Source organism: Primulina huaijiensis, chromosome 18, assembly GCF_012295235.1.
Source record: "Primulina huaijiensis isolate GDHJ02 chromosome 18, ASM1229523v2, whole genome shotgun sequence".
NCBI classification, from domain to species: Eukaryota; Viridiplantae; Streptophyta; class Magnoliopsida; order Lamiales; family Gesneriaceae; genus Primulina; species Primulina huaijiensis.
The window spans coordinates 3,425,070-3,493,808 of NC_133323.1; the positions used below are offsets into that span (position 1 = coordinate 3,425,070).

The window sequence follows — 68,739 nt, forward strand, 5'->3', positions numbered from 1 at the left end:
TATCGAGAATTGCAGATATATGACGTTCAAGTAGTTGCCTTTCTGCTGTAGCTACCAATGGCTTCCTGGTACTTGCATCTACATAAAGTAAGCATCTTTCATGTTCTTCTTGCAACCTCATCTGGGGGAACACATGGAAAAATTGAAAATATCTCCAATTTACGATAGAAAATATTAATAAGAACTAAGGGGAAACATTGCGCTAAAAATTGCTTGGAAGATAAAATGTCCCGTAAGTATATGGAGAAAACACACCATCATCCATACCTCAACATGCTTTAAATAATCCGGAACATCTGACTGCTGCATGTATTTGACTCCTTCAGCAGCATAAAACTCAGACGTACATTCAAGAAATGGCTTCTCAAAACTTTCTGGGTAAATCCCCAGTGCAGTCAACATCTTCAACAGATGATTAAGGAGAGTTCTTTCAATTGCTTCACCTAATCTATAAGAAACACCAAAACAAAACTGATATCGGAAAAACATACATCTTGTTGGCCAACCAATCAAGTTCAAGTCGTTTTATATAATTACTGCATGGTCCTGATTGGTCTCAGTGGGCTAACAGTAGTAACACACATTTATGCAAAATATTTTCTTACAAAGTTTGCAGCATAAAGCAAATCGAGGTCTACATATATCCCATAAAGATGGTAAAATAAGTAGTCAACGTAATCCATAAAAGTTAACTAAAATCAATGCCAAGTCACAAGAACTTACATGCCCAGACACAAATCATTCTTACTTCATGAATCAAGCTGGTATGATTCTGCATCTAAATCAAGCATCATAAACAAATATATGAAATTACCTTTCACTCTCAATCATTTTTAACAGACCAAATACAGTTTTGTGCTCGACCTCTGAAGATAGATTAAGATGTTTACGGAAAAGCTGCAAACCCATGTCCCACAACGAACACACGTTCGGTGTTTGCTTCACATATGTTCTATCGAGATATAGAGCTATGCCACGAATCATCAGCATTTGATCACAAAAATCCTGCCAGCATTTCTCAACTAGAGATAGAAAAACAACCAGATCTTCACTTTGACCAACCAAAGATTGTAGAGCAGCATTAATGAAAGCTTCACACTCCTTTTCAATTCGCTGATAAAGACTCCCCCCCATCTTGAGCAGGCAAAGGTCATTGACAGCCTAAAAATTACGACGCTGGCTTGTCAGCATGGAATACATGATGTTATCATAATAGAATGCAAATTAAACTGACCTGATATAGCTTCTCTAAGTCACAAGGATCTGGCCGTTTAAAAAATATGGCACTGATAGCTGACTTGAGCGTGGCCCATGTATTTTCTTCGAAATTAATCGGCAGTGTCGGTTTAGCTTTAAAGACATAAATCAAGGAATTTAGCGATGAAGATTGTTAACACACATCAATAATATATCAGCATACCTTGAAAATATAACTTTTTCCAGATTGCCACGCTTAAATGATGTGCATTCAACAAATGTTTCAATTAATAACGAACCATCACAACGGTGTTTTTCTTATGGAACCAAGCAAACAAGTAAATTCTACAGTATAAGGAGAAGACTTTCTCATTTCTGCGTCAAAGCCTCAGTATTTCATTTGTTTAATTTATTTCAGGATAAAAAAAGAACTTCTAATTCACAGGAAGTAAACAATGACAATATCAGAATTTTTTTCCGAGTTGAAGAAATCACATGATGATCACTTTCCTTGTATTTTCTAGAAAATGAGTTAATAATATTCAGGAATGTGGAAAAATAAAATTGTAGTTTCTTCTTAAATTTTGTCCTCGATTTTTCATCGTGGAAGGATTTTAAATCACTCAAAACCCGGCATTTGGCAGGTATATCACCTCAACTGCCTAATATGATCGATCATTTTCAGACCTCATATGTGCAAAAAATTGAGTCAGTATGGTGCCAGTCTTTTCTATTTCACTTGCCCACACATCATGGAATCCCTGAAACACACATTCATGAGGAACACATACGTAACATAACTTAAGTCATTTCAGAGGTCTATTCAGTATTTTTTTTTATAAAGCACTCCAACAAGAATTCTCGCTGGAACAAATGGATAAGTTGTTACTAATGGAAAGGTAAGACCTTCACGAACTGTAGAAAAAGCATCAGTCTGGTTCCATGCACGAGGATAGCATGGCACCAAAATAAAAGCTCTTATCCTACACGTCCCTCGTTAGCCTGAAAATAATGGAACAACCAAGAACTCGTCCAGAAGAGAGTATCCGCGTTCGAGGCAGACCAAATTTAATGATATGCCTTAAGACATATGGCTGAGGGAGAGAGAGGCGAGTAGTTGAGTACAGAGACATATGTATATTTTTTCTGTACTTACATAAAACATGAAGGGTAAAAAAAAACTCCACAATCGTTTACGAAGCATATTTAATTCAACACATCTTGATCACCTAGATCTCGACGTCAATATCAGAAATCCATCTAACAATCTATACATCAGCAAAACTCACAGCGTAGCTAAGCACTGAGATTTAACTAAAATAAGTCCAATTAATCGCAACAGTTGATTTTCACAGGGGACACTCAACACACGTGGTTGGGAGCAACAAGCGCAATTTTTAAAAACAGGGAGAACCCCAGATCTCTGCATACCAAAAAACAAAACAAACATAAAATGTAAACTTTTTCCAGATTACCCTTCTCAAATTAAGAAATCTCATACTCAAACCCTAACATTTTCACCTCGATCACAACAAGGGCAACCCCGAATTCTGAGTAAACATCGAATTCAATCCACACCCATCAACAAGAGATAGAAAAAAAAAAAAGAACCTTTAACGAGCTTAATCACAAGCTTTTTCGTAGGCTGCGGAGGCGTGGCCTTTTTCCTAGCAAGATTAGCGGTACTTCCTCCCCCGCCAGCGCCAACGCGGCCGCCGAAAGCTCCGGACGCCGCCGTTGCCTCCAATACAACGTCGTTGGGATCATTTTCGATCATTGTGGATTCAGAGAAGTGTACGTGAGGAGTAATCTGCTGCTGTCCGTTCTTGTTACCTTCAATTGAGGACGCAACAGCCTGTGACTTGGCCTTCTTCATAGCTGGGAAAATTGAAGCTGCGCCGCCGCCTAAAGCGGTGGCGGTCGGAGAGGAAGAATAAGGATGTGAGCGTTTACAGACTTTAGCAGAGGCGGAGGTGGAGGTGGAGGTGGAGGCGGTGGGCTGAGACATAGAAGAATCACACAGAAATCTCAATGAGAGAGCTCCTCATAGCACAAGAAGCAATGAAGAAAGGAAGCAACGATTGAAGATCAGGAAGCCAAATTATTTTTGAATTAAAATAAAATATAACTCTTTTTTGGGTTCTTCCGTTTGGGCTAAAACCTTGAAATTGGGCTTCATTTAAACATAACTAAGCCCAGTTTGTACGAGCCTTATTTAGATAACAATTACTGATATCCATCAACAAATGTAGCCCAACTTATTCATTACAAAAAAGTAGCCCAACTTATACCATGATAGTGGGTCAATATGATATGAAAAAATATTTGAACTGCTTAGTCATGTTAACGATGAATTTTAAATAAATGTTTAATTTTATATTTTTAATTTTTTTTGTTTACGAGATAATAAAACATATATAACACGTGGATAATAAACTTAGAAAAAAATATAATCGCCAATAGAACGATACATGAGTCAACATCGAACAAAATAAAGACACGGAAGCAATTAGCGTATTATCCATCACACCAAACGATATATATATCAAACGAATTTTTTTTAGAAACATATATAAAACATTCATCACTTTCCGATTCAATTCCTCAACACACTTTTATAAAATTATCTAATTAATAACATAACGAAACATATTTAGAATTTAGAATAGAATATAGGGACGATGACATCTTTCACTTTTGTTATAACCTATTAAAGCATCCCTCGTATTCCCAACTTGCTTATCTTATCACACGATACAGTAATTTCTTTATGGAACGATAAAGCAAATATGTAGATTCATCAACGGATCATCGCTCCTTTTTTGACTCTCTCACCTATTTATTACAATAATCTCAATATANGGATTACGCTTTGCCATCCACAAGCTTTCGAGAAAAGAGTGCCATCGATTCCATGTAAAGAGTAATCACATACCTATAGGTTGATATAGCCATGTGCATATATAAAATATACACACATTCATACTTGTATATTTTGTACTAATCATAGAAATATCGGTTACCATTTGGAGCAACTATCGAAATGTATCATTTTTTATTTTATTTTATTTTATTGTAGAACTCGAGTAAAATGATAGATGAGACAAGAACGAGGATTGTTACCATTCGCATCAAACGAATAATTTATATCACATCATCGTTTCTTTAAATACGATAAAAAAGCTCTCTTGTGATCAAAATTGTTGCACCCTACGTGTGTGTGTGTGTATATAAAATTTACTTTTACTTTTTTTAAAAAAAAAAAAAATTTGTGTCAAAAGTAAGGGAGCATAAAGAAAGTGGAAAATGTTTGGTAAATGGATAAGGAATGTAATATATATTACGTGGGAATGATGCGACTCTAGCTAGCAGTTGTTATCTTTGAATTGATTTTTTTTCTTTGCTTGCTGATGGAATATGATGCCTTAAACTAGTTATTTTCAAGGACCCAAAGATCTTGCTTAACTTTTTAGTAGTGTTGCATTATGATATTAGGAAAGAGTCGGAAAAATAATATTAAGGGGGGAGTAAAAAAATATATTAAAAATTTTAAGGGGGCAAGTTGAAAGTGTAAGGGGAGGAAAGTGAAGTAAAATAATTACTTCTAGCACCCTACTCTATAAAAATAAAAAAATCGAGAGGGAAACCTAAAAATAGTATTAATTTTTTATATAGGGTTTTTTGCGATTTTTTGCATTTTTCGAAGATGTAAAGTACTATATTTTGCCCAAAAGAGATCAAGTTCATAAAAAAATATGAAATTTCAAATTTGATTTATTTGACTTTTTTCGACAATAATTAAGTTGGATTAATCGATTATATTTGAAGTACGATGGGGAAGAATCTTTTGCTTAACTCCTAAGAACCGGTTGCGATACACCATGATATATAATTGTAATTATGCATATACTTTACATAAAGGCTGCTTAATTATAGCTAATTAGTCGGTTTATTATTCTTATTATAAACTTGTTTTGTCTCCGTTACAAGATCCAAACAAAAATATGTTTTTTTTTTCCGATCACAAATATAATGCACACACTTGCATATGACGAGGATATATGAAAGCGATCGAGATAAGAAGAAGAAGGAATTCGAGCGTCATATATCAATCATCATAAAAATTAAAGAAACTTTGATGAGTAGGTATCCTGTGAGACGGTCTCACGAATCTTTATCTGTGAGACGGGTCAACCTTACTGATATTCACAATAAAAAGTAATACTCTTAGCATAAAAAATGATATTTTTTCATGGATAACCAAATAAGATATATGTCTCACAAAATACGATCCATGAGACCGTCTCACACAAGTTTTTGTTAACTTTGATAAAAGTCTATCCATCGAGCAGCGTTATGTTAATCTCTAACAATTACCAAAAACAAACCTTTTAATTATTATAAGTCTCTCGTGAAACAAGTCAACTCTATCCATATTTAAAATAACAAGTAATATTTTTAGCAAAAAAATAATACATTTTCATGGATGACCCAAATATAAGATCTATCTCACAAAATTGACCCATGATATCATCTCACAAATATTTTTATGTTTCCTTTTAAGTTTACTATTTATTCATCCAGACTAACAAAGAACTTGACTACGGATTAGTTAACGGAGAATTACAATATCTTCTAGTATGTTTTATATATCTATTTGCAATCATATTGAGTCTTAGTCATGTATATACATTTCATTTTATTTGCAATTTCAATTTTTTCCATTAGAAGTATTGATGTGACATTGCATACAACTAGTATCTTATCAGTATCTGGTCATTATCACATCAACTTCATGTCAGAAAAATGGCCTAAATCATAGAAAAAAAAGATTATAAACTAAGACTAAAATTATAGTCTTTACAATTCTAAAAAAATATATTATGTAACTTGCACTAAAACGAACCGGGTGAGTGTGTCTTCCTACAATTAAAGATGGTCAATGCAATAACAAAATTTTGAAATTTGGTGTGAATCAAATAAAGGGAATGGGAAAAGGGATAGGATGTGTATTAGATAGAATTCCTAAAAGAATAGTATAAAAAGATTGAGCTTTAGTAAAGCTATTTGGTGTAAAGGTAAAACAAAGCGTCACACAATACAATAGGTAGAGATGATTTAATGGTTTTGTAGTGTATCATGTATGCATGAATTTATACATATTTGAGATCGAGCATGGTTTAAACCTTCTACTTTCATTTCATATTTATCTAAATCCATATATTTTGATAAAGATTCATATTTCAGAGTATTTCACGTGGTTCAAATACCGTATTATCATTATTCCAACCATATTGTTATACATTTTCAATCAAATAAAAACAAATATAATTCTTCATATATATAAATTTTACCATATACAAAGTAAATTTTTACTTTTGACATAAAAAGTAATGATTTTTCATGAACTAGGTCGAGTTAATAATCTATCTTACAAAATTGACTCATAAAACAGTCTCATAACATAAAAGAGTAGGCCTCATGTATCCGTGAGACGGATTGACAGAAGAAAATAATTCAAAGTTGGCTAGTTTATAAACAAGGCCGATCCTAGCAATTTTTGGGCCCAAGTCTAACTTTTTTAAAAAATTCTCTCATCGTGTGTTCATATTTTTTAGTTTCATAACAACTTTTTCGAATTAAATCAATATATTAAAATTAATATAAAAAATAAACGAATAAAAAGATCAAACATGTCCAAAATGATAACTAAAAAAAATCACCTTATAGAGCAGATTTATACATTTCGCCGAACAGATTGTAGACAACAGATGAAATTGTCAGATACTATAGCAATACTACTGGTCTAGTGCTATGATACAAAATTTTAGTGCTCGATGAAGCAAAACAATCTTGTACGAGAAAACAAAAAAGGAAAACCAACTGCAAAAAATAGTCAGATACGGTAAAGAATATAGCGGAAGATTCGTGAATATCTAAAAAGATCGAGAAACTTCATGGTTTAGATTTTCTAGGGAATTCACTATTAATCGAATAACACCAAATGAATCTCGATTCTAGGCGCGGCTGTGCCGCTTGCTGACGACAAGAAGCGGTAGAGAACGTTTTTTTCAATAAGTTCTCTGTAGTCAAATATTTCATACGAACTAGTAGTGTTTGGGCATGAGGATTGCGCGAGTTAAAAAATAGAGTCAAAAATATTTTGTCCACTAATTAAACATTGAGTAGGCAGAGCAATTTTTTTCTTTTATGCGGGTTAACAAAAAGAATGATTGTTATTTTTGTAATAAAAATATAGAGATACAAACCTACCAAAGGTAGTTATTATAATATTCATATTTTTAATAATATAATTGTAAGAAATATTGAATATTGGAATGCGTGGAATAAATCTGAAGAAGACAATGACTTTGTTATGAAAAAACCCAAAATAATATATTTATGTTGAATAAACATATGCTAATATATAATAAAATTTTCAAAAAATTATAAGTCCCATAAAATAAATGGGTTTGAGTCAATGGACTCTCATGCCTCTACATAGGCACGGCCCTGTTTATAAAAACCAAATATTGAAAACTTAGTAGACTTAAAATTATTTTCCCTATTTTTTATATTTTTAATTGCCTCTAATCTCAAAGTTCATTAGTTTTTGTTTTGTATTAATATTGCTTTTATTATTATTATTATTATTATTATTATAAAATGCACTTGAGTCCGCCATGGACAATTGAGTCCAAAGGTTTTATTACTGAACGGCCAAAATATATCATATATGTATAGTCCATTAATGTTATCTTTATTACCCTTTATATCCCGCTAAGCCTGCCTTTCTAATCGATAGGACGAGTAATGATGGCTTATAATATTGTTTGAGTGAATAGTCAAATAAAGATCAGGATTATCATAAGGAATTATTATAACTTTTGGCATAATCAACACAAACTTATTAGGCATAATATTATTATAATATTTATAAAAGTCATACTATTTAATTATCAGACTTAGTACAAACTTAATGAATCTATTATTATATATTTTCTCTCATACATATACATATATTCTTTGTGAAATTAATGAGTATATGTTAAAAGATTGAGACTTGGATTTAACTCAACTCCAAAAGTTAACTAAATGGAGAAGATTGTCAAAGTCCATACATGCAACTCTCATATATTTTATTCAATCGATGTCGGATAACTAACAAACCCTATTTACACCAATGAATGAACTTTTGGAGCGTAAAATTTACAAATGACCAAACTATAGGCAGAATGAGTGACCCAACTATGGGCAGTACCCAACACATAAAGGTAGAACATGATCTCTGATATCAGGTTAAAATTGAGACTTGAAACTAACTCAACCCAAAAACTAGTTTAATTGGGGGGAAGATTGTCCAAATTCATATATGTAACTATGAGAGATTTTATCCAGCCGATGAACAATGTATATATTCAATTTTAATATAACTTATAGTTTTGTATATATTTATGTGGACCTCACGGTGAATTGAAAATATTGATAATAAATATGAACAAACAGATTTTAAAGGTATCGTCTTATTAACCGATAGTCAAATAACGTGTGATGTTGCATGGACACAGACAGTGACAAAAGGAGGTTTGGCTTCCTTGAAAAGATACTATGATAGAGCTGAGTGCCGAAGCTGGCAATCGGGTATATATCCCTCTTTCAGTATCCATTTTATTTATCCCCCCTCACTCGATAATTAATTAATTAATTAACAGTAGAAAGATACTTATTCAAGAAATTGGTTTCTATTTGATCTCCTTCTTCCCCTTTTTCCCTCTGATCCACAAAAAAAAAAAAAAAACAGAGAGAACAATTTTCTTTTCCTTCTGATCTTTCTCTAATGGAAAAGCTTCTTGGTAGGAATGTCATGTTACATATTCTTCTTGGATTATGCTTGCTTACTTTATCAGGTATATATGGTCATAATATACCCAGATTCTTAGCATCCATGCTGGATTTATTGGCCACTAATCGCGATCCATCGTGCGTGAAGTGTAAATTTAGTTCCTTGATCTTTTTTTTATATATATGTGTGTGTGTGATACATTAAGGTGTTAATTAACTATGTCTCGATTTGGTATGGACAGAAGTAGAATCTCTGGGAATTAACTATGGTCAAGTGGGCAACAATTTACCACCTCCGGAGAAAGTACTCGAGTTACTTCGGTCGCTTAGGGTAATGAAGGCAAGAATCTATGACACAAACCCGCTGATTCTGACATCATTTGCCAACTCCAACGTAGAATTGATTGTGACAGTGGAAAACGACATGCTTGCCTCGTTGATGGACCAAAACTACGCCTTTCAGTGGGTGTACACCAACATTAGGCCGTATTTCCCGGCAACGAGAATCACCGGAATCGCCGTCGGCAACGAGCTTTTCACCGGCGGAGACACCACTCTCTTGTCGTACCTCGTACCAGCAATGATGAGCATTCACGCGGCTCTAGTTCGACTCGGGCTCGATCAGTTCATCACAATCTCGACGCCCAATTCCTTGGCAGTTCTCCAGGAATCATTCCCGCCGTCAGCTGGGTGTTTCCGGGCCGAGCTCAACGGTATATTGCCGCAATTCTTACAGTTCTTGGCAGCAACAAAAGCCCCGTTTTGGATCAACGCATACCCGTATTTCGCATATAAAGACGACCCAAGTAACGTCTCCTTAGACTACGTGCTTTTCAACCCGAACTTGGGCATGACCGACCCGAACACGAAGCTCCGTTACGACAACATGTTGTACGCCCAGGTGGATGCAGCAATATTTGCACTGTCCCGTATGGGGTACGGCGAAATAGAAGTGGCAGTTGCGGAAACAGGCTGGCCTTCGAGAGGGGACTCGAGCGAAATCGGAGCAACGCTCGAAAATGCGGCGATATACAACCGAAATTTGTTTCAGCGGCAATCGGAAAATGAAGGGACTCCATTGCGGCCAAAGATAAAATTAGAGATTTATGTGTTTGCTTTGTTTAACGAGGATCTGAAACCGGGCCTAACTTCGGAGAGGAATTATGGCTTATTTCAGCCCGATGGAACAATGGCGTACAGCGTCGGGCTTCCTTCATTGTCTGAGAGTACTTCTGCAACTATTTCCTTAACCTCAGATTCCAATTACCAGGTAAAAAACATATGATCCTTTTTCCCTCCATTTTTAATACTAAAATTTATTTTATTCTTATATTGTTAAGTTTTTCTCATTAAATTACACAAAAAAAAAACGTCATGTTTTTCTTTATTCTTTTTTCCTTTCACAATCACTTAACCACACTTGCTGGCATATATACAAAAGCTTGCCAATCAAAGTTCGAGTTTAAAATTATAGCTTAAGTAGAGTAATATTCTTAACCCCGTCATTGCGTACAATATGGAACGTTCCCATCCCACTTGCTGCACGTATATATTAAATTAGAAACGTATATATTAAATCGAGTTTCTAATATCCGTCTTTCATTCTTTCTCTCTGATTATTAAACAGGTGAAACAAAGGCGATACGAAAGCTTATTGTATGTTACATTCCTACATTTGCTGGTCTTTCAAGTTCTTACGAGAAGACAGAGCTAGCAAAATGGAGTACTATATATATACAGCACATGTAAATTAAATATTTCTTTTAAATTAAGGTCCCTATATATCTTGCATTTGTTGGATATTTATTATGTATATATTATAATATGATATATAATAAACATCCAAATATACTGCTGCAGAGATAATTACTTGTAACGTGTAATATTTAAAGTTTCAAGGCACATGCATGCATGTAATTTATTAATCTTCTACCATGATATTGTACATACGATTTTAATAAATTATGCATGCGTGCTGCTTTCCATCTTAGTTTTTTTATTTTCCAAAATTAGACACAAATAAAAAAAATTAATTAATGGATCATAAAGATGCCAACTTTGAAACGTGGATTCCATTGTTGTGAATGTAGATAACTTCAAGTTTAGCCAGTAGCTAGTACTAGACGTCACATGCTTCAGACTAAACTTTCTCATAAAATAATTTTGGGAAAATAACTTCTTTTTCTGTTAAGTGCATCGACTTTTTCTATTTTGGATTCTAATCAACTAAAAAATCTTCAAAATTTGGTTTAATTTGATGCAATAAATTTGATCTTTTTTTTTTTGTTTTTAATCTTATTTTATTCAAGTGTTAACAATGTTCTAGACATTGCTGACTACAAAATAGTCACGTTAACAATTATATCATAATATCCGAATATTATAATTAGTACACAAGATAAAATTTCGACTGAGTTAGAGAGCTAAAATTCCAATAATTTATATATTGTTAAAAAGCCGAAGAAGTTTTCTTTTTTGGAATTTCCATCGTGTGCTATACGTAGTTTGCATGTGCGCATTCACAATGTATCTGTGCATAAAGATTCGGATAACTTTAATCAAAATGCAAAATTCTTCAATTTCGTAAAAAAAGGGCAAAACTATATATATTTATTTTGATCTTTTTGACTTATATAGATGTTTATTTTTCAGGCTTAAATGCCCAAATTTCTTCTTCAGGGACTTCTGAGCTAAGAAATCCACTAGTAACTTTAAAAATATTTATAATTCATTGTAATATGTAACTAAAAAAATATTAAATACGACTAGTAAAAATAACAATTAATTAAAATTTATATGGAAAATTTTCCCATGCATTTCCGACGGAGTTAATTAGCACCCCATTGGCAATCGAAGAAAAATAAATAAAAAATAAATAAAAGTTAATGTACCTAAAATGAAATTTTGAAAACTTAATCGATCAAAGACAAGTAAAACAATCATTTTCAAAAAGGGAAAAGTTATATACACTAGAGCTAATTCCACGATGACTATAATCAATAGATTACAAGATATGTTATGCATAGGACGAGTAAGGTGATGTTTGCCGACAAGAACTGGTACAGAATATTTAGCATGAACTTGTATTTATACAATACTAAAAGAAAAGTTAGGTACAGCATGATGAAGAAAATAAAAGGGGCAACCGGCAACCTATTTTTTTCCACCTGTGGCAAATCCATCGAGTCAAATCTTCAGACATTAACATGTTTTTGGAGCATTCTATAGTCTATCGAATTCATAAACAAGAATACCATAATATCCTTCAGTACACGAAGCATTTATGTATGTGATTCAAATCTAGCAACTTCGAGAGAACACTAAATTGATCATTTGATGTAACAGTACTGTTTGGCAGCCTATTTCTCGAAAGGCTTGAGCCTATTGTCGCCCAGTCTTGTCTTGTAAGCTGAATTCTTGTACTCGGACCACGTGAATTCTCTGTACAAACTTTCTTCCCCTTCTTCCATTAATGAAGATAAAGGTTTGATCTTTTCATTCAAATTTGGCCCCCCGAAGTATATCATTGACACTCTCGATTTCAAGTCATCCTCGGCCAGAATTACTCTGTGCTTCACACTCCTAAACCTGCCATTACTCATCACCTGTCAAGCAAAACACGATTAATGTGGAGTAAATTCGAAGTTTGGGACATTTTCAAATCAAGTTTTGTACATATATATATATATACCTGTAAGGAATCGCCAACATTGAAGAAGAATGAGGTGTTATCTGATGGAACAGGAGCCCAAGTACCATCTGTGAGACAGATTTGCAGGCCTGACGTGTTGTTAGATCTTACAACGGATATGATTTGTGGGTCTGTGTGTTCTCCGAATCCAATCACATTCCGACCACTCAATGCTTGATTAAGCAGTACTTCAGGACATGGCGGATAGTGATTTAGCCTGAAGCAAGAATCACTTCTCTCGTCTCTGATGTGCTTACTCAAAAAGTCCCGTGGCTGAATCTGTAATTCATCGGCTATCATTTCAAGAACTTCACAGGCCATGTTTCTCACTTTTGAGACATACAAGTTCACCAGGCTCCTGTGCGTTTTTGAAATCAGATGTTTGTGAAATAAAACTCAATTTGACAAGGACAATTAGATTAAGATTATGATCAATATTTGACTATCATATATAATTGTGGAAAATTTTTCCCTGCCAAATCTATCTTGATAATGACTGAGATTGTATTCACAATTAGGGGAAATAATCATAAAAGTCTGAGCTGCATAGCTGATAGCCTGAAATATAGAACCAAATAATTGCTTTCACTGGATTAGAAAAAGAAAACAGACTATTTTTTTTTTATCGGGTCAAAAAATTTCGCCCACACCAAGTGATGGAAAGAATCCACTCTATCTTCGACAAAATTTGACATTTCTTTAGCATGCAAAAACCATAGTATTAAGAGCAAAGAAAACTAAAGAAAAATACAACATTTTTTTTACCAGAGAGTTTCTGAAATCCCTGGATATAAGGCGTTTGAGTCCTGCGAAATGAGGTCAGGATTGGTGCAAAAGAGAAGATATTCAACCCAGCCCACGTCACCATTGCACCCAATCTTCTTGTTACCGTAGCAAAAAGGGTTAGCAGAGCCAGACTTTTCCTTCTCAAACTGGGATAACTTGAAAAACTGAACCGCTTCGTCTTCTAATTTGGCCAAAAACTCCATGGAAATCCCATGGTTGATGACTTTAAAGAACCCGAACTCTTTACAAGCCTCGACCATCAGGGTTTTCGCATCAGGTTTCAACAAGTCCACAACTGGAATCCCTGTGGAAATGTTCGCTGTGGTTTTGCATGTTTTATCAAGAATTAGCGGCGATAAAGCTGCTACCATGACTGCAAATTTCGAGGGTTTAATTTACAGGGAGAAAATAAGGGGGCGCCGTATCCGTAATTGCTAATGCATGGAAGAAAGATGAGAGCTCAAAAGGCGATGGAAACTATGGAGAGACATCTGGCTTTGTGCGTAAGCTTGCCAATTTATAGTATCGAGGGGGAGAATTCCATTTCTATTATTTAATTTAACAAAATAAATATACTAATTATTAAATATAAATAAATAAATAATTAAACATTTGTTTATCTGATCAAGTTCCATAGCTTCGCCAATAATGAAAATTACTTATCGTAAATTTGTGACATTAATTCGAACTAGTTGATCGGTCGAAGTTATAACAAGAAGATGACGTTTGTATAGTAGCTTGTGGGATAATAGTCAAAGAGTGGGTCTCGTATGAGACCGTCTCACGGATCTTAATATGTGAGACAGGTCAATCATACTCATATTCACAATAAAAAATAATATTCTTAGTATAAAAAGTAATACTTTTTCATGAATGACCCAAATAAGAGATCCGTCTAACAAATACGACCGTGAGACCGTCTCACACGAGTTTTTGCCATAGTCAAAATACTCATTTAAATTTGATTATTTTTGGATGTCTACATTGTATTTTGGTTTTTTGATTTTTTTTTTTCCGTGGCCGAACACGTTAGTGAGGTTTCGTTTGTATTCCAATAAATAATAATAAAAAACTAAGATATAACAATATATATATATACATATATATATACATATACATATATATATATAGTCATTCTATAATATTTTGTGAATTCGTAGAGTTTATTTTTTACCCCTAATTCACAAAATATTATAGAAAAACTATAATATGTTCCATTATTGCATGCAATGATGATATTCATGCAACACAAATTAAGTAGTTTCCAATTCACATGTACAATTATTCAATTTGTGCCCGAATAAGGTGAGGCTACCACTTAGATTAATAATGATATATATTACGATTAAATAAGGATAGATTAATAGTCAAATATTTATCGTTAAAATTTTAAGATGTTTTAATAATCATTTTGATCCGGTTTAAGATCCAATACTATTGATCAAATAGTTATCCATAAAATTGGATCTTAAATCGGGTCAAAATAATTATTAAAATATCTTACTTAACAGAGTACTGGGATTGAATTTGAACTTGGGCTATTATTGATTAATAACTGATAAATTTGGAAAACATAAAAGTCAATGCTAGCTATCTTTAAAACTACATATATGTCAGATAGGGGGGCCCGATTTAATTTGGTAATGGTCCTTAATCGTGTGCCAATGTCGCAAACGAGTGGATAGGGTTCCTATGATTATAAATGTCAAAATCGACCTAAACTCATCCAATTATATAATGCACAAAGTCGATGTCACGGCGCGAGAAATCATATTTCTTAGTAGTGATGGGAATACAAAGATTAATACTAAGCGACTTTTAGACATAAAAAGTTGTATCTACTTGGTGTCCAATTGGTCAGGATGTTAAGCTCGTGAATCTGGAGATCAAGAGCATGTTTTGATGATGATTGTCTCATATCAAATTAGAGATAAATAGTCTTATATTTCTTATTGTTCGTGTTTTTTCCACTAGAGATAAATTATTCACTATCATTCATTAAAATATATATAACATCCCTATTTTAAAGTTCACACAACCAACCAGATCATATTTTGTCAACAGTTTGACGACCTACTATGAGATCTTCCGAAGAGATCACGAATCTTGCTTTTTTATTCTCACTCTAAACATTGCTTACGCGATGTGATATTATCTAGAAATTGTCACAACACTTTTTATTAAATAGTATATTTTATATGAGACTAATTGATCTGATCCATACTATAATGAAAAATAATACTTTTGACATAAAAGAGTAACATTTTTCATGGACCGATCGAGTTGAAGATCTATTCTACAAAATTGTCTGTGAGACGGTTTTCATTAAGTTTTTTTTCTTTTTTTGAAATTCCAAATCTGTGGAGGTGAGGAGGCTCGAACGTGAGATTTCCAAGTTGAAACCAGTGGAGCTAAGCTCCGGTTATTAACGTGAGATTTCCAAGTTGCAAGAAATAGAATAGTAAAATTTTAAAGAGAGAGCAAACATGTAAACCAGATTCAATGTCCCTCATACAAAATATATAATTATTTCTTTACTATCTTGGGGCATACATATATCGACATCAAATTTCCTATAAATCATAAATACATACAAATTAATAAATATGCGTTGAGCCAACAAAATTAAAATCTTGGAAATTTGATAATAAATTGCTAATTATCCTTGGTGGTGCGTACATAATTGGTTCACTCTTATTCTCAATTATTTGAGATGGGCTTGAAATGGAATGATTTAATGACATTGGGACCCGTCAATTATTGGACCAAAGATGTCAATTTATACTATTATATTATATTAATCGAGAGAGAATTAGCAATCAATTATTAACCATGTTCGATTATATTTATTCTATAATTCATATATCATATTATATATTTTTTTACCCCAAATTATAATTATCTTGGTCTCTTATAAATATATCCATTTTTCAAATGAAAACACTACCATTATCTGTCCAAATAAATTACTTTTTTTTAATAATCATAGTTCCCTTATTATAAAAAAAATAAAAATAAATTATAGATATATGTAATATAATGGTAAAGTTATTCATGCAAAAAATTNACCATGATTAATTTAATTATAATAAAACATTCTCTCGGCAATACGTTTTGTCTCCAATCCCATCTCCCAACCAAAATATCTACTTTGTTGATTTATAGTGGTTATATTGCAAAGAGTTATTACGATTATTTTATACAACTAATAGTATTTATACTGAGATATATAATTAAAACAAATCTATAGTTTTTTTTTAAAAAAAAAAAAATTATGCTTGAAAATCGAAAGAATCGATAATGAACAGATTTGATGACTCCATCGATATCATGATATATATCCAAAAGCAACACTTTTCCAACTAATTGGAAAACAAAAAACAAAAAACAAATCAAACATACGACCATCAACATGCCACGGGAAAACATTGGATAATTACATGATTTTCGTTGCTCCTTAAATTTTTTTTATGACGTAAAAAACTATAATCATTATATTTCGATATGTAACCATCATATTAACATAATAGGTTGTAAACAACATTAGTCCGATATGTCCTACTGAACAAATCATGTACGATAAACTCGTTTGAGAAAATTTGGATAAGAGACTCGCTAAACAAGCTCCAATGAAAAGCGATCTCCGGCCCAGAAGTGGACAGTCATTTGATTTTCCCAAAACCCTAAACCCGTTATGGTCTGACACCGATGTCCCCGTCATTTGATATTCCCACGCATCTTTATCAATAGAATGTAAAACTAACGACGTCAGTCTGTGAAGTGAACATTTAGCCAAACGAATCAATCAACTGATGGATTGTTGTGGCCATATGTCTCAAAATTGATGCAAAAAGTAAAATACAGATGTACATAAGCAAAGAAGGTAGACAGTAGTCATGCTGCAACCAGATTCATGAAATCTTTACGTGCGGCCATGTAAATATATGAGCACACTGTTGTCTATAAAAATACATAAAGATGATCACGTATTTCTCGTGGGTTACCTCGTGTGTGTGTCCCACTCCCCCATGAGGATGTATATGTACATATATATCTCCGTCTCCATATGATTTCGAGACCCATTTTCAAGGTTTTTTTCCAACAAAAACTCTCGTAACATCTTCTCGTAGGTAAATTTTGTGTCATATCCGTCCGACCCGACTCGTGAAATTTATATAAAAAAATATTACTTTTCGCTCTAAGCATGGATGAGATCGACTAGTCTCTCTATTTTTTCTTACATTCAAAACTCCAAAATTATACATTTTTTGTATATAATTTTTTTTGACCTGTTTGGTCAGATAAATGTCTGTAAAAGGATATTAGATGGATAAAGATACAATGCAATTGTTAATCGAAATGAATAATATTACTACATAGGATTACAGAAGTGGGCTAAAAGGCATAACCCCCATTCCAAAAGAAGCAGCACAGGTGGATTTTAACAATCTAATCCAAAAAGATAAAGAATATTGGACCTGCCAACTTAAAGATTTTTCCCAGAGTAATATCTCTGGCTCAAGTGAAATACAAGCCCTGTGGCCTTGGGTCTTCCACCAAAGATAGTGCAACGATTGTGTAAAGCCATTTGTTTTAAGAATTGATATGCGTTTGGATAACTACTTTATATAAATTTTTTTAAAATTTAAAATGTATTTGGACAAATCTTTTCTTAAAATTATTTATAGTTTAAAATAATTAAGAAGCTGATTGGACAACTATTCAATAAAAACTTTTTAATTCTCGTTTCACCCATGTTTTTTATTTTAAAATATAAAAAGCATCTCTAAATTATTTTTAAAAAAATCAAATAGATTTTCAGTTTTTTCCAATTATAAACTATAAAAACATTTTTAAAGTGCTTGTCCAACAGAACCTTGGTAACTTAAAGAATCTTGGTAACTTAAATAATCCTATTGACAACTGTAGTCATTTTCGTGGACACAAGCATATGCATCTATACCAAACACAATTCAATAATTTAACTTTATTATTTGGGCGTAATGTGGCGTTTTATTTATAAAATAAATATAAAATATAAATTCGTATACATACTTTAATTTTTTTGAAGGAAATTAGAAATATATAAAATAAATTTACGTATAATGTAGAATTTGAAATAATTTCAGAAAAAATTATTAATCTTTATTTTTTTAAATAGTTTATCGCCTTAATAAATTGATTAAAGAAATGGGTTTACAGAATAAAAATTCCGGCAGTTATACGAGGAAGAAGCGTGCCGGGCAACAAATATCCGGACAGTTCCTTAATTCCTTTTCATGATTAAAATGACCATCAATGCTTCATTTATACACCACAATAATTCCATCTTCTTTTTTTGCCTTTTGGAAGCATTTATGATTTTTTTGGCAGCTATTTGTAAATTATATTTCATGTCAATTATCTCAGCATTATTATTAGGAGACGTTAGTGAGAGTTGTATTTATGAACTTAGACAATCTTCTTCTCTTGAGCTAGTTTTTGGGTTGAGTTAGGTCCAAGTTCTAATCTTAACAAGAGAAAATATAATTTTTTTATTCTTTTTTTCGAAGTTCGCATCAATTTTAGACTTTTATTTTGTTTTTTTTTAATATTGATAATTTTTTATATGATGTTGACATGGGACCGATGAGATTGATGTTGGCCATTGTTGTGTGTAAAAAGAAAAGGAATGAAATTGTAAGAAATTAGGGAAAAAAAATATATGACTAGAAATAAGTTCTGACAACATATACGATAAAAATTGTAAATACATAAATATATAATACTAAAATTGAAAACTTCCCTTCTTTGGATCAATGGTTTATTAATGATTAGATTTAAAAATATAACACATAAAACATCATTGTTTTGAGCTTATTTTGCTTAGCTTGTACAATAACATCGAGTGAGAGATATACACTTGATGGGTATACGACCAATTATTTGTTGGGTTAATAAAATCAATTGTCCAAAATATTGATTATGCTTGCAGAAGCTAAAGTCAATTAGACGCTCTTAAACATCTATAAAAGTTCTTTAGTTCTATGAGTTTTCTTTGAACTGCTTACTGACTTGAACGTCGGGATTCTCTGCGCCCACTTAACGAACGTTCGTGACACAGGTGACGTCCCGCAAATTAACTCTATATTGTCTACGTGGATCTGTTTACCACTTAGGTGAGCTCATTTACTGGTCAAGTGGATCAGTTTACCAACCAGTCGGATCTCGCGTCCGTAATCTACGCGACTCATTAATTTTAGTTGCATCAACACTAATTATTTATAGAGTATGTCTATGGTAAGATGAGTCAATAAAAATAAATTTTATTATTAACATTTTATTAAAATTAATATTTTTTCTTGAGGGATGAAAAAAAACATTTTCACAAGACACTGACATATAAATTAAATAGCCGAAGGGGTTGGTTGGTTATAAAAAGTATTGGAATCACGAAAAAGAAGACATAATATGTATGATGAAAGTGATGAGTTTCTGGATAAAATTGTTGTCATGGAGCAGTAGATGGGGAAACCAATGTTCTCTAAGCCGCCACTCTTCCAATCCAAGCTCTTCTGTTTCTCTTTCATCTACCTCTTCTCCGCCGTTTTCTTGGCCGGCTACTCCGCCTTCTCTGCCACCAAATGCATTTTCCGCTCATCTCCTTTCGACCCAATCCAGGCTCCTCTCTTCTCCTATCCTTCATCCTATGGTGAACACAAGTACGCCATTTCCACCACGCGTTCCTCCTGCGATTTCCCGGTCTACTTTTCCGGTAACAAAACAATGATTATGTACTCTTGTAGACAGAATGTTGATTTGAAATTCTGTGTTTTTTGTTGATGGGCTTTCGTTTTTGTTAGATTATTGGGTGGCTTTGAAGGAAATTCAAGAATTATGTGCGAATTCGTCAGGTTTGTTGGGTACGCATGGTCTGAAATACACGCAGGGGAATGCAGAAACTTTTGGTGGGAATTTGAGCATTGACAAGAGATTATCTTATTTTGATAATAATCATGACGAGGGATTTGAAATCCCGTGTGGATTCTTTACACGATTTCCAATTACCAGTTCTGGTCAGTTCCATGCATTGGGATTGTCGAGACCCTTCTTTGTTTCTTCTTCTGTTTTTTACACAAAGAACAAATTTTTATGTATTTGATAAAATAAAATGACATGAGTTTCATGACCTGTAACACTTACGACCCCCCACAGCCGAATTATTCGTTGGCTTATTATCAACAAGCCAGTAATTCTGAGTGATTGTTCTTTTACTCAACTGTATTGGCTGCCTTTCATTTATGGTAAGGTCCTGTTCATTCAATGCATGTGAAATTGTAATCTGTGCTCCATCAAGGGAATTATTCCAACCAGTATGTAAATTGTTGGGTTGTTTGATGTCTGCTAATTTTATATGAATCATATAGTGGACGTGGACACGCGGTACCGAGTTTGTATGACACTATGGAGTTATACTCGGGTCCTCATTGTTTTTGGTTGGATTTTGATCAGATCGAATTTCCATGGAAAAGTGCGACGGAGTAGTAGTAGTCTCTGCGATATTCAATGACCACGACAAAATCCGGCAGCCGAAGGGCTTGGGATCCAAAACATTGGACGACGTTTGCTTTTTCATGTTCGTAGATGACACCACAGTCAAAAGACTAGACTTCCACAACTTGATTTCGAGAAAATCAAAGGAACACAAAATTGGTGCATGGAGAATCGTCAAGGTCTCGAATGAGGACTTGTATCAAAATGCAGCCATGAATGGAATGATACCGAAATATCTGATCCATCGCCTCTTCCCAAACACCAAATATAGCGTTTGGGTGGACGCGAAGCTGCAGCTGGTGGTCGATCCTCTACTTCTGATCCACTCACTCGTTGTGAAGGAGAAAATGGATATGGCGATATCGAAGCACCCCTATTTTTTGCATACGATGGAAGAAGCCATGGCAACCGCCAGATGGAGGAAATGGTGGGATGTGAATGGATTAAAGATCCAAATGGAGACATATTGCGAAAACGGCTTACAACCATGGTCCTCAAAGAAGCCTTATCCCACAGGTATGGTGTGGGATCGTTCTTCTACATGTGCACCCCGTGGGAAGTCAACTGTCATATTAATTCTTACATTATTCAATATATAAACTTGCAGATGTGCCAGATAGCGCTCTGATCTTGAGGAAACACAGCTCGGCGACCAATCTTTTCTCGTGCCTCTTGTTCAATGAATTGGAAGCATTCAACCCAAGAGATCAGCTCCCCTTCGCATATGTACGGGACCGAATGAAACCAAAGCTAAAGCTGAACATGTTCGAAGTAGAAGTATTCGAACAGATTACAGTGGAATACAGACACAATCTTAAGCAAGGTGGGGCCACTGCTGGAGGGCCCAAAGTAAACTCGGCGAGCTCGGATTTGTCAGTATCTTTTAACGGGAGCTGCAGCAAGTGCGAGGGGTATCTTTTAAAGATGTGGGTTGAAACTTGAAACCCATGATTGATTTCTTTTCTTTTTTTAACAAAAAATTTAAAGGGCCTGCACAGAATTGGAGATACATGAGCAAGTTGATTGGATTCATGGGACAGTGGAAAGCAGACAAAAGCTGACAGGTTGGCAGCTGTGGTTAGGTTTATTGCCAGTTGCATATTAGCAAGCTGTACTTGGCATTGTTTCGAAGATTGGAGATTCGAATCTTTCCCATTGCAATAAATGCAAACACTTGGAAAGAGCCATATTTTACTTTTTGGTGATAAAATATAACAATTTGGTCAAAAATAAGAGGGAAAAAATGTGTGGTTGACCTAATTTATTTATAAATAAAATATTGAAACTCTTTTAGTTTATTTTCAGATGATCTTTAATTTAGATTCTTTCCGTGAAAAATTTTGACCCCATTTATTTTCCTTGATATAAAATATATTAATCTAATCTTAAATATTTAGATTTTATTTTAACTATTATTTTGTTCCAGATAATTTAAATAATATGGGCACTTTTTTTACTTTTAGGTTTCGATGAAGCACATTTAAACTTGTAAAGATTAATTCTTAACCTCGATATTTTGGTATGCTTTTTGAGTTTTAGAATTAGTTCATTTGATGGAGCATCTACAAAATTATTATATATTACATTTCAATTTAAATGGAATTTTTTGTTTTTTTTCCAAGTAGAAATATATAAATCAAGGAAAAAGTTTGGTCTTGGTAAAAAAAAGTGACAACTCTTTTTCAAAATTAATAAAAATATTTTTAAAAAATAAAGATTGGTTTCATTGGAAAATTTTGGAAAATAACTATCATTAAATAAATTTGAGTAAATTATGAAAAAAAAGTTTAATAAATATTATTTCGCTAACTATCACGTGATATTTGGTTCGGATTCATTTGGGTTTGGGTTTGGTTCGATTTTTAGGTGCCAAAGCCAAAGCAAAAGCAAAGTAAGTTTGTGTTTAAGAAAGATTTCGATTATAATTTTATTGTTTACAATGAAATAATATATCGAATCTTAAATCAACAGAATATTTATTTACATATTAGTATGACATAGTATATAAAATTTCAAATGACATTATTATTGGTGAACTTGAAATCCATTCTAATTAGTGATGAGTGAATATTAAATATATAACTTTATTTTTCTAAACAACAAAAATACATTTGAAATTGATCGATCCAAACACAATTTATATTTTGATTAATTTGATAATTTAAATGTATCAGCCCAAATATCAGAGGTGACATTGTGAGTGTTGAACCCAAATTGTTACTATTAAACCCAAAAGTAAAGTCAAAGCCCAAGTATTTAATATAGATCAATATTTGATCAGCTTTCCCGGCTAAGCCACAACCTCACCTCTTCGATGCGGGGTTCACGCCCTCGATAAGCCGTTTCTCCGGCTTTAGAATATGAGAAAATAGATCCACATCGATTGCGGCTCGTATCCTCCGTCTAATTAACCTTTTGTTCAATATGCTGGAAAAAAAATACGAACAAAAAATATTTGAATGTATGGATGGCCAAGATAGTTGAAGAATCATAGGAAGTGAAACCACAACAATTTCCGTATGAACTATGCGGTTTACTGGAGATAACAGTTCTTTTATTATACTTTATCAACATAATATCAACGTAAAAAAATACTGACATGACATTCAAAATTGATTCTGATATCACGTCATCAATATGACCAAGATAGTGAACTAAATTAGTCTAAAAATTTAACGAACAAAAAATCAAAATTGAACAAGTTAATGAACAAAAATTCATTTTCTCATAAATGAATACATGTTACTACTGCTTTAAATTCCCTAGGTTAAAAATAAACAAAACATGGTGTAAAATATATAGTAGTTGCTCGAGATCAATAATTAAAAAAATTGATGAGGTTGTAAATAATTTTACGCATATTTTCACATCTAGGATTTAGATATACAACATATATTATTCTCATAGGAGAACTTATCATTAGTTAAATTAAGCATCTCGGTTAAAATTTTAACAAATTAGAGGTAAAATAAATATTCATATAGTGACAAAGTAATCCTAAATTCGATGGTTAAAAGTCTTTTGAAAAATAATCAAATTATCATCTTTCCTCAAATTTATTTTCATTTTGATTCTCCAATAAAAAAAAATTGATTTACTTGACATTGTGAATGATATGTTGAGATTGCATTGCATTCATTACAAAATGCATACTTATAGTCAAAAAAATTTTCCAAAAAAAAAAAAAAATTTCACAAGAATAAAAAGATGTAGAAACTATTGCTGCCCAAAAACGTAACGTAAAATCATTGAGATTGAATATGATGAAAAATATATTTTGTTAGAGATCAATAATTGTATTTTTTTAGGAGAGTAATTGAAACGTTGCGTTTGTACTGTTATATAGTATAAAAGATTCGAGTTGCACAATTATCATCAGCTATAATTTTTAGCAAAACGATAAACGTTTCGTTCTACGATTGCTATCAGAGCTAAGGTCACGAGTTCGCTTCTTATTGATTGCAAGAAGTGCAATTATTGAGAGAAGATCGTCGTGGTGCAACAATTATCCCTGTTGGGAGAGCGATCGAACTATGTCGTTTGTTCTGTTATATAATATAAAATATTTAAATTGCATAATTAACACAAACTATAACTTTTGATAAATCGACAAGCACTTGATCCTAAGTATTTGTATTCATTCAATGAAAAAGGAAAATAAAAAAAAAACCATTACGTTTTTAAAAGTTAGTGATTTTTAAATGATTGATATGAATTATAAAAATATGCAATTGTTATTTTCACACTAGATTAATTAATTTGTTTCGTTGGAATTGTCACGTGCAAATTTCTACTTACATTAAATGCACTTGCATCTTATTAATAACCTTATCTCTTATATGAGACGATATCATTGATTTTTATACGTGAGATCGGTTGATTTGATCCATATTCAGAGTGAAAAATAATGATTTTAGTATAAAAATAATATTTTTCATTAATTGATCGGACAAGAGATCGATCTCATAAATTAACCAGTGATACAATCTCGTATGAGTTTTGTGTATTTATAATTGACTTTTACAATTTTCATATGAATGGAGAAAACAAATTGAACAAGAAGGGGGAAAACATGAATGGAAAAAGTAATAATAAAAATATTACTTTTTTTTTTTTATGACGTGAGACTTGCAACTATTATCATTCGGCGTACATTATGTAAATTCATGTGCTAATGTAATAGCCTACAAATAATACTAATCAGATAATCCATATCAAAAAGTCTTGTACGACATACTCGTCTGAGAAAATATTTATAAAAAAATCGAATTTTTAATAGTTGATGGATGTTCACATACTCTATTATGCTTCAAAATGATATTTTAGATAATTGAAAAATTGAATAAACGTGTCATTGGGATTGTCGATATATGGTTCTGGTTGTGGCCAACATCAGCCCCCATATTTTCTCTAGCATGCCTGAAAAACTAACATTAGTTATAGCTAGCTTCGCTAGCATGGTTAAGACTTCGTGGTTCGAATTCGATTACGACATCACGTATTTATATTATTAATTAATTAAAGTAAAATTTGTTAAATAAATACTGCTGTAATTCCAAAATATATTTTAACCACCCAACTTTATATTCCAAAGTTTTATTTCCATTCTATCTTTTCATCTATCATTTTAATGTTAAAAATATGAAACCCAAGATCGGGTGCTCTTCACGATAACAAAGACATTCCTTGAATACTAAATATTATAATACACAAAAACTCATATGAAATCTTATGAAGTTTCAAATTTATGTGACGGATCTTCGATCCGAATAATGAAAAATATTATTTTTATATTAAAAATATTTTCATATTAGTATGAATTTGATCAACACATCTAACTGATATAGATCCGCAAGAGAGTCTCCCTTCCATCTCTATCCCTTTTCTATTTCTTGAAGGAGAATCATAACTGAACTAAAATTCTCTATTAATTAATGGATACATGTAATTTAACAACATATTATTTATTTATTTTTTGGCTAAATAATAAAGCATTAGATTTAACACGAAATTGCCATAAAAGTTTATGAATAAAGCTAAAGGTAAAACCAAAATATCGTACAACGATATTTACAACCATTAAATTGTGAGATTTTGTTATTATATCGTGATATTTTGCATTGAATTTATCATGAGATGTTGATAAATGAAATTTTGTATTGAATTTTTTGTGTTGTAAGAATTGTTGTACAAATTTGGTTTTACATGTAATATTACTCAAAGTTTATACATACCGTAAGGACGTGACATACAAAATGTGCGTGATCCATAAAAAAAATGGTAAAAACTTGTGTGAGACGGTCTCACGGGTCGTATTTGTGAGACGGATCTCTTATTTGGGTCATACATGAAAAATATTACTTCTTATGCTAATAATATTACTTTTTATTGTGAATATGGGTAGGGTTGACCCGTCTCACAGATTAAGATTAATGAGACGGTCTCACATGAGACCCACTCAAAAAAAAATAGATGAAAATAAGAAGAAATATATTTGATTAAACGGTTAAAATAATTTTAAGATCATAATTTTTTTTTATACATACGAGAAATTAGTTATGGCTGCGTATACATTAATTTATCGGTGTACATGAATCCATCCTCTCACGGCCCCTCGGAGGATATTTTCGTAATTACGGAGCCGTCTCTCCGTCTATAAATCCTAACCCCGACCCCTCCACGATCACTGCACGAAATTTAACAAAAAACATTAATCGTAGCAGGTGAATCGTCGAAATGTCGTCCCAGGTAACCTCGTCTCACCGGGAGAATGCGGAGGTGTACACCGGTGAGGCGATCTGCAAGCAGAAATCCAAGGAGCTGCTCGAGAAAATCCACCTCCCCAGAGGCCTGCTCCCCCTGGATGAGATCGTCGAAATCGGCTACAACGAGTCCTCCGGGTTCTTATGGTTGAAGCAGAAGAAGAGCAAGACACACTACTTCAAAGGTATCAGTCGCAGTGTGTGGTACGACACCGAGGTCACGGCGTTCGTGGAAGACCGTCGGATGAAGAGGCTGATAGGTGTCCAGAGCAAGGAGCTCATGATCTGGGTCACTATCTGTGATATTTCGATCCAGGACCCCAATTCCGGGAAAATCACTTTCGGCACCCCTGCGGGGCTCTCCAGAGCGTTTCCGGTCTCGGCGTTCGAAGAGGAAGAGGAGAAGCAGAGTACTTAGGACGGTACATCGGGAAATCCCGCGTATGTTCGTATGCTCCAGCCTCCAGTGAATAAATCCGGGATTATCTGTGCGTAATATTCAAGCTGATGCCCCATTAATTATATTATATTTATCTAAGTTCGGAAATTATATTACACACACATATCTTATAAATAAATTGGCACAGCGTTAACGGATTCTTTGTTGTTCACTCAAGCAACAACCAGGGCTGTAGCTCTTTACATTTTTCAAAAAATAATCATGTTAAAAACTATAAAAATCAGAAATTAAAATTTTAATTTAGCCTCGTATCCTCACAATTCTTATATAATTCGTAAAATTAAACTAAAAAAAGGAAAAATATAATACAGACAAATCCTAACAAGGACAATATGTGTGTAACGTCACGATCGAGATGGAGCCAATCTAAAAATTTATGAATTCTCTGTTTCTTTATGGAATCGTCCGCTCCAAAATCCAAGAATCTTGTAGTCCCAAACAATCTTAGATACATCATCTTGAGGCAAACATAAACCTTGCCTTTTCACTGCTTTATTCAGCCCACAAAAGAATTTGGGGTCTTGTAAACAGATATACTCCCGCAACAACTCCTCGTGTCTAGGAACCCAATTCCTAGGAAAAGGAGTATAATCGCACGATGGAATCAAAGACATATGAGAAAACTGAACCCCCTCAATGGCGTCCACTAGTCCCATTCTCAAAAGATCAGAATACTCAGGTGCTCTGTTGTTGCTACTTTCCCTCAGTGGATGGCTAAGATTGCGTGAAGCAATCTTGTACACCTTTGCGCGAGATTTCAACCTGTATCTTGCGGCATATAGTTTAGCCAGGGAGCTGCGAATTACGTAGGCGCAAAATCCAACTATTTTCTTCCGGTTATCTGCATATCTGTACCAATCTGCCATGGTTTCCAGCAACTTGTTCATCTGGGAATTTGTATGAGCTTGACCCGAATAGAGCATAGGCGTGCAAGGCAGTGGCTCCGGGTCTCTATCGCCTTTTAGGAATGCCATCTGCCTGAACTGGCGGATACAGTTCTGCACGCTGGCTGTAACTGAAAGCAAAGTTCCCACACCTTTCTCACTCACAATCTTGCCACCACTGGAAGTGTAACGAAGAGTTGGATGTATAACTCTGCGACATATGATATGATCCAAGAACTGAATCCCTCTTGAGATATGCTCAATCTCGACTTTTGAATTGTCTAGCCTGATACCAAATTTTTTCTCACAAAACTCGATTATTTCCCTCCTAATTCCCACTGCTTCCTCTCTTGGCCCCCTGATACCAATTATAAAATGACCTGCAAACCGAATATAATCCATTTTTCGAGTCTTCTCCTTGCCACTTGAGGGCACAAACTCTGGCCAAGAAGGGTTGTGGCAGCCATCATCGATCTTATACTTCCATATTGAATCAGACTCACATGGCCTGAAGAACTCCACTATCTTGTTCTCCATAAGATGATCAAGTTCATTAAGGCAAACGTTCATCAGCAAAGGGCTTAGAATTCCACAGTATCCATAACTAGGCACCTTCGAAGCTTCTTCCGGAGCGAACCCAAAGAATGTTCTTAGCCAATACGGGTCGGGCTTTGGTTCATTATCACGCAAAATTCTCTTCTTCGTCTGCCCCTTTTTTCGTTTCCTTGCACTCAATTTCTCGCCTTTGTCTGTCACGCTCATACGATATTCTCCTGGTCCTTTCAACCCTGATTGGATCAAGTCCAGAACTTTCTTATCTTTTATAGCTTTTTCAACACAACCCAGCACCACTTTTTCATCTGCATTTTCAAAAATCTCACTTATATCACCTCTGATAAACCACAAATACCCAGCAAAATTACTCCTGATGGTTCTAATAACAGTGTGAGGATTTCTACCCGGCCTAAAAGCATGGGACTTTGGAGAAAATCGCGGCTCAAAAACAGGTTCAATAATCATCAACAACACTTCTTGAACAACCAGGTCTTGAAACGGAGGAATATCAGACTTCAATATAGAATAAACTTTGCTTTTGGAGAGTAATTTAGGGATGGGTTTATCATTCGGGCTGCGTACGTATTGCTGCAACTGGGAGTTCCACCTAAACTGGTTGTGAACGACGGCGTCTTTAAGTGAAAGGAGGTTGGAGAGTGTGTGAGAAGGCAGAGCGTTTTTGGAAGGGAAAGATCCAGTGGCATGAGCGCATGCTCGCTGGTAAGCAAGCACCCAAAGATCGAGTTTGGAGAGGAAGCCGGTGAGTTTGAGGAAGGGTTTCTGTGGTTGGGAGAATGCTTTCACCCAGAGGTTTGAGAGGACTTGAACTGGGTCTTCTTTGAGCTGAGAATATGGGTCTTGTTGCAGGACTGCCACCGATGAAGAGCGGTGGTTTAAGTGATGGCAGAATCGGCGTACGGCCGCGCCGGGGAAGGAAGCGCACGTTAGGTGTTTGACTTGTGTTCTCAGTGACATGTTTTCAATCACCGAGACTCGAACCTCCTGCGCCGCCACCTAAGCCATCACCAACTAAAAAGGTTGTGAAATCAGTGGCAACAGATTTCAAGTTGGTTGTTTCTAAGCTCGGAAACAAAATTGTTTGACAAGTACATTGTGACATCGAGATATATAATAATTACTGCAACAAAATTTTATTACAAAGCCTCGTGAATCTACTACAATCACATATTATATATTATGTTATATAACAAAGTGTTGTCTCTTAACCAACGTATAACTAGTAAAAGATGCACACGCGTTGCATGTGTTATTATTATTCTTAATTTGATCAAATAATACTAAATAATTAACACAAATTGTTTTCAATTTAGAAGAGTTGATCGATTCAAAAGGGAAGTTTTTTTTAGATTTTTTCTATATAAAATATGGGATGATTTGAGGAAATTTTTAATGGGGTAAGAAGTATAATTATGAAGTTAAATATTTTGGTCCTCTAATTTTGTTACTCGAAAAGTCTCGCACTTAATAATATAGTAGGTGTGATTAGATCATCATGTTAACAAGAGATCGATGGTTAATATATTTATTAAATCAAAGAAAAGGTTCATCCCAAGGCTAAAATTTATTTTATTTTTAAAAATTAATATATTAAATTCAAATTTCGGGGAAAAGAGGTGTATTTGTAGTTCGCCACTAGGCTAGAGCGGAAGAGAGAAATGGGTAATTTCCCTCCGTCAAATGTATAAATACTAAAAATTCAACTCGTTGAACTAACGGCGTTGCAGTGCTGACCTTCACCCCCAAGGAGCGTACTTCTGGGTTCTTACCAAGAATCTGATCAGATATCAAGAATTCGCGGATCTCTGGATTATCGGAATCCAGAACTAGAATTTCTCTCGTCGAAATTCTAATCCTCTCCATTTATTCATCTCAGTAACCTGAGAATCGTCTCCAACCATGTCGAAATCGTTGCCTTATTCAATGAAAGATGTACAGTACGACAACGCCAAGTTTCGCCGCCGATCTCTTCTCAAGGTTCGTGTTTTCATTTTCCAACTCCCACGGATCAGTATTTTTTTTCGAGAAAATTGATTTATTTATTTTTATCTTTTGGGGTTTTATTTGTTTTGTCAAGATCTCAATGAGTTCGGATTGGTGATTATGAAATTTACTGTGATGACGTTTGACGCTGATTTTTGATTCTTTTTGTGTAATGGGTTGAAGATGTATTGATTAAACCGATACTCGTTTGGTAGAATGGATATCCAACTGTCGTGTAAAATGTGAAAATGAATTTACTGCTCCAGTTGTTCGTGTTCTGATGTAAATTTTCTTTCAAAAACCTTTCTTTACTTTCTTTGCCAATTTATGACATTGTTTTTAGTATTTGTATGTAACAGAGGTGAAACAGTCTTTCTTGTTTATGATAGGCGAATGATACCATGATGTTCTGACTTCTGAGAAGTGTCCTTAAGTATGGTAATGTTTGGTTTGTGGTTTTTCTATTTCTGATTTTTTCGTAGTGGCGCGGTTCTTACTTTATTATGAAGCTTTCAGTTATCATCCAGCATGCTTACCAAGAATGGATGAAAGTAATGGGGGAAAGGCTTGTTAAATAAGAGAAATTTAGATAATGAAATAATGGTTAACTAACCTGTGCCTTTTCTGGTATGCCAATCGCCACATGCATGTACTGTTGATCATTTCATTTAATGGATTGATGCTATTTCTATTCCAATACATGGTTTTTTTTAAACAATTATTCACTCATTATTATATGTTTAATGAGCACTGTTTACTCTGCCCAGTGTTATTCTTCTAGAAGTTATAACACTTCTTGCCAGTATAAGCTGACTTAACTTTATCTTGTTGTTTTCTTCCACAGGGGATCACTCAAAACCTTTTAACCAGTAATGTGAAAAACGAATGTACAAAATGCAGTACAGGAAGGTTTCTTGTGCTATTAATGATGGGTGGTTTAGCATACGTTATTCTGACACATACTAGCACCACCACTTCTTCGTTGCATGGTATAGCTAAGAATATTGGAACAGAGGAAGGAAATAATTTCTTCACTGATAGAAATGGTAAATTTCGAAAATTTTGGAGGAAACCACCAAGGCTTCCTCCTCGATTATCTCCTGATGAAATCATTGCTAGGAATAACTCTATTCATAACTCTCATAAGATAGAATCTGGCCATGATTGGAAGGCTTGCCAACAAAAGGTCAAGGCGGCATTTATTCATGCATGGTCTGGGTATCGGACTTATGCGATGGGTTATGATGAACTTATGCCAGAGAGCCGTAGAGGCGTTGATGGATTGGGGGGTTTAGGAGCCACAATTGTGGATGCCCTCGACACTGCGATGATAATGGGAATTGATGAAGTTGTGTACGAAGCTGGCTCTTGGATTGAAAAGCATCTTCCAGAGAGGATTAATGGAAGAGGCCAAGTAAATCTATTTGAAACTACTATACGTGTTCTAGGTGGTCTTTTGAGTGCTTACCATTTAAGTGCGGGCGAACATGGTGCTAATGCTTCAACAAAAGGACCTGAGCCAAGGGTCTATCTTGAAAATGCTAGGAACTTGGCTGATCATCTGCTTGTTGCTTTTACGTTAAGCCCCTCGGCTATCCCCTTCAGCGACGTCGTTCTACATGATCGCTCATCACATCCTGCTCCTGATGGCTTAAGTAGCACTGCTGAAGTTTCTACTTTACAGCTTGAGTTCAATTATCTCAGTTCTTTGACTGGTAATCCAAACTACACCTTGGAGTCTATGAAGGTTTTGGAACACATGAAGACTCTACCAAAGTTCAAGGGACTTGTTCCTATTTACATAGAGTGAGGACAGATTGTTTTTTGCTTCTTTAATTGTATTCATGGATTTGGAATTGTATCATGGAGTTCCTGTTCTTTTAAAAAAAATTATAATCTTTAATCTGTTTTAAATTATGTGCTAGCTTGCCCTCAGAGAGCTGTATAATTTCTTCTTCTCCCAACTGTTACTTTTAATGAGAGTTCATCTTTGCATTTGCAACACGCATCGCATGATTGACAAAATAAATTTTAAAAACTAAATGCTGAGGTAAAGTGCAGATTTATTGTAGCCCAGTACAACATGGGCATGGTTTTTTAACTATCTACTCCAACTAATAAAGAATTGTACTATCAGTGCACTATCTGAAGCTGTCGAGGTTAAACCTGTGATTGCTGAATGTATTTCTTCAACATCTATCTTTTGTTTAATTTGAGTAGAACTAGAAGGAAAACGTAGAGAGACCACAAGTTGCATGGTATTAGGATTTCAGAAAGTCAAATCTCTCTTTCTATTACCCTTCTATCATTCACTGGAAATCTATGCATTCAATGCCGAGCATCCAACAGTTGTAAATAGGACTTACTAAAAGTCATATCTTTTTAATGTCTATTCATTTTTTTGTTACCTATCATTGCAGCCCTCATTCTGGTGAGTTTAATGGGGAGAACATTAGAATCGGATCTCGTGGGGACAGCTACTATGAGTACCTCATCAAAGTCTGGCTTCAGAATCAAGGAAGTAATTTGACTTATTTGCATGATATGTATAAAGAATCAGTGAAAGGCATCAAGGAACTTTTAGTTAGGAAATCTACTCCCAATGGGTTGGTTTTTGTTGGAGAACTGCCTTATGGGCTGCACGGCGCGTTCAGTCCAAAAATGGATCATCTGGTATGTTGCCGCAGTATTTTGATATAGTTTACATAATTAACAAAATTGAGTGTGAATAAATTGTTTTACAAGACAGCCATTATATGTCTTTTACATGTTGGGACGTGTCCGTGAAACATGTATGCTTCTTTGTGAACAATGTCTTTCTCCATTTCCTCAATTATCAATGCGAAGCTGTGGTCTAAGCAATTTTCGTCAAAGTAACTTGATCGTGTGTTCCACTTGTGTTTATCTAACAACATAGCACGCATATTTTGAGCTCAATACTTTCTTGCTACCTCTTCTATGCAATTTTATGTGTAGGTATGTTTTCTTCCTGGTACTCTTGCTCTTGGTGCCACAAAAGGCATTGTGAAAGAAAAAGCTATGAGAGAAAGCTTGCTCAGCTTTGAGGATCTTGAAAATTTGAAGCTTGCTGAAGATTTGGCTAAGACTTGTGTTGAGATGTATTCAGCAACTTCTACCGGACTGGCTCCAGAAATCGCATACTTCAATATGGAGGTCGGCTTGCTTAATAGTGATTTGTTTGTCTATTTTCTTTTTATCTTTTACGTGTCTGATAGCGGATTGGAGTAGTTGTTGCATTATGGATATATGGGTTACCAAATCTCTCTCTTCCTGCAATCATACTGTTACAGACTTTAATATTGATAAAGGGCCTGCAATATTGGGCCTAAACCAAAACTGTAACTCATAAGCCCTTGGAAGAATCTAGATGTGAGGAAGGGGGCATTAAGAACGGTTCTGCATTCAGTCATTTTTCATCTTGTTTTGTGAAGAATACTAGCCGTGGCTAGGGGAGCAGTTTTATTGCTTATACAGTGTATATCTCTGGGAAAACTCCTACAATATTGGTTTATTTTTGCTTTAAACAGGGAAAAGGAGAAGGTGGTTCTGGTGGTGGAAACAGAAATTCAAAATATGTGGATGACATAATTATAAAACCTGCCGATCGTCACAATCTTCTGCGTCCTGAAACTGTTGAATCACTGTTCGTCTTGTTTCGCATCACAGAAGATCCAAAGTATGCCCAATTATGTTGTTAAAGATAAAAATTAAAGCGTCTTCTTTTTTTCCCTCAAAAATTTTATGGTGTAACATGAATGTGTTTTTCTTCTTTATAGGTTTCTTAGTTCCTTGCCGAACTTTTTCAAATGAAGAAACCATGCCTTGTTACCAGCTTTGTTTTAAGGAGCTACTTTTTCCTTTGAATAAAGAAACATATGGTGCAGAGAACTTTTCAAAACTATTTATTTCTTTCTTGAGCTCAAAATTTCATTGTGATTTTTAAAATTGGTTTTGTTTTTCCATGCTCATAAGATAGCATCTTGTAGAATTTCTCCGTTTCTTCATTTAGAGATCAGTTCGGAAGTGGATTTCAAAGCTATTTTACTGCATGGGTTCTTTGCCTTTTTCACAGACTAGTCTAACTCTTGCCAATGCCTATTCAGATATCGCGAATGGGGCTGGAAAATCTTTCAAGCATTTGAGAAGTATACGAAAGTTGATTCCGGTGGTTACAGCTCGCTAGATGATGTTACCGTGCTTCCTCCACGCAAAAGAGACAAGATGGAGACATTTTTCCTGGGCGAAACTCTAAAATATTTATATTTACTGTTTGGAGACGGTAATGCTATTCCTTTGGATGAGTATGTATTTAACACAGAAGCTCATCCTATTCCTATTCAACGCATTGCAAGCACGAAGTGATCTGATTCTTCTGCTAAGTTTACAATTTTAAGCTATGTGACAATATCAGGCGGCAATTCCCTATTGTTTTAGATACAGCACCTGAAAGACTATGAAGAATGGGTTGAGAAGTGCAAAGGTGGATGAAGTTTTGCTCTCTTCCACCCTACTTCATTGGATTTTTGTATTTATTTGTACTAAAAATCACTGAGAAGATTTTACATATCGATGCCACAGATGATTGATTGACTTGCGAATATCTACCATTTTGTAGCTATGGTTATTGCTGAGCGACATGATTAGATTGAGCTTAGGCAACCATGTAATGAAGTAACCTTTTATCATGATTTCCTTTACAGAATACAATTATCGATTCAAACTATGTTTTGGTGTGACTATAGATTTGTTTTGTAATTTCTGGTTTCCCACGTGTTATATAATTGTTAGTTCAAGTTATTGCACATCATTCTTTGCCTGCATCTTGGCTTGGCAGAAAAAATAAATGATCACCATCTTGTATTACTCTTAGGTCATCAATTTCTGCATTATCTGCATTTACTACCATTGTGAGCTTGTCATCCCCAAATTTTTTGCCTACAATTGCGCAAGAAAGGGATGATCAGATATATCAGGTACAGTTCTAGGTACTGTAAGTCTTAAACAACAAAATACCTGCTATTATGAACAGTTCTCTGAGCGAATCGGGTAGAATGATTAGCTTTGCAGGCTTGTTCTGTGGACGTTTCTTCTTTCCAAACTTCAGATGTATGGTGACTCTTTTCCTGGCTGAATTTATATCATCTACTGAAGTAGGATAAATTGAATTGGTTGAGCTGACATATGTGTTACTATCGGCATAATTGGTGGCCCTGTTTGATTTCTTTTCATTTTCATGAAAGGGCAGTGAGTGCACACCGATTTCACTTCTGTTGATGAATCTTGAATTGGAAATTTCTACTCTTGATTCAAACTTCGTCGTGTCTCCAAAGGGTGCGTGCTGGTATCTGGCTTGAGCATTGAGTTCTCCCGTTTCTCTGTTGGGCCAATTATCGAGGATCAAACTTGCCTCGTGATGGTCCTCAATATCGAAACTTCTCCATGCTTTGAGCTTGAAGAACCAGAAAGTAGTTTTGCGGATCAAGTGTCGATTCAAGAAGAGATATATAATCAATATAAAGTGCCGATGGTTAATAAGTACCCGAAAAAGATTGTTCATGACAATGCTTTCATCTACCGGATTTGCTCGAAGAATGTTGATAAATGTGGTTCTGTTCAGCCTCAGTATTTGCGAAACTTCAGTTGTTCGAACGCCAAAAGACCGAGGCATATTACATAACACTCCTATTTCTCCAAACATTTCCCCCGTGGATGCCTTTCCCAGAATCTGTGTGTACATGAAAGTATTGGCTGTCATTTATATATGTAGTCAAACATATATATGGCAAATGAATTGGTTAGTGATTCTTACTTGATCTTGTCCATTGATCTTTGCAATCAAATCCTGCCCACCACCTCCATCAGAACATAAACATAAAGCAACAATTTTTGGTAATTTATATGAGATTTGGTAGCTTACCACTGATCCCGAGACCATTATATATGCATCAGTTGGACATTCATTTTGCAGAATAACATCTTCTTCAGGAAGGAAATACTCAGCTTCCATTTCCGGGACCTTTCAAGAAAATCCTGGATCAATATTTTTCCTTCGCTTCTTTATAAAGAAAACTGGACGATAATTTTACTGGAGAAGAAATGGTACCAATTGAAAAAGGAAGTCCTGTGAAACTCCATGAAAAATATAGACGTTTTGAACCACGGGATAAAACAAATAACGTGAGACGCTTGCCCGAATAGCATTTGGCACCCCATTTAAGGTCTCTTGCCGTTTCAATCCTTCTGTTTTAAATTTGAGACATATATGTGACAAAATTTGTGATCTTGAACTTGCGAAGGCAGTTGGTTTCGCTTCGTGAATTCTGAAGCATCTCTAACGGTATCTCTCTGCAGAATAGAAACAAATCTATCAAAATTCGCTCCAAAAACACCCTAATACAGCACATATACAGATTAGGGGAACAGATCATACAAAGTTTCTGGTGCGGCTGGTCCAGGGAACTACAAGATTTGTCATGTTTCCGATGAGATAAGCTGTCAATCCTAGGTTGAACAGCATGAAGAAGATGGAGAACAGCATCTCTTCCGTGTTCTCAGCGTGTAAGTCTCCATAACCTGTTGTAGTTAGTGTTACTATAGACCAATACAATGAGATGACATATCTGTCCCAATGGCTCATTTGTTTGAAATTTGGATATACTGCTCCAATCCAAGTTTTGCTAGGATCATGATATCTATGAGCTATCGAGTAGTTGAAGCATCCTGCACAATGTAACGCGAACAATGTCACCTGAATACGATCAAGAACAGTGACGTTGTGTCAATATGGGATATTTATGCTCAAGTGTGAGGATTCACTACAGAGAAGTAACAGTCCCTTACAGATAAGAGTTTAATGCAGCGAGTCCAGAAATAGTTGAACCGGATGTCTTTTTCAAGCCTGAATCAAGGAGAAATAGATATAACTTTTAACCTTCTATGCTGTATCGACAATCCTAAAATTTTCAAGAAAATCGAAGAGGCTAAACGAGAGTGGCGACCAAACCTTGCAAACAGGGAGCTGACTCGTCTGAGACGCCAAAGTCGCAACATGCTCAACAGTTTATAGCCCAGTCCACCATTTTGATCTGTGAATAGAACACTGAGAGATTGAAATGGTATGGTTGAGCAGACATCAAAAACGAACCAGGTCGACAGATACCTGTTGGTCATAGAAAACGTGTAAACAATTAAAGTTCAAGATTTATAGTCTCCATATTCATGATTTTGCGTAATGGATGCATGCTTAGCTACCTTGCTCCTATTTTACCACGATCATCAACGAGGAGATACGACTGGCTATCCAGGTATGCCACGAAGAAGGTGAGTACAATATCAACAGCAAAGAAACCATTGACAATGATGTCAAATACGAGATAGGCATCTCTTTTATAAGATACAAATGCAAAGTCAAATGGAGAAATCCAGGCCGAATAAATGACCAAAAGAATCAGAAACATTTCCCAGGCCCTGGAAAATAAGCAACAAATGGTATAGGAAATGAGTGTTAATGATTCAAGCTTATTATATTTATATAAAACTCTCTTTTTCGAGGATTGAGAAATGAAGCAAGATATTCACCGATAACATGGATCGAATGGGGACACGATGTATCTTCGAAGTATGGTAGCTCTGTTGCTTCTAGCTCCAAGGGATGGAAGGAGATCGCAAGAGAAGAAACCACTTTGGGTTCCTGTGCTGGATTGATAGTCCTCTACATAGAACCGTTTTATGAAGTTTTTCAAGTACGAAAACGACATTGTATGTGTAAGCTTACAGAAGTCGAAGACGATCTCTAAAAGCTTTCACACATGGCAAGAATTCTGGTGAGATGTTTATATATAGCAAAAACAGTAGAAGGATGATTCCCACGAAGGCTCCTTTTCTCCCACTTTCCATTTAAAGGAAGTAGTCTTTTCCAAGATGCCTAGAGCTCACTTGGAATGATGCTGCTGCAATGATTACAAGAGAGATTAATAAAAAGGCGCAAAAGGTGTAAAACAAACATGAGATCGATGTCGAAATGGCGGACAACATGTATTCTTGGCTAAGGTTTAGAGCTGCAGCCTCCGTAGACGTACGTATAAATAGCAGTAGGGGTACATGGATGATGGAATCACGTAATCAAATGCTATATTCTCTATCATATTGGTTAGATATCTGATCTCAAATTTTACACATTTATTGGACATTAAACTCACAATTTCATTATAAAGTTATGTACATTAGATGGAAATGGTGAAATTCAATGCTCTCCTGCAGCATCAACGACCACAACTGATTCGAGCCCGTAAGGTCTATACATTATCAAATGACTTGAGGCCGTTGGATCCGGAGTCAGTCCTAAGGCCAACATCAAATTTCTCCTAGGAAATGTTGCAATAGAGTTCAGGGGATGATCTTTGTTGATTGATGGCGGTGGCAAATGCAACTGGTGGGAGCTCCATAACATGTACTAACTCACACATGTGGATGAGTAGGTTTTGGGGGGGAAATCTTGAATTGGACTAACCACCATGGTTGAGGATTGATGATCAGATGCTCCATTTAATCTAACGGACGATCAATTTCCTTTTTGTATAGTGACAGACCAAGGGAGATACAAATGTATTCCTTTTTTCTAATAATAATTCATTATTACATTATTGTTAATATTAATTAAGTGAGATTAGTTAATTTAAGGTTATAAAAATTGGAGGGGTCAACTCAGACGATCCCAAATACCTTGGGAAAGTCAAGAGAAAAATTGTTGGTTTATTACATTCCAACACATGTTATGACTTCTTTGAAATGTCGACTTCATACAATCTAGGCTTTCGCCAAATTAGAATAGATAATTGACTCGGTACTCTCAAATCATTGTGGATTATTTACGATTGTAAGACTTAATTTTTTGTCGTTTTACACAAAAAAAAAAATTTTGTGATAAGTAAACGTTTCGATCGCTCTCTGAGTGTGGAAAACTATTGTACCTGAATACATACATTTTAAGCTAAGAATAATCTATAAAATTGATACTAACGTAAAGAATAAATGTAAAAAAAAAATCTTTGGAGTCCATTTTACTCGCTAAGTTATTTTGGCTGATGGTTTTATAAGAGTGCTTCCTTTTCATTTCAAGATGAAAATTCGTAAGATAATCATATTTCGTCGCCTTATCAAATTTACCATATCTCATGATTTAAAACCCAAATTACAGCGATACAGTAACGTTTCAATAGGTTTTTAACAATGTATGTATAGGAGTAGACTCATTTTACTCGAAGAACATAAGGTAAAAAGAAGGTCACGAAATCATAGATATGCATAATTAATGATGTACGACATGTTTACCAATTTGGACATAGATTCTACATGCACAAAGGGTTTCAAACTTTTTTTAAAAAAAATTAAAAATTGATGCAAAAAGGGCATGTTTTAAATGTGCACATAAGGAATTGATCAGTGTTTTAATTAGTGGATGTGGTGGATTTCGTTAGTGCACAATTAATTATACTCTTGGTGGGGGGACTCCCTTGGCCAGTTGTCCTTATATTTATCCTATTTTAGTACCCATTTTAATCAAACTATCCAATTACATTCAAAACTATTGCAAAGTTTAATTAGATTCTTGCATGCTTCAACTGTACAAGATAGACATAAATTTGGAAGTTAATTTTTACTGTTGAGATTTGTCCAAATCTCAATCTTTACCTAATCTAGGTTTTGGTGGAGTATAATTAAAACCAATACGTCACTATACTTAATTTACCCATTTTAAAAAATAACAAAAGATTTCTTTTGTAAACATAAATTCCTAGAAAAAAAACATGAAAAGAACGAGCTTGTACCTATTAAATATTTAAATCTATATATGCAAAGATATCACATCTTACCCCAGTCAAGTGACAAGTGATATTCCCATCCAAATACTTCACAAAAAAGCTGTCGAGACAAGACATTTATAATATCCATGAATTGATCCCATTAATCCATTATTCTTATCCGAAGTTAAATCATAAACAGACAAAATTTAGACTAATGATACAATCCAATGCTTGTAGGATTGATTATGAGAATATTGTCCAAAAGAAGGCATTCGAATTACTTTTATAAAAAAAAAATTTGAAAAAAAAAATTAATTAATGTCACATATTAAATTCACCGCATATAAATATTTACACAGCACGATTTATTGTTTTATTTCATGGGCTCGTACAGTAATTGGGGTCGTGACAGTATTTATTTACTAATGGTTGCGTGCCTTAGATTTCTTGATTATATAATAAGAGCAAATATTTGCTTGGGATAAAAAAGGAATTCATAAAACATGGAAATTGTTTTCATCGAAAGAGATTTTGGGAATAATTTCAGTTGGCAATAAAATTTATTCCTTGTTAGATAAATAATAATTGATACTAGGTAGAGTCCAATGTGGGAGTGGAGAATTTCAAAGAAAAAAAGATAATTCTCATCAATATTTTGAATTGATGAAGAAATTGCAGACTCAAACACTTAATGCATGCAGATCTAATTAATATTATACATATCCCACATGAATCACCAACGGAAATTATCATCTTTTGTTAGATGGACTCAAGGACCTATTTCTGTAAGATGAATCGACCCGATTTACATCTGTCATAAAAAATAATATTTTTTCATAAATCGAACCATTTAACAAAATTACTTCGTAAAACGATATTAAAAGAGTTTTTTATTTTTTTGAATTATCATTCTTCAACCTATATAATATTTACATGATAAAGCCACTACCGATCCCAACTAAAATCCTAGTCAATCGCCATATGATTCAAAGGTTACTGGTAGATGGACAGTACTGTTGACCACGACCAACCACCAAGAAATGAAATAAAGACAGATATAGCACGTTGCATAGGCGTTTCTGACCAACTTGTCTCATAGATGTTACATAATTAAAGGAGTATTTAGCCTTTAATGGTACAAATCAAAACTATGCCTAATTAATGAGTCAATGTTAAATCTACTTCTTATTTTTGTTTTATATAAGATAATCTACCGATTATCTCACTTGAAAACAGAAAACGTGAAATTCATCGATATTTTTTATTTAATATTAAGATGATCGACCGATTATCTTATACAAACATATATGCTACATAAAGGAAGAGAAATATACGGCACATGAGCAATAGAAAAAAAAAGGATTATATCATTGATTTGTAAAACAAGAAAAGTAAGGAGCAACAAAAGATACAGTTAATTTTATTCTACATGTTCCATGAGGATAATATGATGTTCTCACCAGAAGGAAAGATGTCCAAAATAATAAACTTCGGTATCCTATTTTCTTTATTGGCTGTCGTAGTGTTTAAGTCGAACATTATTTTGTACCTTCTAATTGAAAGAGCTAACAATATGGAGATCATCATCTGATATATTATTCCTTCTTATAATCAACCCAGCTTCATCTTAAAGCTTCCTTGATATTTTACATCATCACTAATCTAAATCTGTTTAAACATCGAACCAGTATACTTTGGAATCTAAGATAAGAACCTTGTGATGTTTAACGATACTCTGTTAAAACAAACAGAAAATTTTTATAAACATGCTAATATATATGTTTTACCAAGACAAAACTAAATGCAACTGCTAACCTTTTGTTTCTATCAATGCATCACCAAATCGTGAGAACACCCTCAATCACTCATTCTCATTAAGGACAAAATATTCATTTCTTGTATAATTTTATGTTCCTCCTCCCTAGAATCACGAAGTCACAACTCAATCAAAATTTCCTGTCTGAAGCAAATCAGACCCTAAAAATTTTGGCAGAGGCATCTAGTTACTTCAATAGAATCAACACACAACAAATGACAAATATTACAAAAATTTCAGCAAGAATCGCTCATTGAGTAACAACCTATTCCTGAATTTTCAAATCGATATTTATTCTGGTTATTTTTTTCAACCGGCATTCGGCTTATAAAGACACTTTTGGAACTGAAAACCCCAAAACCCCCTCGGAAAAAACTGATAAGGATTCAAAAGAACAATCGTCTACAGTGAATAACATTCCAATGATATTAAGAGAGCGCCATCAAGAATGACCATAAAAAGCATCAAAACCATTCACAAAAAAATTATCAAGTACTACTCGCCACTTGATCATTTCATAGATGTAGATTGAAGCTCAATTATCATTTGTCACCTACAAAATGATAGTTCATTGCAAGGACTGTTATTCTAAACAAAACATCAAGTAAAATTTCACATCTAAACCCATCAATGTGACAGCCACCATATCATGCTTGCTGATTCAGGCAAATTATACCTTGCCTTTTCCAGCTTGTAGAGATTGAAGTTTTTGTTGTACTTTAAATATCTGCAGATTGAAGAGATGTAGAAGGCATTAATGCCATCTAGTTCACAAGGGGAAAAACGAAACAAACTGAACAAAATATGAGATGAATTAAAAAATTGGATTACATGAGCTCTGTCGTAATAAACTAGGTTTATTCAGCCACAGTTCAAAACAACATCAATGCAAATAATATAGAAGTAAAATTACATTGGGCTTACGAGGATACATATATGCATGCCACGTAAACTACAGGTGATTTTGAATCGATAGATTCAAAACGATGTTAGATTTATGTGTTTACGGGTCACAGCAAATTTTTGCGGGTAATTTGGGATGAAAAATTATGATTTTAAATTAATTTCAATTTTTTGAATATATTTAATCTAGTCGAATTTTATATTCACTCTTTACTAAACTACTTATTTTTTAAGCAGTTTGGATAATCTTCGAATGCATCAGATGACTGCACCAGTATTTTGTTACAAGCCCCAACAATAATGAAGCACTAATGTTCAATCAAACTCGAGATTAGAAAGAAACCAAATCACATGTGACAAAAGGAAAATGATGTAAAACCACTCCTATAAAACTCAAATTAATTGGAAAAGGTATAAGGGTTACGAACGGCATCTTTCTTGCTGTTTTGCTTTTCTTCTAAATCTTGGAGAGTAGAATCGAAGCGCTTCCTGCTCCAAGAACAGAAATTTAAAACCAAAAGTAGACAAAACAACAGCAACAAACAATAGAGAAGAAATCACCCAGCGAGAAATCTCTTGTGGCTCCAAGTTTATTCGGTGCAAATGCTCAAGTAACAATTGACTTGTACATCATGTGATTACTTCACAAGGACAAAAACAAATACGCAATTGATAGCCATGAATGACACTCACAGTCAACGCATCTCTGGTCAAGCATACCTTATAAACATAAAAGGAAATTATCCTCCATAAGGGAAACTACAAAAGTAAACATTTACTAATAGCAAGAAAGTAATACCCTTCAACGGTAACACCTCAATAGTGCACAAATAAGTTATCCTCCATAAGGCAAACAGAAACTACAAAAAATAAACATTTTCTCATCGCAAACAAGTAATACCCTTCAACGGTAACACTTCAACAGTGAACAAAGAAAAGTCAATTTCCCCAGCACTTAAACCTCTACCACTCTGAAAAATCCAAAATTATGAGCAAACGTGACAGCTTCCCTTCATCTTTAGTTTGTATCAGTATTATGACGAGATGTCCCCCTAATAAATTGACCAATAATAAGCTTTATCCGAGCTGACTAAGGGCTTTTTATCCTCACATTATTTCACAACTCATATTTTGTTATTCATTGGCCTCCTTCAAAATTGAGTTATATGTCACCCAAATTTTGGTCCAAGATAATGACCCAAATTTGGGAGAAATAAAAACTGAATTTTCAAAAGAACACTCTTTGAACTCATAGAAAGAGAAAAAATAATAATATCTGCCATATATGTGCATGTTCATCCCTAAATTTAAGCAAAAATTCAAGACACGGAAAGATTTTACACTTAGCCAGAGTTCTCCATTATCTATCACATGAAAATAGCGAGTAGGATAACATATAGCACCTATAAAGTGATGCTCATAAGCTTATTAAGCAAAATAAAACAATCTCGAAGAAAAAAGTATAGCAAAGCATTTCAAACCAGTATAATTTTCCAAATGCCAAACAAGCGTCAATAACTGAAATCAAGCATACAGCTCAGCAGAGATGTATTCAATCCGCTTGCGAACATTAGCATTTGCCTCGGCCAAATCCTGCTTCACTAGCACCGGACCAATCAATTTGTACACATTGCCTTCGGCAGTCAATAGATCCAGTTCCTTTGCAAAGTGAGCAACAAATCAACAAAAGAACATTTTTGGGAAACAAAATTCAAACGCGTGGAATCCATTAATTCCCAACACAGTGAGACTATAAAAAGTGGACCTACCTTGAGGACTAGCTCGTTTTCGCCTAGCTGGATAGTGTATTTCTTTCTAATTTGGTGATTCTTTGCAATGTCTGGACAATTGAACAAAGTTAGTTGAAGCAAACAACCTCAATACGAATTGAACATTCGTACAAACGATAAACAAGATATGAAACACAAAAGAGCATAAACAAAAAATTGAAAAAATAAAAAAGAATACCTTTCTGAAATTTGTTCAGATCGTTGGCCTTGTTCTCGAGGTCTCTCTGCAACTCTTTCGCAGCGGCCGGAGATCCCATCGGCCCAAATTCTAAAAATAATTCAAAATTTTAAAAAAAAATTGAAAATCAATGACATGTAATTAATAGTGTTGGGCTCTAATAATTATTTGAAGTTCAGCCCAAGAGAAAAATGAAACCCAATGTCTGAGGATGAAAATCTCGGCCAACCTGATTTTACGAGTGGAGAAGAATTGATAGCTATCTGCAATATTCATCAAATTTCAACAACTTTGTCATTTTCAATTTCATTTGTTTCATCTGCAGCAGCTTTTACTGTGAAGTCCCAGTTTTTAGAACAATTCTTCACTTTGTTTGCTTAATTCAGTCTGTAATTATTTTTATTAATTTTTTATGTTGTCTGCAAATCGATCATTAGTTGTTTCTTTTGCTATATACTCATTTCTTTAGTATCTAAACGGTATCACGAATTTTTATATGTGAGACGGATCAACTCTACCGATATTCACAATAAAAAGTAATACTTTTAGCATAAAAAGTAATATTTTTTCATAGATGATCCAAATAAGAGATCTGTCACACAAAATACGACCCGTGAGACCATCTCTAAATTTGGTGAGGTTAGAACTAACTGTCAATCCAATTGTTCACGTTGTTTAGATAGAAGTCAGATTGTCGTTTTTTGTTGTTTTCGAATTGGTGTCAATTCGACACTCACATTCTACAAAAATATATGTCAAATAGGTAGCAATTTAAAATCGATTAAAGATATATTTTAAAAATAAATTCGAAAAGAATATAGATTTTGAAATACCCATCTAGATTTTTTTGCCAAAAAATACATAATGGTATTGAATATATTTTTTTTTAAATCAATCAATTTCAAACCAAATTCATCCAAACTCGTCTCACCCCTAATATCCTTTCCTTCGAATTTCATCATGTTTTGGTCCCCCGACAATCTGATATTGACCTATTTGAAATTTCAAATGAGGATATCACTTGGACAGATGAGTATTTTATTGAAAAAATTAAAAGAAAAAGATCTTTCTAAGCCTGAACTTTTGTTACCTAATATATTGAAAAAATTAAAAGAAAAAGATATAGTCGTCTCTTGTGTATTTTAATAATATATTAGACCGAGCGTTTACGATTTTATAAAAAATTATAGTTTGCGTTAATAACGCAACTCAGATATTTTAGCTTCGATTCACTACAAGAAAATAGACCTATAGTGACGGGAAATATCATCATTAAATATTCAAAACCCGTACTTAAATACTTTTAATCACGGGACATTTCCCGTCATGGCTCGTCGTTATTGCCCTCCTAGGTAAAGGTAATTAATGATGGGAATGGCGTCCCGTCATTATTGTTTTAGCATATTTAGTGACGGGATTTACTGTCATTAAAACTAATTTAAATGAAGAAAAATTTCGTCATTATAATACCATTTGCCTCTCATTAAATAATTTTTTAATACAATATATCTCTTCATTATATCATCATTTACCCCTCACTAAAATTCGATTTAACAATAAAATTATCCCTCATTAAATTATTAATTATCCTCATTAAAAAATATTTTTAATTATGAAGAAATTTATAAAAAAAATTATATTAATTTTTCATTATATTAAAAGATGGCATTACTAATAAAATATGAATACTAGAACAAATAATTTTGTTGAACAAAATATTTTATAAAAACAACTGCATCAGCATCTATTCATATATTCAAAATATACAAACTATCAAGTAATAATTTTCTAATCTATCAATGCTTGAATTCTTCTTTGAAGCAGCATCCGATTAAGGCAACCTATTAAGTCCCGTCAGTGTGACATATGAAAAATATAAATAGGAAAAGTCAATTAAAATAAAAATGTACTCAAATGATCAAATATCCAAATCCACTTCATGCAACAGTTTATATCAAAATATCTTGAAAATAAAGTTAAATATTTTAAAGAAACAATACGAAATATTCCTTCCTGGACTATCCTATGCTTCCAACAATTTCAACTTCATCAGACTCAAATAGCTACTTAACATCAGCATCATGGTCTTGACAACAGAAATTGAATGGATATAAAACATTGAAACAATTTACTTGCCAAGCAAAGATGGGCCAAAACTAACTGCCATAAAAACAAGCTTAACCCACTTATTCATTGCTCAACAGCACTGAATGAATATATTTTTGTGAGTCACAAGTTAATTACCTACGACAATTAATCTAAAAGATGCATAATATAACAAAGGTTTGTACTTTGTTCATTACCTACGACAATGTTTCTTTTGTTTCTAATTTCGGTTACTAATTCATGTCGATTTTACCTGCCCCAATCACCTAATACAGGTCCTCACCAGCAGCACGAGCTTCTCTTCCATCCTTAGTGTGCGGTTCAGGTCGCAAAATCACCAACGATTCAAGCTACCTTTGATCATAAAAAATCTCACAAAGACAAGAGGTCGCAAAATCACCAACGATACAGGGAAAACTTAAGGCTTCAAATCCTTACTCAATACACTCCAAAAAACCAAGAAAAACGAAGCCCAAAAGCTCACCTAAAATGAAGAAGAAGTAGCGCGTAGGGTCGCAAATTGCACAATAAATACAACAATTATCTATTTCACAAACTAAACTCAATATTCGACTATAACATTCAAAAATATCCAACAAGTCATTTAAAGTTCCAACTTTTCTAATCAACCAATTTATCGGCTAATCCCGCTCCAAATAAATTCCAACAGCTTTAATAAACAACATATTATCATAATTCCCCAATACGCATAATAGTTCCAATAATTATTGATTACACAATTTAAATCCCAACTTCGATTAAAATATCGAATTAATCAATAATTTCAATTTAAATTTCCAACTTTTCAACAATACGATTTTATTTACTAAATATTTCCCAAATCAAATCCGAAAATTCCAAACATCAACTAAATAATCACAATTCTCAAAATAATCGCACAATTAATTCGATACTGATTTATAAACTCGTCAAATTATACCTCAACGCTTTCCAACAATCGAACCTACAATATAAACCCAATATATACGTCAATATAACGCATTACAATCGACGAACACGAATTAAATCGAAGCGGGTAAAAATCCAAAATTTAGCAGCCTACTAAACCGAACAAAAGCTGGAATTTTGGACCCGGAAATCGCAAGATCAAAGCTTACTCTAGTCACTAGCCGTCTTGAGGCGGTAACCCACCGGGAACACGTCGGAATTACTGTTCACGAGCTGAAAAATGGGCTGGAAAAGTCTGGAATTGCTGGAAAAGGCTGGAATTACAGGGGAAAAGCCAACCGACATACTAAGCTTCAAATCCTTACCAAAAGACAACAAAGAAATCGAACCAAAAGTTCACCAAAAATTGAAGGAAGAACACGCACCGAGAAGCTCGCTACATGACTCGTTGTAGCTCAACTTTCCCTCGATTCAAGCCCTAATCGAGTTCCTGGGGTCAAGGCTTACCTGCTGCGGTGGCCGGAGCTCTGGTTTAGGCGACGCGGTGATGGTTGGATGAGGAGGAAGGTGGCCAACGGGATGCAGGGGAAAGGGTTTGGGTTTTTTTTTTGGTCTTTTCTTCTTTTCTTCTTTTCCTACACAAAAATATATACCCAACTATATTATGAGAGGAATTATTAATTTTAATTCAAATAATGACAGAATTAGTTATCTATCGTTACGAAATTAAGAATTCGTCACTAATAATTCAACTATTTAACCATTTTTTTTTACCCTCATAAAAACATCAAAAACATACTCTTTTAATGACCACTTTTGTATACCCTCATTAAGTTTTTGTCATTATTGATCAAATTTCTTGTAGTGATTGTCTATCAAACATGTATAATTATTTCATCCTTACAATTTTCTCCCATGATAATGGTATTTCTTGCAATCACTCGAGACTGAACTCATTATGTTGGCTCTTATATCAATTTTAGGACCGAACACGTATGCCGTTATACTAAAAGTTGTAGCTGATGATAATGATACAACTCAAATATTTTAAATCATATGGAAGCTCAAGCGTTGCATTTCTATTATCTACCCAACATGAATAATTATTAAACATCACCATAATACACTTGGAAAAACTATTTTTAAAAACAAAACACTGAAAATGTCAATTGACTAATTTCCTAATAAAAAAGTATATAAATAACTACATGTACATTTATAAAACGAGTGTGTGAGAATGAGAGGAATAGCACCATTAAAATATTATCTAGTAAGGTCCTCCCACGCCCAATTGAATTTATTCCTGTCGGCTTTATATGGTCCCAAATTTTGAATCCAAAAATTATATATTAAATAATTCAACTAATTTTCAGTTTAGAACAAATTTGCTCTGCTAAATTTGTTTACATGATTTGAATATTCTCATGTAGCAATAGTACAAGGGATTGTATAAAAATGCAAATGCAGGTACTACAATGCATTCTGACAAAATAATAGGGGCACTAAGTTAAAATTTTAAAATATTTATTTATTTAAAATTATATTGTGATAAATAGTTATTAATTCAAATATACAACTAAGGTTTTTTTTATCATATCGATAAAAAGATAGTAAATAAATATTTGTCATCAAATTCCAGAGGTATTGTTTTCGGATGACCAAAAAAAAAATCATCATTCTAATTTTTCAAAATCTGATACTAAAAAGTTGGAATTCAGAAAAATATTCAACTAAAAAAAACAAATCTTTTGAAAAAAAACAATGGCGCATGGCGGCCAAGGCAAAAACTTGTGTGAGACGGTCTCACGGGTCGTATTTGTGAGACGGATCTCTTATTTGGATCATCCATGAAAAAGTATTACTTTTTATGCTAAGAGTATTATTTTTTATTGTGAATATGGGTAGGGTTGACCTGTCTCACAGATTAAGATCCGTGAGACGGTCTCACATGAGACCCACTCGGCGGCCAAAAGTTCTTGCAATTGATTTAGACATTTCTAGTATACTTTCCATCATTGCAATTACGTAAATAAAAAATGAGTGAGATATTTTTGATAAATTTTCTCGCCACTGAAAAATATAAGTTGAGCTTGTAATTTCCATGACTCGCCAACATGGCGGGCTGACCCACCTTGTTAACATGTTTTGGCATATCTAATTATTTTACATATTAAAAAGAGTTGAGTTACAACCGTGGACATCGCCTATAATTTGCAAAGATAAGAGACAACATGCATATGATTATCATGAATTATAGCTGGTGCTTTTATTATGAAATGGATTCTTGGCTTAGGAAAAAAATAATGGTTAGTACCGATTAAAGGATTGGAAAGTAATGCATGGTTTGGTTTGCAACTTCTAAATAACTTAGAATTCCTTTAAGCATGCTCATTCCAAACAGGTTCAATTTTTTCCCTCATGAAGCATTTACTACATGTAGATGCAGGGGTTGACCATATCTTGTTTTAATATCCAAAAAGTGAAGGAAAAAAGTAATAAAGTAAACGTTATTGCAGGCCTTCACAGCCGTCACATGTTTGATTCGATAGTAAAAAACATCAAGCTCCCATTCAAATAAAGCATTAGGGATGTGTTTGTCTTTTGGGAACAAGTTAGACCGTCAAGAGTCGTCCACTTCATTTCCACGCCTGCCCAGCTGGATTTCAATCCCACACATTTCCCACGAAAATTTGAGTGATAGTTCCCCATTATTCAAATTAAATTCTCTCATTAGGGGAAAAAATAAGAGGCTGCCCGATGTGGCCTGTGGGGTTCGCTTGATTTCATGTTGGGAATTTTGGAAAATGAATCTTCTATTCTATTTTAGGAGTCTGTTTATGCTATACTTGGATCACACTCCCCTATATTTGTATAACACATGTTATGTAAAACACATTTGATAATTTTGGACTTGTAAATACAATGTTTGATATTTATAAATAACTAGTCTGAATTGGAAATTCTATACTTTTCAGATTTGTTGTTTTGAATTATGTGGTTGCGAGATAAGGTCAGATGTCTCTTGTCTCAGTCACGAGGTGAAACACTCAAGAAACACAGTGAGTGTCCCTTGTTTCATAGAAGTGAATAAATATGGTGTAAAAACAAAATCCAAGTAAAGAGCCGACTGCGGTGCAACCTTAGAAATCCTGAATTCTCTTACCCCTCTTGTGCTTCCCGCTTCCACCTCATATTTAGCAACACATTATTGCACACTCGCACTATGAACTGCTCTTTGTTTTCCTCAAAATAATACACCCACCTAAAGGTTCACTCGAATTTCTGTCTCCGTCACCAGAGCTCAATTGGTGGTCCGAAGAGAGTGAACTTGGAGCATAGATGGGATTTCCATGGAGTATAGTTGCAGCCTGTATTCCGTACCTAATCTCCTTCATAGCTCTTATCCTGCTTTTTGAACAGATCTCTTATCTGAAGAAGAAGCGATTCTTGCCTGGCCCACCTCTTGTTCTTCCCTTCATCGGCAACGCCATCTGCTTGGTCACAAACCCAACACAATTCTGGGACCTCCAATCGTCCTACGCCAAGTCCACGCCTTTAGGAATATCCGCAAACTATATCATCGGGCGTTACATTGTTTACATTTACTCCACTGATCTCTCCCACAAAGTCTTCGCCAACGTACGTGATGATGCCTTCCATCTCGTTGGGCACCCTTTTGGCAAGAAACTCTTTGGTGAGCATAATCTAATCTATATGTCCGGCCAAGAGCATAAAGATTGGCGCCGCCGGATAGCACCCAATTTCACCCTCAAAGCTCTCCAAATATATACTGATATACAGCAACGGATTATTATCAAACACCTGGAGTCATGGTGCGAGAAATCTCAAAACAAGTCAATCCCACTCCGCATCCTCTGCCGCGACATGAATTTAGAAACCTCGCAAACTGTCTTCGTGGGGCCTTACCTGGCCCAAGAGGCGCGTAAGCGGTTTAATGTGGATTACAATTTGTTCAATGTTGGACTGATGAAACTGCCTTTCGACCTACCGGGATTCGCCTTCAGAAACGCGCGGTTTGCTGTGCAGAGACTGGCGGAGACGCTCGCTGGTTGCGCGGAGGAAAGCGAGAGGAAAATGAAATCCGGAGAAGGACCCACTTGTTTGATAGACTTCTGGATGCAAGAAAATGTGAGGGAGGCATCAGAAAGTTCATTCGAGTACAGCTGCAAAGAAATCGGCGGCCATTTATTCGATTTCCTTTTTGCTTCACAGGACGCATCGACCTCGTCCCTGTTGTGGGCGGTGACGTATTTGGATTCACACCCTCAGGTTCTGAACAGAGTACGCGAGGAGGTAGCCAACTATTGGGTACCAGAAAAAGGTGGCCTTATCATGGGAGAAAATCTGAGAGAAATGGAGTACACAGAAGCGGTAGCGCGTGAGGTCGTGAGGATAAGAGCTCCGGCTACTCTGGTTCCCCACATTGCCGGAGTAGACTTCCCTTTAACAGAGAATTACACCATTCCAAAGGGTACCATCGTCTTTCCATCCGTCTTTGACTCTTCTTTCCAAGGTTTCAGCGAACCGGAACGGTTCGACCCCGATCGATTTTTGTCGGATCGGCAAGAGGACCAGATTTATAAAAAGAACTATTTAGTATTTGGGGCCGGCGCCCACCAGTGTGTGGGCCAGAGATACGCCATAAATCATTTGAAACTCTTTATCGCGTTGTTTGCCACGTTGATTGATGCGAGGAGGGACAGAACCGACGGCTGCGATGAAATCTCGTACGTACCGACAATTGTTCCGAAGGACGAGTGCAGGGTGTTCCTTTCGCGGAGATGTACAGTATTCCCGGAGATGAAATGTCAATTGGAAAGCACATAATAAATGTGTCAGGTGGCGTCGCATTCGGGCTATGTTTTGGGGATTGATACATTGAAATCCTGCCTGTAAATTCATTACAGCAAACTCAAACTGTCCATTGAAATTGACTAATTTACCTTCTTTTTCATTTGAAGCACATCATCTACAAGCTTTCTTCTTCATTCTAATTTCATACATTTCTCTCCACTTTCAGTTGTGTCCGAAATCTAACATTCTGGAAAAGATTGTTTTCTCAAAGCTCATATTCGGCCCTCTTTCTCTCCACGAGCACTAGCTCCTCATTATCGTTGAACAAGAGAGTCGCTGGTTCAATTAGGTGATAATTTTTTGGAGAAATGTCACAATATTTCAGCATACACTGTCTTTACCCGAGCTCACTATCAGGTCAAACTCGATTGATAACCAAAGTATATTCACTGTAATGGTTTTGTCGTTACACAACAAAAGAAGCATGGCGGACTCATAATCAAGCATCCACGCAAATTATATTCACTAAGGTAATAGACGAAGTTCTAAATTTGAACTTTCGGTACTTTATGACCAATTGTTACTGCTTTCTAACATTATCATAAATTTTCTGACGGATCTTTGTCTGATTGTATTGCAGGTGGCTGAATCACTTGGCCATACAGTTCTTGGGTGGCGACCAGTCCCCACAGATAACTCAGGATTGGGTCAGTCTGCTCTGCAGACTGAACCCGTAATTGAGCAAGTTTTCCTTACCCCAACTCCCAGGTCGAAGGTGGATTTTGAACAACAGGTAGAATACTTGGTTTGAAAGTGGTATATTTGTAAATCACTGATGGATTTTATCTTTTCTTAATCTTTCAATAATCTCTGTGTTCTTATAGATGTATATATTAAGAAGGGTTTCCATGGTAGCCATCCGATCTGCTTTGAACCTTCAACATGGAGGAGCCAAGGATTTCTATATGTGCTCTCTGTCATCGAGGTTAGTTTCATTCAGTTGATTGGATACTTAATTGCACTCATTGAGGAGTTTGAGTGACTTATTTTCTTTAATTTTAGGACTGTCGTCTACAAAGGTCAATTGAAGCCTAACCAGTTGAAGGAATACTACCATGCGGATCTTGGCAATGAAAGGTTTACGAGCTACATGGCCCTGGTAAATATTTTATCCATTCTCTGTTTTATTCTATGCTGACACCATACTTCGACAACCAACAGCATGGGAACAACCGATTAACCAAGCGATGCAAGGTTGAGGAATGACTTCTGAGGCATTGAAGTATGAATGATCTCTTAAGTTCTTCCGCACCCTTGATTACTATTTGATTTTGGATGCCGGATTGGATTCTTTGGCCGAGTTGGTAAGGAACCTAATATGAAGTAAATAATGTTTGCAGAAACTTGGCATATGGTTCTGACATGATCCATATTAACGATCAAAACCTGTGTTATTGTGGGAAAAAATGTGTTTGGTTTAGGCAGCCTAGGGTTCTCTCTATGATTGGTATCGACACTGCTGTGCACACTGCTGATGGTGCCCTGTACGCAATTTAGTTGTAGGCTTATTTCATGACACAATGACAGGATTTCAATTGATATTGAAATAACTGCTCCTCTGGATTCTTGTTACAGATACACTCTAGGTTCTCGACAAACACATTCCCCAGCTGGGATCGTGCTCAACCAATGCGTGTCCTTGGGCACAATGGGGAAATTAACACGCTTAGGGGCAACGTCAATTGGTGGGTGGTTTCTTCCGTTTTTAATGCTTTCTGTTTTTGCCTCTGCCAAGATAAGATTGGCATTTGAGATTCACAGAGCTGTTGTCATAGAATAATAATCACCTTTTGCATATGAAACCACAGATTTTTTTTCCATGATATCATTTCTAAGTCTTCCGTCCTTACCAGTCCTTGTAGCCTTCGATGATGATGCATGTTTAAGTGCAAGCATGAAAATTTTCTTGTCAAGGATTTTCAAATATTAGGAATATTTTTTCAATTTGTGTGGCAATCAGCTGACATGAAATCGAAGAAACTATTTTCAGATTTTGTTCGTTAAAGTAGGTCATTTGTGAGTAGGTGTAAATGGTCTAGTTGCAAAAATGGTGGGGATGTGGTGTTATCGGGATTTTTTTAGAAGTACCATCAAATTTCTTTATACTCGAGAAGCTCCGTTGGAATGCTCGATTTTTCCAACAACATACTCAATTTGTGTTGATTGATACATATTTACAAGTATGAACTTACCTTGATACAACCGTGGTTTTTGTTCTTGATCCTATATTTTAAAACCCCACTTAAAATCAACATCTTAAAATGCTCAAGCAATAAGAGAGCTACGTTGTCATGCAGATAATCAGTTTTACCAAGTATGTGAAGTATGTTGTGTTGTGTTTAATAAACAACCACGACTCGACCTCCATACAATTGTTACGATAACAATACAACAGAAAGACACAATAACAAACAACACATGATGTCAATATTTTAAGTGCACATCACACATAAAATGTATCAAGAAATTGACAAACATAATTTCAGTCTCAAGGAGAATTAGGCTCGCAAGCCACTCGCTGATTCCAATATAACCACGTGTGTCATTAATACAAGATAACAGAAAGAACCGATATCAAGAACGATAGAGCGCAACATGAATGTCATAATATCATGACTTATACTAAAATTTCATAAAAATATGTCAAATTAATAAACATATAATCAACAAGACATTTAACAAAATCATACAAACCATATAATCACATCAACACCCATGACGATACATAAATATGTTTAAAACATAATTTATATATTACCGCCGTATATTATTGAATCGTAAATACCTAAATCGACTTGAACAATGGTGAAATGATCAACTTTAATCTCCTTGGCCTAAAAAATAAGACAATATACAGAACAATTACACAATTCACCAATAAAGGTAAATAATCCAATTTATTTTCCAAAAATTAATAAAATTAAATTTATTTACTAAAAATTCAATTTATCGATTTAATATCAAAACTTAATCTCAATATTCTCCACAATTCAATGGTATGCAATTTAAATCCCAAATTCAACTAAAAATATCGAATTAGAAAACAATTCAATTATTTATTATCAAATATTCAAACAAAGCAATTGACTCGATGTAAAAATAATATATATTTTTTTATATAAAAACAATATTTTTTATAGGTCGAATCGAGTAGAAAATTCATCTTACAAAATTGATGTGTGAAATTTCATAGGAGTTTTGTGATTAATTATAATCCTCATTTTTGTTGTCTCATGTACAAATTAAATAATAGTTATTATCGAGAAGTAAGGTGTATATATATATACTAATGGTGGTTTAGTTCAACCTTATCATTGGGATAGATTCAATAAGTTCCATTATTTCTGACGTGGCATATTTAGTTTATAATACAGTAAAATATTTGGGCCAGCTTATTAGTCATTTGCTCACTAAATTATTGTAAACGAAATCCCCCAATAGCCATTTTCTTTCCATCACAGAAGCAGGGAAAATGGGCGAAGGGGGAGGATCGGAATCGAAGGCGTCGCGGAAGAGGACGGCGGTGGAGTCTCTGGGATGGCTAACGGAATCTTCCATCATGCCGCGCAAGCATCGTACAATCGAAGGCGTCGGACCGTCCTCCATTCTCGAGCTCAAGGCTCAATTGTACAAGTCCCAGGAAGACTCTAAGCGCCACCCCAAGGAGTCCGTTCAATCCGCCGACGCTAACTACGCTCAACATCTTGAGATGCACCGTGCCAAGAAGAAGATATCCGCGAAGGATTATTTCTCCGTCAAGAACTCCGGCGTGGATGCCCGTGAAGAGAAGTATGGTTGCTTTTTCTGGCCTTCTCCTTTCAATTGAGTAATGTTTTATTGAGATAATGATTATTGTTTGTCGGTTTTATTGTTATTCTTTATGTGTTGGTGATTACGATATTTGATTGAAGTTACGGTGAATGAATAGGGTTCTAGGGTTTGGCCGCACATGGAGTCGTGATATGAAATTAGTTGGTGATCTCTTATTTATTTACATTTTGTTCCTTGAAGTGGCTGATGATGTACGAGATCTTTGTTGGAACTTATGGTTTAGCGTGTCTGCATGTCCTTAGGGTTCTGAAGAATGTGAATTGTAATAGATATAACTTGTTTGAATGTGATATATTGTGACTCATAGTTTTGTTGTGTACTTGTGTATGACTATGTATACCTAAGATAATGTGTATTGGTAAATTGCACTCTGGTTCTGTTAAAGAATTTATTTTTGTCTTGTCTCAGGGATAAGCTCGAGTTAAAAGCTGTCAATGATGGATCAGCAAGTTATGCAACACTAGAGAGGAAAGCAGAGATGTATAATAAGCTTGTCAGAGGTGAACTTTCTGATGAGGAAGACTCAGAGAAGTATTGTGTTGACTTCTTTCGGAAGGGTATTGAACAGAATGAGTCTGTGATGTCTTGGGACCAACATATATCTCCACAAGAACTAAAAGATAAGAACGGTGATGACAATGATGATTCAGTGTTGCAACAAACAAAAGCTGCAGGGCTTGGCCAAACAACTACTACGGTAGACAGAAGTGAACATAAGCGTTTTGTGATGTAAGATTTTCAACATTAATAAGATTTATCATTTTTTATAATTTTTTGTTCATGAATTTAATGATACTTGGTATATCAGTTGTCCCATGCTGTATGAATCGGTAATATATTCATCCCCGCCCCAATAAGTGGATCTGATACAAGCAATGCCTGGAGATGGTACACGCATACTAATTCCCGTTGGACTCTGATTTTGAAATTGTATGACTTTCCCGTAAACGTGCATAAATAACGAGTGAAACGGGTTCATGGCTCTTTGAGGCAAATCTAATATTGAGTGCATAAGAGAGTCAATCTTCTAAGTGTTAAACCTTTTTCCCTGACTATTGCATCCTTTCTCAGGGAAGTTCATGAAGAAGCAAATCAAGCAAGAGAGAAAGTGTCCGAGCTCAAAATGCGCAGACAAGAGCAGGCTGCCGCTCGCAGAGAGAAACTAAAGCAGGCCTACCTGCGGAAGCAGTTTGAGAAATTGAAAGCATCCAAAGCTCAACCTGAGTGAGAGGTGACTGTCCTGTGCATCCTGTATTATCCTAGGTATAAGTTTATAGGTATGCTTTAACATGTTCTTTCTACAGCTTTGATGTTGATCAAATGTTTGTTTCTTATGAACACAGATGGTCATTTTCACCAAGGAGCTTTCAAGGTGAAGCTAAACTGCTCCAGATGTTGTCTACTTACGCTGTCTGATCTGCGAACAAGTTGAACTGTGTGATTTGATTGATTGTCAGATTGGAGAAAAAAGAAGTAACCATCAAATGGAATCTAACCTCGAACAAAGCCCATCAGGGGAGAGGTACTAAGAAATTACCTGCTGAAAGCTTCAGTACTGAACCATTGGAAACACATGGTGATATGAGATAAAATAGTGGTCGATATTTGTGGTTACAAATTTACCATAATCCGGTAAAATTTAGAAAAACAACAGTTCTAAGCTCGTAAATGAGTAAACGGAATACCTCCAATTATCATATCTTTTGATATTTCTTATCTCAAAAATTCATATCACCTGAGACCGGCCAATTGGCCCAATGGTCTTATCATATGTCCTTGTAATGACTCAAGTTGGAGATTTCTTCCCGAGTGTAGGAGATCAAAAAAATAAATTCATATCACCCATCTCTACTCTGAGCGTCGTGACGATTTTTGTCAAAAACTACATCCTCTAGCATGATTTATTTCTTATACTCAGGCGTCTACGTATAGGGAGATAATTACACGAGAGAAATATGACCATTGAATTCATCTCACACAAACATGCGATCCAATGCAAGTTTAAGATCCTTATTACCAAACACAAAACCACAGTTCAAACAAGAATAACAACCACAAATAAAAAATTTGTGGCTACAAATTTACCAGTACTAAATCAACATTTTCAGGTGTGACGTTAACACCCAGACAAAATACGGACCATCAAACTGTCGGTATCCGGCATTCAAGTAACATAAATGTAGAACTTGTAAAATCGCTGGTCGTACAAATTTTCACACTCATAAAAAGGTTTGACGTCGAATTAATTACCATCAGCAAAGTTGACTTGTTTAATGCTTCCAGCTCCACCGTTGCCTTCAACGAACTCCATGCTTTTGATTACCTGAGGCAGAATCTTCGGGTAAAGTTGTGGGAGTCTGTGATCGAGGCTTTGAAGATTCTTTTTGCAGAAACTTCGTAAGTATGCTGTTCTGTGAATGTAAGAACACCCATTTTTTGGCTACTGGTTCTGAGCTCGAATGGATGGGCGAGAAGATTATGGCGATGGCGTGCTATTTATGGCCATATTTCTCGCATGCTAAAAGTTGTAAACATGGCTTAAGATACATACTTGGGGTCTGGGGATACATACTACCGTGTACTTAAGATTCACAGGGGCATAACAAAAAGTAGTCCTTTACAGATAATGATGATCATTAACAATCTCGAATTGGAACAAAATTTACTGTTAAACATATAAAAGCACAGCTAAACTCAAAATATTAATAGTGATTTAATAATTATTCTGTAAAATCCATATATGAATTGTTTAATATTTACTTATGTGAATAATTCTATGGGAAAACTCTATTTTGTTTGGTAATTTTGTCACTTGGTGATTTTGAATGTCGATATTATCACATTCTAATTTTAGTCATGTATTTTCTGAATTTGTTTAAGTTCTTTTTCATTGAAAGTAATGACATCACATCACTACTGAATATGTGCCATGACAACACCAAGTCCCTAAAAAAAAAAAAACTTAAAATGAACATCCATATATCGATCGCACTATTATATATTATTATAGGATAAAGCTAAGATTAAGCATGAAAGAATACTTATTCAAACGATCGACATATATTAATTAGGTTTGTGTACGTAGAAATTGAAAAACAAAGTGAGTATATATTGCACCTGATTGGCATCACCGGAATTTCCAATATTGTTGATTCCATGCTGCAGTGAGCTTCCTCAGAAGCATTTATGGTGTACTCGTGCATAAGCCACGAGGTCTTCTCACCCTTGGAGGGACTTCCCTCTCCAGTACTCCAACCCTTCGACGAGTCCACCATTGTAGATTACGGCTTTGTTAGCCATACTAGCCCTCCAATATCCATCTCCGGCTCTTCTTTTGGCTACTTTTCTGTTTTTGCTTGCTTCTCGTACGCTGAAAAAGTGTCATTCATTCTTCCCATTAATTTGAATGGTATAAATCTTATATATAAAGAAAGATGAAATTATTAGTTATAAACTCGATCGGCTTGTGACATAAATATTTGATTAATTTTATAAAATTATATATGTAAAAGTAGCAAACAATATTATATAACTACACGTAAAACCCTTATTTTATCAAACTGTTTTCATAATCCACCAAAGCAACAAACTATTAATCACAAACATATATGCTCGTATCAAATTCGAACTGCATAAATATAATCAAACATCAAATTTATCCTTAACTACTTGTAGCGCAATATGTATTGTTAAAAGAAATGACATCCAAGAATACTCATATTTACGTACCTGTAATCGTTTCGGGATCAGATTCATAAACGTTGGCATAATTGATGAAGTCGTAGGAATTATATTGTGGGTTATTTATCTTTGTCCTCAAATTATGAGCAATTCATCATCATCCGGCACGAACCAAAATTCGGAAATAATTCATCCTCTACGTAGTATCAAACTTATTTTTTTCTCAAGAAGTGAATTTTGATAGATATANTATATTCCCTTTCGGTTCAAGAACAAACAACACACATGCAAATAATTGACCAAATGAAATGAAAGACACTCAAGAGAATATTAATCAATTACATAAAATAAAACAAAATATGAATTTAAACAAAACACAAACAAATATAAATAGTTTGGCTCTATAGTGACACCAATAAAAATAAAACTACTTGATGAAATCAAATCTAGATGCTAATCCATGTTTGAAATCATAAGGATAAAGAAAATAAATAAGAAGAGGAGAAATCTGAGTGATGTTTCTTTTTTACTTTGACCATAGGAAAATCTCTGTATAAAAGAACATTTGACTTTTTTTTTAACATTTGAAAATGTTAATTTGCTGTAAAATATGAGATAGAGAGAGGGAAAAATTTATTTTCCTATTATTTTCCGAATGTCATTTTCAATTTTAAGCATTATAATTTGAACAATTTTTTATTCTTGAAATATGCTTAAACAATATAATTATAATTTTTTTATTGTGGAGATTTCATCGGCAAATTTAATATGAGTTCGAAATTGTTGATTTTTCAGTCTTAGATGTTATCAAATTTATTTGTTTTTATAATGAATCCTATCAATTTCATGACTAGCTAGAAAAACAACTTGATAGTTTTATTAATGATTAAGATTGTTCAAAGACAAGCTCACAATTTCAACCAATCCGATGGAATTGGAGATTCATTTCCCTCTTCCAAACAAGAAACCCTAACATGACTTGAACCCTCCCCAGATCCCAGCCCCGGCCGATTGATTCTCCTCAACACCTGTTCTCGGAGACTTTCCAGTTTCTTCTTCATCTCTTTCAGTGTAGCCAAATCGACGGAGTCCAGATCCTCCGTCAAAGCTCGGCACGAAAAGCTCTCGAGGCCCTCTTCAATCTCCTTGCCCTTCCTTTTCTTGATCTCCAGCTCCTCATTTATTTGATCACACCGATCTTTCAACTGCTGCATGTTCATCCCACGATCGAAACTCTGCGGATTTTGCATCGGAAACTGATTCAAGAAATGGTCTGTCACATAGTCCACGTTAGGGTTTCCGAATGAATATGCTCTCTTACACGGGGAGAAGACGATTATGGCGATCTTGGCCCCGCATAACGTAGAAAGCTCGGTTGCCTTCTTGAACAGGCCGTTTCGACGTTTCGAGAACGTGACAACGCGAGCATTCTCGTCTGCTATCAATTTCATTTCGATTTTTCTTCGTCCCAGTGATTTCCTCTTCCCTTTTGGAGGAGCCATGGAGGAAGAATTTGGGGTGTGATTTTGTGAAGAAAAGAGTGTGGAATAGTTCCAAATTTATAGGACAGCGCGTTTTGGTGCATGTTGAGTAAAGGCGATAATAATTGACGGAAACAAATCCAGGTTGGATTACCATAATACAACTCGGATTTTTGGAAGATTTTCCATAAATTCTTGGAAAGCTTTCCAAAAACTTGATGATGGCTATGATTAAACTTTCAAGCCAAATCTCATTTTTTTCTAAAAAAGAAAATATATTTTTGTTCATTTTTGGGTTACTTTCTCAGATATATTTAAATAAAATGTGTCTTGGAACTCTGTCTTACCCCATTTTAAAAAACAATATGTTTTTAAGTAAATATAAAATAATTAAAAAAATACAGGTACTATAGGTAAGAGATAAATTGACAAAAAAAATTAATAAATTTTAAAATTTTATATATGTATTATGCTATTAATTATGATTTAACATTTAAAATAGTAAGGAATGAAAACGTAAATAGGTAATCCGTCTATCAATGTTCCTCGACGTGCAATTTTGACCATTAGACAGAGTGGATCCCACCAGCAGCTGGTTGATTCCATCTTACATGTAGGGGCACTATCCATAATAGAATCAAGATCCTAAATTTATTCACACATACATGAGGTCCACTAATTTTTTTAAAATCGCATATATGTGTGAATCTTGTCCATCCAAATCATATGGAGTAGCATCGAATCTCAGCTACAACTTAGGACCAGTCCATCCAAGGCCGTGTTATTACACGTGGAACGTTACTCCCGTTGTAGCATAGGTCCACCCAACCATTAGTTGGATGGTAATACACCAGAATAGGGAAGAGGAAACTAATGGGAAGGACAATGTAATTATTTGGTTGAATTGAGAATATATGTTAAAAATTCCCTAATATGTTACTCTATTTTTTCAATTTTTTTAAATAAATTATGCTGATTAATTAATGTCTCAATAATTACCTAAAATTTAGGATTTTCCAAAAATGTCTTTAAAATATGTTAGTAAATATCATTTTTATTACAATGTCTTTCCTATGAAACTAGATGTTGAAAGCATATGGATTCTAGATATTCTTTTATAAATTTTTAAGAGTAGGTCTCTCGTGAGACGATCTCACAAATCTTTATCTGTGAGATAGGTCAACCCTACCGATATTCACAATAAAAAGTAATGCTCTTAGAATAAAAAAGTAATAACTTTTCATGGATGACCCAAATAAGAGATCTGTCTCACAAAATACGACCCATTAGACCGTCTCACACAAGTTTTTGTCAATTTTTAAATGTTTATTAGACATACATTTTGATTAATTTGATTTATTTTCAATTTTTTTCAAAGAGAGAAATTGATGACAAAATTAAAAAAATAAAAATTATTTTTCACTTTTAAATTCAATGTATTAGATAATTCTTATAATATATATGAATTATAGTATTATTTTCTTAGTATTTTTTAGAGATTAAAACTTTTACTCGTGATATTTTCATTTGATTATTTATGTTTTTTACTGCACATATGTATTTGATTCTTATTATTTTAGAAATTTATTTCACAGTAATAATCATGAATATTAATTTATAAAAGAGTCATTGAGATATAAAATTAACTATTTATAATATGTAATTCTAAAAAGAAAACAAAAGTAAACAAAATCCCTAAAAATTAAAAATTTAGCAAAAACGTAAGTTATATTGAATTTAATAACAATTTTAGTAGTTTTTAACATTAGTATGGTAATTTTATTAATTAAGATAATTTTATTTGATAATAGTTTTTAATTATGTGTGCATTATTTAAGTAAAATGTGGTTTGAACATTGTTAAAGTCCATTATTCTGTTATTTTATTTTTGAATATGTATTCATTCAGATGGTCTCACGGATTGGCGGGTCAACCAATTCCATATATACAACGAAAATTAATATTTTTTGACATAAAAATTAATATTTCATTGGTCGGTTCGAAAACCTATCTTATAAAATTAACACATAAGATAGTTTCACACGAGTTTTTTTAGTTTATTTTTATTATTTTCCCCATATGATTGATATTTGGATGAAATTTGATAGAATAGTCATTATCTCAAAATTACACAAAAAACGAATTGAAAAATAAATGAACATATACAACTTATGATCATGCTGTTCCACCTATTGGTGTGCAACCATGGGGGGTGCCCACGTGACCGACGACTTGACATCACTATCAGATTTTATTTATTTTTTTACAATCGATCGTGTCGTTGAAAAATTAATGTAATAGATTTCTCGATATCAGGAAAGATGTATGAGAGACGACCGATGTGACATTCCATAAGATATTCTCAAAAAAAAATTCCCCATAACATCTTGTGGCATCAACAAAATATATACAAGATATCAAAATTATATATATGTCACGTACACGCGTGCATGTGAAAGCTCGTTTATTGTTTGCAAGTCGGTTGATTTAATTGGGCTCCATAATAAATTCAATAAATTGAATTTTATATAGTCCTTGACCCATACTTGCTTTGCTGCGAAATTGGTTGAACCAACAATTTGCAGTATACCGGTCGCTGCCCTTTGCATCGCAAGTGACCAATCCAATAACAACGAATTAATGTCCCGTCTCAAAATAAAGCTCGGGTTTTGTCTCAAAATTGTATCAAGAAAATACATATATAATTGGCAGAGACAAGGTTCTCTTTTTCTCTCTAACCCAGTTTGATCCATCCACCTGAATTATCAATCTATACCATGCTAAGGAGACCAAGTGTTCCGCAAGACTGCTTGTCCTAAGAACTTAATCTTTGTGTTTGTACAGTATTCTAGGTTATGTGAGCTCCTCCGCATGTATTCTCCAACAATTTGAGTTGTAAGAAATTAAACCTCCTAATCTTCCATGAAACATAGAGAAACTCGATTACCCGAACTATTGGAGTTGCTCTTAGTTTCATAAGCCCCTGTTCTCATTTTCGACATGCCAGCTTGTGGAACATGAACGAGCAGCTAAAAGTACAATTTTCATACAGAACGTCTAGAGATTTATCACAGAAAGACATATACATTTGCATCACAATAAAAATGAAAACTCGGTAGAGACCACTAGACAAAATAAAGAATCTTGCTTTGGTTCAGTCAAAGTGACTTGAGACAGTTTTATTACCTCGTACAAGTAATATAGAATTCTGTCGCAACAAAATGGTCAGCAGGTGCAACGTAGAAAGCAGATCAAACTCAGAAGTGCGACAAACAAAATCGAATTACAGAACTTTGTTCCCGACTAATTTAAAATCCTCGGGTGGCCATACCTGCAGAAATGAACATAGATAATTAAAAATCAAACTATGGAATATCAAACTCCCAGTCAAAAAAATTGAAGGCCTATGTCCCTCAACATTCACAGGGGTTGATAAATAAAAGTAGGCTAAAGATCACACTTGATTTACATTCATCAAAGATGAATTGCAGAGTTTCAGGAGATGATTACAGGACTCCATATTCGGTCTACCAAATATTCAACAGTAGAATGGTTGAAAAGCCATTACCTATCTTGTACTCGATAACCACAAAATGATAGATGAATGCCTACTGGTGATGGAATTCAACATAAATTCATTCATCTTCCTCACACTCCGCCATTGTGGTTAATGGTCTCCTGAGTCTTGACATACTGAGTGCTAAGTAGTCGTTCATGATAGGCAAATGGGTAGATCAAGAGTTATATTTCATCAATATGATTTTGATTTTATGGCCTTGAAAGCACGCAAAGAGTCATAAGTTCCATATCTATATACACGTGACTGCATGATAGGAGTAGACCTGTGATTCTGTGAAGATTATGGATTACCTAAGTATTTATGTGTCACGAATTCCATCTGACTCTACTAATATTCCTACGCTACTGTAGACTAGAATGCACACTAAATTCAGTTTTATGTGATATTCACAATCGAACACAATACGGAAAAATTCGACAGATAACGCAATGAGTTGATTGTTATGACATTAACTAGTATGTTTGATATGTATGAAAATGCATATGGGGATCAAAGACTTACAAAATCAAAAAAGTTGAAAAACTCACAATGCATATAACTCTGGCTTGTAGAAGGGCATAAGGAACCGGGCCGAACTTTCTTGAGTCGTTGCTTTTGTAAATATTATCCCCCTCTATCCAAATATGCCCCTTTGGCACCTAAAAACATTGAGCCTTAATTCCTTCAATCTTTCGCCTCAAAATTTGAAGTACCCAACGCAATACTTTAACATCAGACTATGTTCTTCTACAGGAAAAAACAACTTAGGCTGTATGAAACATTTATATCTATACTATCTAACAAAACATGAGGCCCTTCAGTAAAATCGAACTTCCAATTTTCAATTGTCCAATCAACTTATCATTTTCTTACAACGCAACGTACGTGCATCATCTACTATTGATAATGAAGAATCAAACTTTTTTGTATTGATCAACAAGAAAAGAATTCACCTAAATAACAGAAGTCAAATAATACATAAAACTAGTGCAGAAATAAGTTGCGGTAAATTACAATAACAGTTCGTTGCTCGTCACTCTTGTTGGGATCCACAAAGAACGAAACGACGTCGCCTTGAACACCCTTAACCCTCTTGGTGACAACCTTTCTGGGGTTGTCGGGGCTCCGGATCAGCACCACGTCTCCCGACCCGACTTTCCCGAGCCGGGTCGTCAATCTTTCAGCCAACACTAGATTCCCTTGTAGATTAAACGTCGGCAGCATACTCGGACCCACGGTCTGCAAAAGAATAAAATCAATAAAACAGCTTTTGGCTAATAGAGGAGCACTCAGAGGTACGAGAGGAGAAAGCCCACGTAAGCGAAGGTGCAGAGGTAAGCATTGGTGACATGGACGCAGCAGAAGAACTTGGCCACTCTCAGAGATTGCTGCAGTCCTTCCTTCACAAAAGGTGCCAACTCTGTTATTCGTTCCAGTCCCATTTTATTCTTTTGCTGTTAGGTGTATGGTACTCTTGGGGCTAATATTAATAGCGACTTTTTATGCTTCTAAAAACGTTGATGCGCCTTCAGACCTTTTCAATATTCTGACTGAGCTTTGAGTAGGGGACAACGGTAAAGTATAATTTCCTCACTATTTTCAATTGAATAACTTTTCAAAGTTGTAATTTTAATACTTTGAGTTAGGTATTTATTCTTATTTTTAGTTATTTTTGTGCTTATGCGACATTATTAATTAACGACTCGACATCAGAATCACTGACATAATTGTTGAAAATTAATATTTTAATATTGAGAATATTGAATATTGAATATTTGAATGTTGAAAATTAGGTAAAATTAGGTGTTGAATATTGAAATTTGTGTGTGATGATGAAGGTAATGATGTAATTTATTTTTGGATTATTTGTAAAATTTTTCTATAAATAGATCTCTCATTTGTGAAGAAAATCACAATTGAGTTGAGAGAAAAATATTATAAAGTGTGTAGTGTGATAATTTTGAGAGTTTGAGATTTTTACTTTTTACCGTAAATTTTTACTTTTTCACAACACGTTATCAGCACGAAGCTCTAAAAGTCCTCCATATTTTTCCAAGCTCCAAAACAGAAGAAAAAGGTAACAAAAGTAATAATATTTATTTTATTGTTTGTTTATATATTTACTATATAATATAATGTTATTATAAATTATAAAAATAAATTTTTCAAAAAACTTGTTATAAATCTTGGGAGGATGTTAAGACGACATCCCACACTCCCGCTAAGGGATACGACAAGTATAAAAGTCTATAAGGTTTTTAAACAAAATATCTTATGACACCTCATTATAATATTGTGATATGATATACATAATTATTTAAAACATTACTAATATTATATACACCATATTATTACCATAAAATTATACAAATACATACATTTATTTTCTTGTACACCAACGGTCATAAACGGTAACAAAACGACTAGTTTTTGCCCTACAAATATGATCTCACAAATACATTCAATCACTCCAACTTTCTCTTCTTCTCTAAAATTATTCTTCATCAAATTTTTGAAGAAAAAAGAATATGACTTTCACAAAGTTATTTTTAATTATTTTGGTTATAATACTCACGAATCTTGTACTTATCGGAGAATATCTTCCTCATGTGTTTTCTTTATTTTTACGAATGCTTGTATTTGTTGTTTATCCATTACTTTGTATTGCAATATTCATTAACTAATAAAATGCATCATAGTTTTTTTTAGTACCATCATGTCAAACTTGACAAAGCTCGAATTTGTTGCACTCGACATTACGGGGAAAAATTATATGCCATGGACTCTCGATGTAGAAATGCATCTTGAGTCATTGGGTCTAAGCGAGACTATTAAAGAAAATGGTATATCTTCATCACAAGAAAAAGCAAAAGCTATAATATTTTTGCGTCGACATCTCGATGAAGGTTTAAAATGTGAATCTCATCGAAAAAAGATCTCATGGCTCTGTGGAAAGGATTGAAAGAAAGATTTGAACATATAAGAGAAGTTATACTTCCGACCGCCCGTGATGAATGGAATATGTTAAGATTCCAAGATTTTAAGAAAGTCAGTGATTACAATTCAGCGATATAT

At 34.4% G+C, this 68,739-nt stretch overlaps 13 protein-coding genes and 1 pseudogene across 22 annotated transcripts in view; 7 read left to right on the forward strand and 7 right to left on the reverse strand.

Annotated features, from left to right (window-relative positions):
- The window catches only part of LOC140964705 (cullin-4-like), an 8,841-nt gene extending 5,557 nt beyond the window's left edge, over positions 1–3,284 (reverse strand). For both annotated transcript variants that reach the window (XR_012172915.1, XM_073424578.1), the window contains exons 1-5: positions 2,809–3,284; positions 1,235–1,350; positions 815–1,161; positions 268–448; positions 1–121 (exon numbers count right to left, since the gene is read on the reverse strand). The exon at positions 1–121 is cut by the window's left edge and continues 2 nt beyond it. Coding sequence is in view for 1 of the 2 variants with exons in the window: in XM_073424578.1 (XP_073280679.1) it covers positions 1–121; positions 268–448; positions 815–1,161; positions 1,235–1,350; positions 2,809–3,205 (1,162 nt within the window). In the remaining variant the exon portion in view is untranslated. The remainder of the gene's footprint in view (positions 122–267; positions 449–814; positions 1,162–1,234; positions 1,351–2,808) is intronic.
- A 5,514-nt stretch (positions 3,285–8,798) lies between these two features.
- LOC140964939 (glucan endo-1,3-beta-glucosidase 11-like) lies at positions 8,799–10,798 on the forward strand. 2 transcript variants are annotated; one of them, XM_073424933.1, is made up of 3 exons: positions 8,799–9,104; positions 9,282–10,309; positions 10,667–10,798. In XM_073424933.1, exons 1-3 carry the CDS (start codon positions 9,035–9,037, stop codon positions 10,751–10,753), a joined length of 1,185 nt encoding a protein of 394 aa, XP_073281034.1. In that variant the 5' UTR covers positions 8,799–9,034; the 3' UTR covers positions 10,754–10,798. The 2 variants fall into 2 exon arrangements, with proteins under 2 accessions (XP_073281034.1, XP_073281035.1); XM_073424934.1 differs by having other exon boundaries at positions 9,102–9,188.
- A 1,588-nt stretch (positions 10,799–12,386) lies between these two features.
- Positions 12,387–13,983, reverse strand: LOC140965006 (gibberellin 2-beta-dioxygenase-like). Its single transcript, XM_073425033.1, has 3 exons — positions 13,496–13,983; positions 12,731–13,088; positions 12,387–12,644 (listed from the first exon to the last, which is right to left on the reverse strand). The coding sequence occupies exons 1-3, from the start codon at positions 13,885–13,887 to the stop codon at positions 12,399–12,401; spliced, it is 996 nt and encodes a 331-aa protein (XP_073281134.1). The 5' UTR covers positions 13,888–13,983; the 3' UTR covers positions 12,387–12,398.
- A 5,941-nt stretch (positions 13,984–19,924) lies between these two features.
- On the forward strand, positions 19,925–22,353 carry LOC140964115 (alkaline ceramidase TOD1-like). Its single transcript, XM_073423649.1, has 4 exons — positions 19,925–20,270; positions 20,359–20,571; positions 21,008–21,565; positions 21,657–22,353. Exons 1-4 carry the CDS (start codon positions 20,021–20,023, stop codon positions 21,989–21,991), a joined length of 1,356 nt encoding a protein of 451 aa, XP_073279750.1. The 5' UTR covers positions 19,925–20,020; the 3' UTR covers positions 21,992–22,353.
- A 4,432-nt stretch (positions 22,354–26,785) lies between these two features.
- On the forward strand, positions 26,786–27,229 carry LOC140964613 (uncharacterized). The gene has a single exon (XM_073424473.1). The coding sequence runs from the start codon at positions 26,786–26,788 to the stop codon at positions 27,227–27,229; it is 444 nt and encodes a 147-aa protein (XP_073280574.1).
- Positions 27,230–27,489: 260 nt separating this feature from the next.
- LOC140964267 (nuclear intron maturase 1, mitochondrial) lies at positions 27,490–29,834 on the reverse strand. Its single transcript, XM_073423894.1, has one exon. The coding sequence runs from the start codon at positions 29,683–29,685 to the stop codon at positions 27,646–27,648; it is 2,040 nt and encodes a 679-aa protein (XP_073279995.1). The 5' UTR covers positions 29,686–29,834; the 3' UTR covers positions 27,490–27,645.
- A 575-nt stretch (positions 29,835–30,409) lies between these two features.
- Positions 30,410–35,307, forward strand: LOC140964268 (mannosyl-oligosaccharide 1,2-alpha-mannosidase MNS3). The gene is made up of 6 exons (XM_073423895.1): positions 30,410–30,705; positions 31,556–32,517; positions 33,132–33,384; positions 33,688–33,885; positions 34,260–34,408; positions 34,836–35,307. Exons 1-6 carry the CDS (start codon positions 30,628–30,630, stop codon positions 35,092–35,094), a joined length of 1,899 nt encoding a protein of 632 aa, XP_073279996.1. The 5' UTR covers positions 30,410–30,627; the 3' UTR covers positions 35,095–35,307.
- A 212-nt stretch (positions 35,308–35,519) lies between these two features.
- On the reverse strand, positions 35,520–38,509 carry LOC140964266 (potassium channel KAT3-like; annotated as a pseudogene).
- Positions 38,510–41,841: 3,332 nt separating this feature from the next.
- On the reverse strand, positions 41,842–45,332 carry LOC140964269 (prefoldin subunit 6-like). Of its 4 annotated transcripts, none has more exons than XM_073423897.1 (6): positions 45,223–45,332; positions 45,024–45,094; positions 44,789–44,913; positions 43,683–43,743; positions 43,028–43,078; positions 41,842–42,456 (listed from the first exon to the last, which is right to left on the reverse strand). In XM_073423897.1, the coding sequence occupies exons 1-6, from the start codon at positions 45,299–45,301 to the stop codon at positions 42,442–42,444; spliced, it is 402 nt and encodes a 133-aa protein (XP_073279998.1). In that variant the 5' UTR covers positions 45,302–45,332; the 3' UTR covers positions 41,842–42,441. The 4 variants fall into 4 exon arrangements, with proteins under 4 accessions (XP_073279998.1, XP_073279997.1, XP_073280000.1 ...); XM_073423896.1 differs by lacking the exon at positions 41,842–42,456 and adding an exon at positions 42,717–42,904; XM_073423899.1 differs by lacking the exons at positions 41,842–42,456; positions 43,683–43,743 and adding an exon at positions 42,717–42,904.
- Positions 45,333–51,296: 5,964 nt separating this feature from the next.
- On the forward strand, positions 51,297–53,439 carry LOC140965279 (cytochrome P450 710A11-like). The gene is made up of 2 exons (XM_073425441.1): positions 51,297–53,150; positions 53,279–53,439. The coding sequence occupies exon 1, from the start codon at positions 51,577–51,579 to the stop codon at positions 53,083–53,085; it is 1,509 nt and encodes a 502-aa protein (XP_073281542.1). The 5' UTR covers positions 51,297–51,576; the 3' UTR covers positions 53,086–53,150; positions 53,279–53,439.
- Positions 53,412–54,925, forward strand: LOC140965281 (glutamate synthase 1 [NADH], chloroplastic-like). The gene is made up of 5 exons (XM_073425442.1): positions 53,412–53,582; positions 53,693–53,845; positions 53,937–54,037; positions 54,115–54,211; positions 54,688–54,925. The coding sequence occupies exons 3-5, from the start codon at positions 53,937–53,939 to the stop codon at positions 54,862–54,864; spliced, it is 375 nt and encodes a 124-aa protein (XP_073281543.1). The 5' UTR covers positions 53,412–53,582; positions 53,693–53,845; the 3' UTR covers positions 54,865–54,925.
- A 1,572-nt stretch (positions 54,926–56,497) lies between these two features.
- LOC140963892 (uncharacterized protein At4g18257-like) lies at positions 56,498–59,400 on the forward strand. Of its 4 annotated transcripts, none has more exons than XM_073423375.1 (4): positions 56,498–56,901; positions 57,352–57,672; positions 58,015–58,174; positions 59,227–59,400. In XM_073423375.1, the coding sequence occupies exons 1-3, from the start codon at positions 56,585–56,587 to the stop codon at positions 58,169–58,171; spliced, it is 795 nt and encodes a 264-aa protein (XP_073279476.1). In that variant the 5' UTR covers positions 56,498–56,584; the 3' UTR covers positions 58,172–58,174; positions 59,227–59,400. The 4 variants fall into 4 exon arrangements, with proteins under 4 accessions (XP_073279476.1, XP_073279474.1, XP_073279475.1 ...); XM_073423373.1 differs by lacking the exon at positions 59,227–59,400 and adding an exon at positions 58,287–58,741 and having other exon boundaries at positions 58,015–58,206; XM_073423374.1 differs by lacking the exon at positions 59,227–59,400 and adding an exon at positions 58,248–58,741.
- Positions 59,401–61,532: 2,132 nt separating this feature from the next.
- LOC140964614 (agamous-like MADS-box protein AGL29) lies at positions 61,533–62,126 on the reverse strand. The gene has a single exon (XM_073424474.1). The coding sequence runs from the start codon at positions 62,124–62,126 to the stop codon at positions 61,533–61,535; it is 594 nt and encodes a 197-aa protein (XP_073280575.1).
- A 2,520-nt stretch (positions 62,127–64,646) lies between these two features.
- Positions 64,647–67,141, reverse strand: LOC140964013 (mitochondrial ATP-independent inner membrane protease subunit 1a-like). Of its 2 annotated transcripts, XR_012172800.1 has the most exons (5): positions 66,981–67,141; positions 66,679–66,903; positions 66,213–66,323; positions 65,292–65,436; positions 64,647–65,134 (listed from the first exon to the last, which is right to left on the reverse strand). XR_012172800.1 is itself a non-coding variant. In XM_073423492.1 (4 exons), exons 1-4 carry the CDS (start codon positions 67,104–67,106, stop codon positions 65,389–65,391), a joined length of 510 nt encoding a protein of 169 aa, XP_073279593.1. In that variant the 5' UTR covers positions 67,107–67,140; the 3' UTR covers positions 65,130–65,388. The 2 variants fall into 2 exon arrangements, 1 of the variants encoding a protein (XP_073279593.1); XM_073423492.1 differs by having other exon boundaries at positions 65,130–65,436; positions 66,981–67,140.
- Between the last annotated feature and the right edge of the window lie 1,598 nt (positions 67,142–68,739).

Coding starts and splice junctions, on each gene's coding strand:
- LOC140964939 (XM_073424933.1), top strand. CDS start 9,035: ATGGAAAAGCTTCTTGGTAGGAATGTCATGTTACATATTCTTCTTGGA. Junction 9,105..9,281: donor ATGCTTGCTTACTTTATCAG/GTATATATGGTC, acceptor TGGTATGGACAG/AAGTAGAATCTCTGGGAATT. Junction 10,310..10,666: donor CCTCAGATTCCAATTACCAG/GTAAAAAACATA, acceptor ATTATTAAACAG/GTGAAACAAAGGCGATACGA.
- LOC140965006 (XM_073425033.1), bottom strand. CDS start 13,887: ATGGTAGCAGCTTTATCGCCGCTAATTCTTGATAAAACATGCAAAACC. Junction 13,089..13,495: donor GGGATTTCAGAAACTCTCTG/GTAAAAAAAATG, acceptor AAAAACGCACAG/GAGCCTGGTGAACTTGTATG. Junction 12,645..12,730: donor ATGTTGGCGATTCCTTACAG/GTATATATATAT, acceptor TTTGCTTGACAG/GTGATGAGTAATGGCAGGTT.
- LOC140964115 (XM_073423649.1), top strand. CDS start 20,021: ATGGGGAAACCAATGTTCTCTAAGCCGCCACTCTTCCAATCCAAGCTC. Junction 20,271..20,358: donor TTTCCCGGTCTACTTTTCCG/GTAACAAAACAA, acceptor CGTTTTTGTTAG/ATTATTGGGTGGCTTTGAAG. Junction 20,572..21,007: donor ATTTCCAATTACCAGTTCTG/GTCAGTTCCATG, acceptor GATTTTGATCAG/ATCGAATTTCCATGGAAAAG.
- LOC140964613 (XM_073424473.1), top strand. CDS start 26,786: ATGTCGTCCCAGGTAACCTCGTCTCACCGGGAGAATGCGGAGGTGTAC.
- LOC140964267 (XM_073423894.1), bottom strand. CDS start 29,685: ATGTCACTGAGAACACAAGTCAAACACCTAACGTGCGCTTCCTTCCCC.
- LOC140964268 (XM_073423895.1), top strand. CDS start 30,628: ATGTCGAAATCGTTGCCTTATTCAATGAAAGATGTACAGTACGACAAC. Junction 32,518..33,131: donor CTTGTTCCTATTTACATAGA/GTGAGGACAGAT, acceptor CTATCATTGCAG/CCCTCATTCTGGTGAGTTTA. Junction 34,409..34,835: donor CGCATCACAGAAGATCCAAA/GTATGCCCAATT, acceptor ATGCCTATTCAG/ATATCGCGAATGGGGCTGGA.
- LOC140964269 (XM_073423896.1), bottom strand. CDS start 45,301: ATGGGATCTCCGGCCGCTGCGAAAGAGTTGCAGAGAGACCTCGAGAAC. Junction 45,095..45,222: donor TCTGAACAAATTTCAGAAAG/GTATTCTTTTTT, acceptor TCAATTGTCCAG/ACATTGCAAAGAATCACCAA. Junction 43,744..44,788: donor GAATACATCTCTGCTGAGCT/GTATGCTTGATT, acceptor TTCTTGGAGCAG/GAAGCGCTTCGATTCTACTC.
- LOC140965279 (XM_073425441.1), top strand. CDS start 51,577: ATGGGATTTCCATGGAGTATAGTTGCAGCCTGTATTCCGTACCTAATC.
- LOC140965281 (XM_073425442.1), top strand. CDS start 53,937: ATGTATATATTAAGAAGGGTTTCCATGGTAGCCATCCGATCTGCTTTG. Junction 54,038..54,114: donor ATGTGCTCTCTGTCATCGAG/GTTAGTTTCATT, acceptor CTTTAATTTTAG/GACTGTCGTCTACAAAGGTC. Junction 54,212..54,687: donor TTACGAGCTACATGGCCCTG/GTAAATATTTTA, acceptor TTCTTGTTACAG/ATACACTCTAGGTTCTCGAC.
- LOC140963892 (XM_073423375.1), top strand. CDS start 56,585: ATGGGCGAAGGGGGAGGATCGGAATCGAAGGCGTCGCGGAAGAGGACG. Junction 56,902..57,351: donor GTGGATGCCCGTGAAGAGAA/GTATGGTTGCTT, acceptor GTCTTGTCTCAG/GGATAAGCTCGAGTTAAAAG. Junction 57,673..58,014: donor GAACATAAGCGTTTTGTGAT/GTAAGATTTTCA, acceptor ATCCTTTCTCAG/GGAAGTTCATGAAGAAGCAA.
- LOC140964614 (XM_073424474.1), bottom strand. CDS start 62,126: ATGGCTCCTCCAAAAGGGAAGAGGAAATCACTGGGACGAAGAAAAATC.
- LOC140964013 (XM_073423492.1), bottom strand. CDS start 67,106: ATGGGACTGGAACGAATAACAGAGTTGGCACCTTTTGTGAAGGAAGGA. Junction 66,324..66,678: donor ACGAGCAACGAACTGTTATT/GTAATTTACCGC, acceptor CAATGTTTTTAG/GTGCCAAAGGGGCATATTTG. Junction 65,437..66,212: donor AAGCCAGAGTTATATGCATT/GTGAGTTTTTCA, acceptor TCATTTCTGCAG/GTATGGCCACCCGAGGATTT.